This window comes from Corythoichthys intestinalis, chromosome 8 (genome assembly GCF_030265065.1).
Source record: "Corythoichthys intestinalis isolate RoL2023-P3 chromosome 8, ASM3026506v1, whole genome shotgun sequence".
NCBI lineage: Eukaryota > Metazoa > Chordata > Actinopteri > Syngnathiformes > Syngnathidae > Corythoichthys > Corythoichthys intestinalis.
The window spans coordinates 41,458,046-41,530,134 of NC_080402.1; positions in this window are offsets into that span (position 1 = coordinate 41,458,046).

Below are 72,089 nucleotides of genomic sequence, written 5' to 3' on the forward strand. Positions count from 1 at the left end.
TAAGTGTATTTAATAATTAAAACATAAAAAATGTTTACCATTGACAGCATGCTCGATTATCTGTCCTCGGCCCTCTTTTATTTTCGCTTTATTTATTGCCTCTTGGTTCTGTTTTTAGGAAACATGGTGTTTTATTTCATTTGTATGCTGATGACTGTCAGATCTATTTTCCAATGGCACAAAATGGCACGTTCTGTCAACTCACTGAATACCTCAACGACATAAAGGCGTGGCTTTCACTATTTTTTTAAGTTTGAATGACAGCAAGACTGAAGTCATGATGTTCAGACCAAGTAGCCAGGCCTCCCTGAATGTTGACCTCGGTTCATTGTCTCCATTTCTTAAGAACTGTGCCAAAAATCTAGGGGTCCAATTTGATTCTGATTTTAAAAATTTGAGAAGCAGATTTCTTGCGTTGTACGTGACTGTTTTTATCAGCTTCGCCAGATTGCTAAGGTGAAATCTATTGTTTCACGCTCTGATTTGTTGAAATTGACCCATGCTTTTGTCTTAACTCGGCTGGTTTTATGGTATGTAAAGCACTTTGGTTTCCTTGGCGGATTTTTAAATGTGCTATACAAATAAAGTTGATTGACTGATTGATTAATTGATTGATATTATTAGAATATTTCAATACGGTAGCTCATGATATAAAGTGGGCCGGTCTGTGGCATGAAACTCCTGGGCTGAAAATGAGTCCCACTCAGGCCCTGATTGTTCGTCATTTTTCATATATACAGTATATATGGGTAAAGTATGCTGTGAAGAATTAGAATAGGTTTGGGAAATCTATCACTTGTAATAAATTGAGCTGAACATCCAAAGTGTTGCTTCTTTTTTTCTGTCCATCAGCATAAAATGTACTAGCTGTTCTCTCATCATGCTGACATGGAAGCTTGCCTGAACATTATGGGTTGCACGTGGAAAGGGATATTTCTCTCATTCTGGCCATTTCCCTTTCACGAAGACCACATAAACATGAGGAGAGCTATCCTGTTTATTCTGCCCTGTGCCCCCTCAGGCCCCTGGCTCTGAGGCCAAAGAAGACCAGCCTAAAGGCTATAGGCTGCCCTATCCTGTTTCAGGCCTTTCATAGCCAGCCACATCTGTTTAATGCATACATGCAGCCATGAGGTCATGAGGTGGGAATGTGACAGAGAGAAATCTGGGCTCTGGACACTGGGGTCATTGTGGCATACACTACACATCGCAGTTAAGCAGTGAAGAAAACAAATATTGTGTGTGGGTTTTTGATGTTTTGTTTTCTTGGTAGCATCTACACTGCACATCCAGGTGGAAGGTTAATGGACTGAAACCCTTTTTGGTACCGCTAAAAAAAAGTACTACGGGGTTAGTTTGAAAATCATTTCAAACAGGGCATATGTCATATCATGCTTGAACCCAAAAGAGAAGGGGGAAACTCATTTTTCTCCCCCAAAATGGTGTCACTGAGACATAATGGGACCTTTCTGGCTAACGGCCCCTTTTGGCTTCCATCAAATGGAGAGGAGAATGGATCCCAGAGGAAAGTATCAGTGTCCATGAGATGATCTGGTCCATCTGCGGACTGCCAAGAACAACACACCGGCTTTAAAGCTCAAGACCCTGAGAGGAAATTATAGACTAAATACTCTAGATCTTTGGACATTTCCAGGTATTTGAGGTTGTTAATCTATTGAAATCCTTGATGGCAATATTAGGGTTGGTTGAGCTACTAGTTTCTTTCTGCACATATGGTTAACATCATTTTAAACATAAGATCTAAAGCATGTCAATTTCATACATATATACTGTATATGTGTATGCATACGTATACACATGGACGTATACATACAGTAAATGTACAGTATAGAAGTAGCGAGCGTGCAAATTCACTCCGGACTCAAGGGCACATTTAAAGGGATCCACGGATAGAAAGACTTGTATTTCTTAAAAGATTAACATTATTATGAGTTAAAATAATTTGATATTGAAGCCCATCTTGATGTTTTTGTTTTAATACAATTTGTGAAATTACTTTAATTAGTTGGTCGCCATTGTTGTTGACATCGCAGGGCGGTGACATGACATGGTTACGCTGCCGAACTTTCAGAGTAAGACTATAGCGACATAAACATGTCATCTGTTCAACCCTTTCAATTTCACCCTGAGAGGAACATTAATGAGCATGACAGCACTGTCGATATTTCACAAAACGAGCAGCAAAAGCAAAATGAACAGGAAAGACAGGATGAGCTGAGAGTAGGAAAAACAACGTTGTTCTGCCAAAATGTGCTACACCGGCAAAACGTCCTACAAAAGGCGAATTTTGTCACCCAAAGTACTATCGTGTGCTTTCAGCTTGTTTTGTTTGGATGCATACAAACAGAACATATTAAAGATGCCTTAAAGTGCCTGTGACACAAAAAAGCATGTTTATTTCATAATACACGCGGTATTTTATGCTCCTGAATGAAATGGACCTATTGGATGTGTGAAAAAGCGATCGATATATTTATTCACTTTTTTTAATCCCACGCTGCGAAAATGACAGACTTTCGGCTTCGGTCTTGCATTAAGGAAGAGGAAGAAGGAGTCCTCTTCACTATACAGTCGTACTGTTGTATGAGAAGGACTAAAAATTCAGCTGATTTTGCGGATTAATTCGTTTATTTTTCTTATCACGCCAGCCAAAAGGTTCCCATTCACCGGTGGATATTGGCCAAAACAAGCCCTACTACTGTGGGACCATGGGACTCACGAGGACGTGAGTAAACATCGTGTTTTATATTATGTCAAATACTGGGATCATTTAAATAAATAGGTGGCTTGCATTTTGTGGCTGACATGCTCCTTGTCCCCTCAGCCGACAACCCGCGGCTTGTCGCACATCTCGGGAGAGCACTATACTCGGCTTATTGCCCTCTTCATGTGCCCGGTGTTCTGTCAAATTTTCCAACCAATCAGAAATTGCAACTTTGTGTTAAAAATAGCCGTGAATACAGCGATTACAAAGTAAAAACTACAAACTTTCTTCAAATAAAGAACTACTTACGTTTGATCATGGATGGGCATGTTAAAAGCTCTCCTCATACACATATTGTCATGTTAGCTGCATAACAACTCTCCCTGTTTACGACTTCACCGTGTAGTAAAGCATTATTTTGTTATATTCGTGTTAACTATTTAGCAGCTACACACCCCTCCGAGGTCGGATGGTTTGTCCGGCAGTCGTTGTCCAGATGCTTCCCAGCAAACGAGCCCTCTGACCTTAGCAGGGGAACGACGAGCTCTAACTTGTTCGCCGCCGGGCGGGTTGCCAATCGGCGAAGACAATTGACGACCCAGTCATCATGTGAAATGATCCGGGCTAGTTATGTGTGATTTTCCACTTCGAAGACTCGGTTCGGTTAGCATATCGGCTAGCTGTCACGCCTCTTGGTTTGTTTACATTCTCTGAAACCGGGGAAGGGAAATGACATAAACCCGATTTAGGTGGCATAAAATATCGTTCGGGAGGTGCGACAGTAAAGGTGAAGTCGACAGTTTTGACCATTATGGAGTAATTTTGCCATGTCATCCTGGATAAATGCATTTTTATTATTTCATGTTCCATTTAGCACAAGACTGTTATTTGTCATGACCATGCCATTTATTTAGCTATTGGGGAAAAATACTTGGATAAAAATAATATCCTGTAAAAATATTGGAGTAGAGAGACTGAAACAATGACATTTTGCGGCTCTCTTCGTCGCGTTTTCCTCGTTCTGAATAATTCCCCCTCAATGGGCTGCATATCTAAATCAGATGAAATTGTTACTCTGCTGACGTCATCCACCTGTTGGGAACGCTAGAGCCCAAAAATGGTAGGCATGGCTAACCGGTGGATTAAAAGACTAATTTCTCGTCATCTGCGCTTTGCTAAATTTTGCTATATAGTCGAATCATCTCAAAATATGATTCTAATTCACATAATAATGCTATTTAAGACTTTTTTTTCTCCTGTTGTACGCACTTTAAGAAAATACATAAACATAGTATTATTAAATAAGGGTGGTTCAAATATGCTATGTGACTAGTGTGGTCAACAGATCAACAATCTGCTTTAAAGCTACCACAAGAAAAATCCGTGCTTATAAGTATGAGAGGGAAACACTTGCAAAAAGTATTTTGAGGCAATGAAAAGGTAATATATGACTCAATAAAAACACAAATCGTAAGTACTCACCGCTTTTAACCGATGAGCGCATGTGTTCGACGTCTCATTGCGTAAAAGGAATTGCAATAATCTGGTAGTATTCGTTGAGTTACTGTGACAATCTGGGTCATCTCCCCGAGCGTCCATTGCAGGTACAAAAACATGGCACCCTCCGTAGGTCAAAATATGTACTGAATGCTATAGATTTTTAAATCAATGGCAGTATTTTATGTGTTTCTAATATCATATTTTAGCAAAAGAGAACTATTGCGGCTTATTAGAGCCTACAAGTCTGTAAGTCTGAGGTTCCCTTTAAAAAAAAGAAAACTATACTCTTTACAGATGCAGACATTCTGTACAACAGGGGTCTGCAAGTCCGGTCCTCGAGAACAGCCGTCCAGCTTGTTTTCCAAGTGTCCCTCCTTTAACACATATGAATCCCATAATCAGGATCGTTATCAGGTTCCTGCAGAGCTTGCTGATGAGCTGATCATTTGATTCAGGTGTGTTAAAGGAGGGAGTCATGGAAAACAAGCTGGATAGCTGCTCTCGAGGACCGGACTTGCAGACCCCTGCTGTACAATATCATTCAAGCAATGTCAGTACACATGGATGTTTGTAGGTGGTCTACTGTAACTGTGACACACTGCCACTCGCTGGTCTATGAAGGGTGCTGCCTTTTTGTCTTACTGAAATTCATAAACTCATGAAATTGGATCTCTAGCACATTGCACACAAGTGGCAACCTCAAATACCAGTCTAAAATTTCAAAATATTTTTTTATAGTAACACTGAGCATTATAATCCTTAACTCACTAGGTGCACTTGAGATCAATCAATATTCAAACCATTTGAACTGTGAGTGCAGCTAATGAGTTAAAATACTTTTTTCCTCAATATCCTACTAGAGTGTGCAGGTGTACTTAATTAGTAGTGTTACAGATTGTTATTAAGTGTCAGAGATATCCTCCTTGATCTAAAGAGAGAAAAGAGTTGTTCCTTTGAGTAAGTTGCTTTCACTACCATCGTTTTTGCTCTTTTAATGGGGTACTAACCTCTTGCTACTGTCGGTGTATCCAGAAGAGGAGGAAGAATGAGAAAAGGGCAGGAAGCAAGTAGGCGAACAAGGGAGAAAGTGAGAGAGCAACTCACGGTGTGACATGTGGACAGATGGTTGCCACGCTGCATAGCTGCCGGGCCACATGCGATAGCCGTGAACCAAGCTAGAGCCTTCCACACCCACGCCTCTACTGTTGACACCTCTCAACATACTCAGGCAAAGGCAGAGGAGGACAAGGATGGGAATGGGTGGGGGTGGGTAGACCACAGGCAAAATGCTGGAACTTTGAACTGTGAGATGAGGTAGCGCCACACCAGGAAGGAAAACGAGAAGAGACTTGGTGGATCCCTATACCCCACATCTGACACTGTCTACAAAAATAGTCCAGGAATCCACAAACGCTCTAATGGCACATCTCAAAAAAGATCACAGGAGTGGATAAAAACTGGATTTACTCCTTAAAAGACGTAACTGGTATAGCTGAAATACAAGCAAATATTCTAATGGCTTAATGGTCGGTTTACTGTTTTTCCATTGCTGTTATACTAAGTTTTTGAAGTTCAATATGAGAAAAATGGATTTCATCAGCTCGGAGGGATGAAAGTTGGGAAATAATAAAGTGAATTCTTTTGATTAGAGTCCAAGAGTTACTTAAACTCATGATTAACACTTTTCCAACCTAAAAACTTTATTGTAAAATGACACAGATTTTGTTGTTGCCGTTTTCTGTGGCCATATACAATTCAGGAAAAACCTCTGGATATTCAGAAGTGATCCTATTTTTGCTGTGCACTGTATACTGTAATCATAGAATTTTCAATTAAGCACATGAGCTGAGCTACTGACAACAACAAAATCAGAAGATCTATACAAAGGAGGAAAATAAAGTGCAATTAGAATGTGCATGTCCCAAAGCATCCTTAATCATCTTCTATGCACGTGTTCTTTTGCTGAGCATGACTCCTCCCCCACCCCCACCCCATTTCAGAGTGCATGGGTTTAAAAAACGTTGAGATCCATTTTTAGGTTTTTGTTTTTAGCCACAAACTGAGTTTGCTGTGTTATTGAAACCTTGGCCTTCAATGGGCATTCGTCCCACTTAACCGACCTAGTAACATCAGTTATAGTTACACCAGTTACCTAGACCATTTATACCAGAGAAAAAAACAATAAACAGCATGTATTTGTGCTCCTAACATTACTTGGATCATTTGAAGTGTTATTTGATAAAATAATAAAGAAAATACATGGTCACAGTTTTGCTATCAAAAGTTGGCTGTGAAAGTTTGGCTCTGAGGAATTTTAAAAAATGCTGGTAGATTTAAAATAACTGTGGGCCGTCCTTTGAAAGCCATGAGCAGATTTGATTAATATAACAGCGCATACAAGACAAAATCTGATTTTGGGGGGACGATCCACAAACAGTCACATACCATTGAAAGCCATGAGCAGATTTGATTAATATAACAGCGCATACAAGACAAAATCTGATTTTGGGGGGACGATCCACAAACAGTCACATACCAGACATAGTGTTGCCCAGGTTACTGTAGCTAGAACTGGAAATAGACTGTTGTTGGGTATGTCTGTCCATCCCTTTTCAGCACCACACATCCTATTCAGGGTCTCAGGGTGCTGGACCGTATCTCAATTGACTTTGAGCAAAAGGTGGTCTACATCCTGAACTCTCCTGGCCTCCAGTCAGTCACAGGTCATATAAGACCCCCATTCACAGTAATTTTCACACTGTACCTGTGCGGAAAGTGAAACCCGCGCTGACTACTGTACATCATTCAGGCAAATACACTATTACATCATAACTGACTCGAGCAAATATTTGGATTTAGCTCTTCATGCTTTATACCTAAATGACAACAAATGACACCTGCAACTTTATATCCACCTGTGTTATAAACATCTGACTGGAAAGTTTTGTGGTTAAGGTTTGGCTATGGTGTTAAACATACGCGAAAATGCCATTGCACACACACATACTGTATATATATATGGCGGAAAACCCTCAGGTGACTTGAAGTTCCGCTCTGAGAACCCCAATTTAGCCAACTTTCAAAATTGTCCGATATGCATGTGTGATACATCATTGGAAAGCTCAAAATCTCATTTTTCTAGGGGAAGAAAATTTTTGAACAGGAGAGCATTTTAAAAAAGAAAAAATGTTTTTTAAACAGCACAACCCTATCTGGAGGTGAAAGAACGCGAGAGCAGAATTACACACGCCATGACTTTAATGAGATATTATCGCGCACTTACCTTGTTTCGATCCAAAAACTCCATGTAGCATGTATCACTGAGTGTCAAGACACAGCTGTGAATGACCACAGCTGGATTTTTGGGGGATTTTATGGGTAAAACATGGCAATATAACAAGGGTCGCGATGCAGAAATCGCAGACATCAAGGAGTGGTCAAGATTTTCTTTAGCCTTTTTTTATTTTTATTTTTTATTTACCCTTTTAAACTTTTTTTCCCCCAATTTTTCTTTGTTTGGATTGATTATTTATCATCTAACATATCGGAGAAAATGCGACAGGAACGAAAAAAATACAATTACCGTATTTTTCGGACTATAAGTCGCGTTTTTTTTTTCATATTTTGGCTGGGGGTGAGACTTATACTCAGGAACAACTTAGGTGCGAAATTTTTAACACATTATGATATTTCACATGTTATTTTGGTGTTTTGGAGTGACACTGATGGTTCGGTAAACTTGTTAGCATGTTCTTTATGCTATAGTTGTCTGAATAACTCTTAATAGCTATGGCCACGTTCGCGTTCTGCCTTTGGCAATGTGTGTTCAATTGTATTATTGACTTTTTTTTTTTTAATATTGAAATGCATGCTTTTAGTTTGTGGCGCTTCCACGCCCAAGTGGGGGCGCACTCGCACTCGCACTTGTTTACGTGAAGAGCGCTCACACGCCAGAAGAAGACGGAGAGCTACGTAGCTCTGGGTGAGTGGGTGAGTTAGCGAGAAAGAAATACGGCTGCGAACCTACGTTCCATGGTTATGCTTTTAAAATTGTTGTTGTTGTTGTGTGTTTTCCACCCGCGATCGGACACTTAGAGAACGATGTGCTAATGCTACCGAACGCATGCTAACCATTTATTTCATTGCTGTAAAACAACCTAATTATCATTCATTTACGTTGATGCAAACCTTTTTGGTATCGAGGACCAAATTGATTCAGCAAATTATACAGACGCCCAGCATCATCATTTGGGAGTTCGCTGTATAGCCAGGACCAAGCCGTAGCGTCCTGGTGAGGACAGTATATTCGCATTTCGTTGTTCATGCACTGTACACTGTACATTGATTCAACTTGTTGTTCTCTATTGTATTTTTATATTAAACTGCCTTTCAAGATGACATATCTGGTCTATGTGTTGGATTTTATCCCCTAAAATGCGACTTATACTCCGGTGCGACTTATATATGTTTATTTTCTCTTTGTTGGGCATTTTATGGCTGGTGCGACTTATACTCAGGTGCGACTTGTAGTCTGAAAAATATGGTAAGCGATAGTTATGAGGTAGATATCCGTGACTTTTTTACCGACGCCATTTTTTTCATTGTGACGTAATTTGTTTAAAAGTTTAAAATATGTGAAAAAAATATATAAAAATAAATATATATATATATATATATATATATATATATATATATATATATATATATATATATATATGAGACATCAATGAATGATTCTAAGCTAAAAACGACAGACATATAAATATAATTAATTACCTTCGTTTTATGGCTGGGTTGAAACAAAAGCGGTTGCGTGACATCTGTAAACGGGGGTTTTTAGGGTTAAACGGACAAATTTAAAATAGTTTGGGGACTTAATGCGCCATGAATCTGCTATGGCATATTGTTTTATCAAACACAACAGTTGTTTTGGCTTAAAATACAGCAGTTTCTTTTAAAGAGGAGTGCAAGAGTAGAAACTGCTTTTTCAGTCTTGCCTGTGTTTCCCATATGTATATATATATATATATATATATATGTATATATATATAAGGGCTGTCAAAATTATCGCGTTAACGGGCGTTAATTAATTTTTTAAATTAATCACGTTAAAATATTTGACGCAATTAACGCAGATGTCCCGCTCAGACAGATTTAAATGACGGTACAGTGAAACGCTCACTTGTTAATTGTGTTTTATGGAGTTTTGCTGCCCTCTGCTGGCGCTTGGGTGCGACTGATTTTATAGGCTTCAGCACCCATGAGCATTGTGTAAGTAATTATTGACATCAACAATGGCGGGCTACTAGTTTATTTTTTGATTGAAAATTTTACAAATTTTATTGAGCGCCTTGAAAGGTGGAAAAGCGCTATATAAGTATAACACCATTTACCATAAAACGAAAACATTAAGAGAGGTTTTAATATAAAATTTCTATAACTTGTACAAACATTTTTCTTTTGAGGAACTACAAGTCTTTCTATCCATGGATCGCTTTAACAGAATGTTTATAATGTTAATGCCATCTTGTTGATTTATTGTTATGATAAACAAATACAGTCCTTATGTACCGTATGTTGAATGTATATATCCATCTTGTGTCTTATCTTTCCATTCCAACAATAATTTACAGAAAAATATGGCATATTTTATGGATGGTTTGAATTGCGATTAATTGCGATTAATTACGATTAATTAATTTTTAAGCTGTAATTAACTCGATTAAAAATTTTAATCGTTTGACAGCCCAAATATATATATATATATATATATATATATATATATATATATATATATATATATATATATATATATATATATATATATTAATACTGTATGTATGAATTTAAAATTAAGACTTTGCTGGTAAACTTTTCTATAAAAGTTGTAAAGCAATAAAACAAACAACATAAATGAATAAATGAACTTTTTTTTTTTTTTTTCCCCGAACACATCATGTGACTTGCAATTTAGAGACAGCCATTTGCTTTGCTTAGCCAAAACCACCTGAGGACAGATTCTGGCTTGAATGTTCAGTCAAAAAGGATGCGACGTCTACTTCTCCACTAGGTAAAATAGAAAAACACACGTGCTCATACACACATGCACACACACGCACAGCTGGGATGCCAGTATGTACAAGTATGGGCTACACTACTATCCGAGCATATAGCTTTTAAGTTAATTTTATTGCTTACACTGCATTTCGGGGTCATCCACATGTTTTGCCCCCCTGCCAGAAAAGTCCAACTCCGCCTATGGTGTTAAAATTAGTTTTGATTATCAAAATCAATAAAATACTTGTTTTGAAACTGACATTGCAACTGATAAATTTCCACAAATTAAATTGATCCTTGAGGAACAGCTTGTGAGAATATGAACCTCCCCCACATTGAATGAGACCTATTACATTAGCAGGTGTCTTGAAAGGAAAACAAATGCTTTACAGTTATCTGTTTTTCTCCCTCTTTGTGCCTTTTCCCTACCATGCAACCTTTTCCCAGCTCCAGTCCCTCCCTCTTCTATTACACTAGCAACTCTATTGGTCAGTTTCATCTGCTTTTCCCATTGGCGTACCAATGCAGGTTGGTCTGCATGGTCTGTTGTGTTGTTTAATATGCACAGGCCATTCTTGCTACTTTATTATCGTCCCACTGGTGACGGAGGCCCTTTTCTTTGGCCAGACAATGGGTGGCGGCGTGACAGAGAGCACGGTGGTCATGTCCCATTTGCCACCCCATGCTATCTCTCTATCCTGCCCCCCTTCTCACCCGCCGTCTGCTTTCAATAGCACCCTAATACTGTTACAGGAGAGAAAGACCTGGGAGCCTTCAATATGCCCCAAGCCTCTGGGGCCACTGCTATATACATACTATTTGCATAATTATAGCCTGAAAGAGAAAATGCAGATAGACAGAAAAAGAGAGACAGAGGGGCAGCAAAGGTGTTTGCAATGTGACTGTCATCCCTCTCTGACTGCCCCTTCTCACGCACACCCCCACGCACCTACTCGGCAAAAAGAATTCTCCAAATGATCACTGGTTCAATTTGTCCTGACCTCATCTGGAGTCGTTCTATAGTTAACTCAGGCTTGGGACGTGTGGGTGGGCAACACTACTGATGGCACCATGGTTGCCTGACTTTGAACTTGAACCTGGCCCCTTGGGGTCACACAGATTGGACTTGAATTGAGGAGTGCTCCCCCTGGGATTGAAAGCTGTTAATGCAGCTGTGATCCAGCAGATTTTTTTTTAAAAGTGATGATTACTTCCAGCTATATTATATTTGCTCATATGGCTTTATTTTAGGGCTGTCAAACGATTATAATTTTTAATCGAGTTAATCACAGCTTAAAAATTAATTAATCGTAATTAATCGCAATTCAAACCATCTATAAAATATGCCATATTTTTCTGTAAATTATTGTTGGAATGGAAAGATAAGACACAAGACGGATATATAGATTCAACATACTGTACATAAGTACTGTATTTGTTTATTATAACAATAAATCAACAAGATGGCATTAACATGTTTAACATTCTGCCAAAGCGATCCATGAATAGAAAGACTTGTAGTCCTTAAAAGATAAATGTTAGTACAAGTTATAGAAATTTTATATTAAAATCCTTCTTAATGTTTTCGTTTTAATAAAATTTGTAAAATTTTCAAACAAAAAGTAAACTAGCAGCTCGCCATTGTTGATGTCTATAATTACACAATGCTCATGGTGCTGAAACCCATAAAATCAGTCGCACCCAAGCGCCAGCAGAGTGACAAAACACCAAAAAACACAAGTAACAAATGGACATGACACTGTGCTGTCATATTAATCTGATTGAGCGGGGCATGTGCGATAAATATGTCAAATATTTTAACGTGATTAATTAAAAAAATTAATTACTGGCCCGTTAACACGATAATTTTGACAGCCCTACTTTATTTATGTTCATTTTAAAATTGTGCTGAATTAAATTTTCACCAGATGAGTAAATATGTAAAGGTAATCTTAATTTTTTAACAAATTAATGTCTGGGGTTGCTTGATATGTTTACCGAAATGAAAGAAACCAATCAGTAAAAATATCAAATTGACCTTCTTGTCCTTTTCCAAAATCACAAACTACATGAGTGGTAACTCGGTAACATAGTTCCTGAAGGTATACACAGTTTGATGAGCATGTTTGATAAACTTTGTCTCATCTCAAATGCTATCCTAAACCGATTAAAATTCCTCTAACCCATTTTCACTTCTATTCTACATATGTGAGTAAATTGCTGCATCACAAATGTTTCTTTTAAAAAAATGAATATATAACACCCTCACAACATTAGGCACTTTACTACACCGCTGTAGAGTAATATGCTGATCCGTCCAGTCCTTTGCCCACTGCATCGAGTATTTCAGAGGGAAAAGTACCATAGCAATGGAAAAAGACAACTTTTCAATACCACAAGCCCAGTCATCCAGTTTTAGGGGCGGCTTTAAAGCATGTCACAAGACCTCATGCATAGTAAACAGTGCGGCCTCCATGGCTGACTGGTGAGCAATTTGCCTCGTAGATTGCCTGGCCCCGGGGCCTTGGTGCTATGTTTATGTATGAGCCCTCCTATTTCATATGTATCGTCCCCAGATCATTTTCAACTCGCAACCCCTCCCTGTTTTTTTTTTTTTTTCCCTCTCCAGCAGAAATGTTGGCATACACATAGACACACAAGCATGCGATGAAACATACACATTAATACACACTCCAAGACAGACACATAACATAAACATTAAGAGTGATGACCTGCACAAGGGGTGACACTGTCCCAGCAGATTACACTATTGTCAATACAAATAGAAATTTACTCTACATGTTTCGCTGCTGCGCCTGCCGCTTACCGTGACAGTTGTGCTTTGCAGGGTGACTGGAGATGTATTAGGAACATGTTGTCTGTGATGGTGTTTTCAAATCTGCCTCACCGCGGCTTGTTCAGCGCACCTCTCGTACTCCAGCAAACAACATCCCATTTTTACAGGCATACACTGCGACCGTGTTGCATAATTTGTGAACCCATCTTTGCTCTTTTGTACAGTAAATACAAGAATCATAACATGTGTATAGTTTCCTTCTAAAACTGTACTGGTCTTACATTGTCATGGACCTCATTATTATTCAAGTGAAAAATATAACACAACAAAGATAAACATTTATTAAACCCTCATCAGTCACTTTTATTCCCCTCATTATGCATCTCTTCAGTACAAGTATAGTAGTTCTCTTCTGTACGCTATTTAGAATATAAACGTGGATAGGTTTAACCATGCTCAAAGCCTTTCTTTGAACTGGCAACGTGCTGCTCCAGAGAGGAACATCTTTGGGAATGTTTACAGCATCAAAAGTCAGGCTGAGGATGTCCTCTATGTGTCAGCTAAGGGTGAAGCATCTCTAAAGGGCCCAAAATGTAATGGGTTTCACAGGACACAATTTGTTTGATATGAAATGATCCTCGGCAGACACAAAGTGGCCTCCATTAGGAGCCAAGCAGATTAGCGCGGTCCTCTGAGGGTCCGTGGCTCAGTGTCAGTTGTGGAGGACCCTTCTTATCTTTCATTAAGCGCACACAGCAGGGCAGATTCACCAGCTTTGGGGGAGGAATAAGGAGAGAGAGAGAGTGAGGGAAAGAAACGAGGGAGGGAATCAGCGATTTATAGCGGTTAAAAAATTATTTCCACATATCACAGCCCCATCTTATACAGTGGTGGAAGTGATGAGACCTTGGGGAATGAAAACCATCTTTTTCTCCAAATGCCAAAAGTGACCAGCAGGCAGACTCTGAGGAAATGAGGCTGAACATAAACACAAAGACAAAACATGTGCACACATATGCGGTGATTGAATAGGTGAAGGAACTTTTTACACCCTCTTTTTTCTTTTTTTTTACCACATTTTGAGGGCCGCACAAGCAGTTACACTTGCAACTGGTATGGCTTTGTCATAGTCCTGGCCTCCATGTGGATGCTCAGCTGCAAATGACTCTTTGCCCGTTTCATGTCGCACATACATTCAATAACTAGTAATAATTTTACTGTAATTTTACTACACAAAACTAACAACGACATCAATGTCAAGTGTGGCGCTGCTGTTACACTTGGCATGGAAGGCTTGTCTTGACACATCAACAACGCATGCATCATCGCCCACCGGGTCCGGATGCGCTGTGTACCATCGACGTTTCACGCGAGATCACCATGAGACTTTGGACTAGATTTGCACCCACATTGGATGCAAACAAGGGATGTCCCCGATCCGATCACATTTTTCAGAGGATCGGAATTGGGTGAAAAGGATCGGGTTTTTAATTAAAAAAAAAAAAAAAAAATTAAAAAAAAAAAGAACATTAGTTCAAAAAAAGAAAAAACATTTTTTTTCAGTATCGGCAGACTAGTATGCAAATACAGCGGTACCTCGACATACGATCGCTTCGAAACACGATTGTTTCGACATCTGACATTAAATTTGAATCGTCATTTGTTTCTACATCCGACAACATGCTCGAAATACGATGACATGACAGCGCCGCAGACAGACGCACGGCTGATTTTCTTGTAAGAGAACTCATCACAGGTTTCAAAAAAGGTTAGTACAGGTGGTGAAACAAGAAAAAAGGTGACGCTTACCATCTGCACGATCTTCCTCTGACCTCCGTCCCCAGTTTTTATAAGTTAAGGTGTCGATTATTGCATTATTGTGGTAACATCGCGAAAGAAATCGGCAGCATCGTCAAGTTTTGATAATCTATTTCAGAACTTGTCCAACACAACAAGCCTACTGTCTGCTGCAGTTGACGGTATTCTCAACAAAACATAAAAAGTGAAAGTAAACCGCACCACTCCCTCTCGCTGTCACGTCAGCGACGCGGTACGTTCAAGTATTGCCTGGCACCGCCAGACTATTCTCACTGTGTTTTTCAAACACTGTGAGAAGGGTCTGAGACCCATCTCCTTATTGGCCTCTCGAGCCAGAACAAAATCATCCGTGCAGTTAGATTCGTTTATCTGCGTGACGTGTTCTTAACAAGCAACGTCACACTTGTGCGTTGGAAGTTGTCTCCACAACAATACAGATGGTGAACGGAAGAGCCGAGAATATGTTCCAATCCGTGGTAAATTTAGTTTTAAATGACCAAAAACACATCGAGTCATTAAAACCAACAGTCTGTCTCGCGCAAGCAATGTTGGATGAACCTCTCCATTCTCCGCTCTCCTCATATGTTTAGTCCCTCGCGCTAGAATTTCTGGTCGCATTATCAATGGCACGTCTGCCCGTCGCTGATTGGTCCACTCCGCTGTCTGTTTGCTGCGGCTTGCTGTCGCACATGGAATTTGATCCGCCAGACTCTATAGCTAGAACAGCGGTGAGTCTGGTGTACCAGGCAATTAAGGTACAGCACGCAAAACACGTCGGCCACATTACCACCCGATTCATTACATTATTACAGGAAGTATTATTATTATTATTTTATTCCTGTTTTTATTATTAATTTTTCTGTTTTGCTATGTGTAATTGCCATCTGTAATAGTACCAGCAGTATTTATTACGGATTTACTGTAGGTTTTTTTAGCCGTGGAACGAACAAATTAATGGAATTATAATGTATTCTTATGGGAAAATCCTGCTCGACATACAACCATTTCGACATACAAACAAGGTCCTTGAACGAATTAATTTCGTATGTAGCGGTACCACTGTATACAGTATGTGATCAGGACATCCCTAATACAAACCATTGTTTTCTAATTGACTCCATTTTATTTCGATACAGATAGAACTTTTGCTGGAACTCGCGCTGCACTAGGTGAATTGCTGAATTCTGCTAGAGACGTCCAGCAAAAGAAGAAGAACTCTGTGAGCCTAGTGTCTACTGCGTGGCTCACGCAGTAAAGATGCAGAGCGCACACATCCTATGGAACTACATACATTCTTTATAATGGTTGTGAACTGGATCTGGATCGTTACCGCATGTTATAATGTTTGACAAGTAAGCAAAAAACATCCCGAGCATAATTTTCCCATAATGTCACGACCTGCCTTCCACTTGCTGATCATTTTGCATAACAAATGTGGCAATGGAATTGGCTAGTATCATTAAGTGTAGGTCTAGTTAAATCATGCATTTTTTTTATTTTTAACATTTACATTTAATCTGGCAGAGCAGAGGTTTCATGTCCAACAAAGAAGGGAAGGGATGCAGGCAGTTTATGTCTGCCCAGGGGTATGATGTGGCTCTTTGTAATAATACAGTAAAAAATAATGGCTATTAGCCACTGAATGGTTGGCAACCCCTGCTTCAGTGGCACTCTGCTAACAATGAAAACATCCAATGACCCCCCCCCCCCCCGCCCCAACTAAGAATACAATAACTTTTACAGCAGGTTCCTTAAAACCACAATATTAGTCAGATTTAGTTGTGTGTTTTCAGAGCCATTGATGAAAAGTGTGCATGTATAGTTCTGTTCTGACATGTGGGGAAAAAAAAGTTTTGTATCATTTGTTCCTTGAGCTGATAGCAAAATAAATAAATACATTTACATACATACATTAAAAAAAGCTCACAAATCAAAAAGACTTTCAATTTGGTTCATTAAAACAAAACGACAGTGATCGACTTTACTCTTCAACGTGTAGTGCGTTGTTTTGAGGGACAGATATAATAGCAAATGTTTACATTACTTGGTATATGTCAAGTAACACATTCAACATTGCATATTTTAATTGACTATTTTGCTACATACCTTCAGACGATAATTTGATTGAATGTGATTGTGTCTAAAAGCCAAATAATCAGAAATGTGACTGTGAGAAATAAAAGTAAATACGGTTTTATAATGATATTTTTTTTAAAAATGAAAAGAAAAGAAAAGAAAATTCACATCAAATTACAAAAATAAACAAATACCCTCTCTTCTCAAGATATGTATTCAAACGATTTCCCTGGACCCTTCCACAAGGTTTCCTTGATAATAGGTTGGCTTGTTTCTAAGTTAGGCTGGTTATACATACAGTATGCATTTAAATCTCTCACCTCTTTCACACTTGCTCAATGAAGGTAAAAATGTCCGGTAACACTTTATTTGAATGCTTAGCATACCACTGTCTATTGACACCTGTCATGAACATGAATGAGAGCTTATGACAGATGTCATGAAGTGGCCTCACCCTAACCAAAAGGAGAACAAAAAAACACAATTCATCTTAAAGCGCTTAAGTAAAACTCACTCAGATACTGAAGACAACACAAATGTATACACCGCAGTGATGTCACTACAGCATGACGGTTCAGTCCTAATCTGTGTTTGTTAATGATTGCCGCGTACTAATTACTGTCTCTGTTCACCAGAGGCCTTTTCTGGCCAGTCACCAATTTATCCCGTCTCTGATGGGCCAATCACTGGTGTCTGAACCAAGGGGATTCTGTGAGGGGGGGGGGGGGGGCAGTATGGTGATGGTGAAATTGGCCTTGGAATACTCGTCCAATGCTGGAACATGGTTTGTGTAAAGCTGAGGGCAAAAGACGGGTGGAAACACAGAAATGTGAGACGAGAGCGTTTCCATGTGTTTCACTGTGTGTGTCTTTATATGAGCGCACATGAGCGCGCCCGACCAGCAGTGTGCAAGCAGCGGAGGACAAGAGTGGAAAGGAAAACAAGGCCTGAATGTGGGCCAAGTCGACCACTCCACAAGCTCAAAGGCAGCCGTAATCCAGTGTTGACATGGTAATAGCCATGAGCTTAGTGTCAATTAGATAGAAACAATATGCTCACTCTACTGGAGTAAGTGGATAGTACCTTTTAAGTCGAGCAAAGCAAGCAATAGTTTAAGCCGCACACATATAAGACTGTGAATATGATACTTTTCCATCGAATGTGTTTGCATCGCTTTCTTTTTCGTAAAAAAAAAAAAAAAATGATATTTTATGTTATTTTCTAGCAATTTGACATTCAAAGTCTGACTTCAAAGCCATTTGTTTGTTATCACCATTTTATTCTACCCTTAGGGTGAGTGGCCTTATTATATTTCAGTCACTGAAATGCCTTTCCGGGCCATCACAAAGTCCAGCCACACAGAAGCACCAGCGAGCGTACAGTGTTGGCGAATGAGGCCAGCTACAAAAGCGGCAAAACCATCTTTAACATTCCTTGGATTGCCCTACAGCCATATGAAGGCAGTGTCCATGTACAGTCTGTGAGTGTGTGTAAATGACTACTTTGCTTCAATAACATTGCCATTGCACCAGCTGAGACCAGGGAGTATAAAGAGGGATTGGATCATGCGATTGGTTGATGTGCTACATCAGCAGTACCCAAACTATTTTTACCCTGCATCGTTGTTATACGTTAAGACATTTTTGGACCAGCATCGAAGCAAGCAAACAAAAGAACAAAAAATACCAAAATGCCACTTGGCATCAAGCTGACCATAGCTGAAATTTGACAAGCCACCCCGTCTCCTTAATTGTGCTCCAGAAAAAAGCGTGGTGTGAGATGTGACATCATAGCTAAAATAATAATAATAATAATAACGAAGCATTTTTATAGTTCACTGTTTTTATTTGGTTTTATATTTTTGGTCAAATATTTGCACATGCTAGTAGCCTATTCCTATGTATTTCATAACTTTTATGATCAATCATGAGGAGAAGTGATGGACATAATAGATGGATGAATAATGCAAAATGTTTGTCCACTTATTATCATACATAATATTTTGTCAACAAAAATGGAGTTTTACCTCACATGATTATGCTTTTTCCATTTAGGACCGATATATGTATATATATATATATATATATATATATATATATATATATATATATATAAAAATATATATATATATACTGTATGGATAGAGTACAATGTATGGAATAGGACTGTATACGTATATATACTGTATATTCTGTGTATACTGTAAATATATATATACACATATATACAGTATACACAGAATATACAGTATATATACGTATATATATATATATATATATATATCGGCACGGTGGCTGAGTGGTTAGCACGTCTGCCTCACAGTTCTGAGATCAAGGGTTCAATCCCAGGCTTCTGCCTTCCTGTGTGGAGTTTGCATGTTCTCCCCATGCCTGCGTGGGTTTCCTCCGGGAACTCCAGTTTCCTCCCACATCCCAAAAACATGCATGGTAGGCTGATTGAACACTCTAAATTGTCCGTAGGTGTGAGTGTGTGCGTGAATGGTTGTGTGTCTCCTTGTGCCCTGCAATTGGCTGGCAACCAATTCAGGGTGTCCCCTACCTACTGCCCGAAGTTAGCTGGGATAGACTCCAGCACCTCCGCGACCCTCGTGAGGAATAAGCGGCATGGAAAATGAATGAATGAATATATATATGTATATATATATATATATATATATATACAGTGGGGAGAACAAGTCCTGTATTTGATACACTGCCAATGGGTTTTCCCATTGACTGTGTATCAAATACTTGTTCTCCCCACTGTATGCTTGTTTGATACATCATTGGAAAGCTTAAAATCTCACTTTTCTGGGGGAAGAAACATTTTGAACAGGAGGGCATTTAAAAAAAAAATGAAACATTTAAACCCCTAAACCAGGGGTCCTCAAATACAAATGTTGAAGGTCCGTTCCGTTTATTCAGGTTGCGCCTGACGTCCTTTGGGTGAATTGTGGGGGGGACCTGTGTAGTGACCACTACCTTTTAACAGAATTCACCAAGGGAACTTGTCATACATGTTGTGTTTCGGGGGGGAAAACTTTGTTGTCGCGCGCGCTTTCGACACAGATACTCGAGAGTTAACAGACACTTCAGAGTGACAAGAGAGTCAAGAGAGTCACGAGTGGCCGAACACGTCTACTCAACGAGCCGTCGAGACTCAACAACATTCATCCACCACAATATATAAAAAAATCTTTTTTTTTTTTTTTTTTTTGAAAAGTGCCGTTTGCTCTGGGTCCGCAGAGAGGTGTGCCGTGGTCCGGTCTTTGACCGCAGGCCGCTAATTGAGGACCTCAACCCTAAACCCTAACTCGAGGTGAGAGCACGAGAGAGCATAATTAAAGACACCATGATTTTAATGAGATATTATCGCCTACTTACCTTGTTTCGCTCCAAAAACTCAGTGTAACATGTCAAACCGACTGTCAAGCCACAGCCGGGCTTTTGGGGGATTTTATGGGTGAAACATGGGAATATAACAAGGGTCACAATGCAGAAATCGCAAACATCAAGGAGTGGTCGAGATTTTTTTTTCCAATATTTGCCCTTCTAAACTTTTTTTTTTTTTCAGATTTTCTTTGTTTGGATCAATTATTTATCATCTAAAATATCGGGAAAAATGCAACAGTAAAAAAATTATATTAATATTACAAAACTCATTTGCTCCCAAAAACTTATAAATACCTTCTATTTTTAATTGTTTCAGTGTCCCAAAAACGCATTTATACGTCTTTTACGTTTTTTTTTTTTTTTCACAAAAGACATCTCTAGGTTTTGATGCAAGTTCGCTCCAAAGCACAACGCTCAAAATCCATTTTAAAACAATAAAACTGGCCACTGGAAGGCAGTAGCGCATTTGGTAAGAACTCATATCGGACCATGAAAGGAAATGAATGAAGAGAAATAGTCAGGAAACGGAAGTTAGAAGAAGTAAGAAGCGTGAGAAAAATGTAAAACACAAGGCACACGCCCCACACAAGTTTCCTAGGTGAATTCTGTTATGAGGCAGTAGTCACTCCAAAAGAAAGATTAAAAAAAAATCTATCTTGATGAGGCAGACAGGCGGTGATGAGGGAAAAATTTACCCCATCTGCCGAAACAGCCGCGGCCACAAGAGCGTCATCTCTCAGTTCAATAGTTTAGTTATATGTAAACAAATTGTTACTTTGCTATCAAAAGCTCTATTTGTCTTGTTGTTTATGTTATTTTATAGAAGGAAAACATTATTCAGATGTTTGGGATGTCACAAAAGCAAAAAATAGCTGTGTTAAAGTCAAAGTTATGTTTGAAATGTATGCTTTTACAAAAAGCTCAATTTCTGTTTTTTCATCAGAAATTGAAAAATTGCCCAAACTAAGCTATTTTCTAATGCTGATATCTAAAGAATGGAAAAAGATATGAACTTACTTTTTTTTCCTGCTGAAAGAAGAGAGTCTAATCTTTCTTTCGGTGGGTTCCATGTTTATATACCAGTAGAACAGAATTTTCTGTGGGCCTTGCAAAATCAGTCAAAATCCAGTAAAACGGCAGGGAGCGAAGGGGGTTGCTCTGGTGAAAATGGCTGGGAGTGAATGAGTGAAGTGATAGTTATGAGGTAGATATCCTTGACCTATTTACAGACGCTATTTTTTTCATTGTGACGTAATTTGTTTAAAAGTTTAAAACACGCGAGTGAATAATTTTATAAAGTCATTTTTTAAAACTAAATATTAGACATCAATTAATGATTCTGAGCTAAAAATGATAGACATTTCGAACAATAAATATAATTACTTACCATCTTTTTATGGCTGGGTTGAAACAAAAGTGGTTGTGCGGTGTCTGTAAACGAGGGTCTCCAGGGTAAAACAGACTAATTAAAAATAGTTTGGGGGCTTAATGTGCCATAAAACTGCTATGGCAGCATATAGACATATTGTTCTTTCAAACTCAACCAATCTTTTGGCTTAAAATACAGCAGTTTATTTTAAAGAGCGATGCAAGAGCAGAAACTGCTTTTTCAGCCTTGTCTGTTTTCTGCCATATACAGTATATATACATATACGTATATATATATACATACATAGTATATACTAGTACATACTGTAATATATACTTTCAAAAGGTCAATGTCTTCATCATAAAGTAGACTTATGAGCAGTGACAATATGCTGGTGGCACTCTCTCTGTTAAATTACTAATTGAATACATTGACCTGAATACATGTTAATCATTGCATGTTAACGTCCATATTTTAAAACGGTGACCCCAAAAACATTATTCCTAATGAATTATGATTGTGTGAGCCTATTTCACAAACAAAATCATAGGACAGACCAAATCATAATAGTAAAAAGACAAGCAAAATAAAAGAAACGCTTCTTTAGAAATCTGGCCTTAATTTCTGTTCTTACCGTACAGCTCCCGTTATGCCAAAATGATCTATTAGCGTTCATAAAAAGTGTATTTTTTTAAAATCTCCACTTAATTTATCATTTGCTTGAAAACATAGTTCACTAAGGTAGCAAATAACTTATGAATCACTCTTCATCGTTTAAGTCCTCAATTTTCTTTCTCCTTCCAGGCAAAAAAGGTCCTTTCAAATGAAAAAGGGACAGAGTGCAAATGATCATAATAAAATACTGATCAGGAGATAGGAATAGCAAAGGGATGATTATATGTGAGCTGGTCTTAATGACTTCTCTGCCTCACACTCTTCTTTGCTTATTATCAGACCAAATAGCAGGCTGGCATGCACGACTGAGAGTCTTCCTTACAGAGAAATAGTTGCACTTTGCACAAGAGCAGATTTGTCCATTCTGAGTGATCTTATATAAGTGATTTGAAGCTTGGATGCAAAGATGATATGCCCAACTCATTTATCTGCTATCCAAAATGTGCTGCCAATTTTCTTCGAAATACGCATGGGGCCACTGGTGCACATGCACGCAGGGTCCAGATCATCAAAGCCATTTCAATATGATACTGCATTCATGATTTGCCCAGGCTTGTGACTCAGCCCCTATCTTGGAACATTATGTTACTAGCTCCAATTTTATTTCCAAGGCTTCGGTTTTAAAGCGAGGTCACATGTTTCCTGTATTCTCCTGAAAACCATAGAAGCCAAAGTTCACTGCCAGTGCCTGTTCTCCTTTCTATTCTGAAATTATAGGGGCTTTCAGTGAGGTCACTGCACTGCCATATGAATAATAGATTTTAATTGATTTAACCTGGCCCTTAAGTGGGCTAAAACGCAAGCCCTGTCACTTTCAGAGGGCAGCAAGAGGGGAGCATGGTCCAGCACACATCTTTAAAAGCCCCTTGACGTGAGTCCGGGATGAAATATTTATATTGTAGTGTAGACTGACCTCCAGTTGCAAAGCCACGTCTTGATCGGATTGATTTCTGGCAAGGCAATTGGGGCGAGACAAAATGCGGGTTTGTACTGTCCAGCTCGGCCTTAACTGCAACATACTTGCCTAAGTTTAATTGACAACTGAGTTTCTAAGGCTTGGCGCAGCCATTTTCAACATTTAACTTAATTTCGCTGACGTTTTGAATACATTTGGTGCTGCTCCAGTTAACCGTGCTCATTTTAATTCTAATTGTCTGGTACTGTAAATGAGGAATAGTGTAGTTCAAGTCAAAGGTGAAAAGAAAAAGTTGACTCATTCCAATGTTTAAGGCATCTTAGTAGTTTGTACGCTTCCCAAAAACACTTGGTAACAACGTCTCCTGGCATTTACTAAATACAGACTCGTCCATCGAATTGCCAAAGAGAAAATCAATACCTCCATTCCTTTAGAGTCAGTGGCAACATACTTTGTATGGTTCGATGAGAGTGGTGCTTGTTTATTTGAGACTCGTTCGTCATCATGCTCTTTCATGAATACCTTCCGAATGAAATGTCTGGCCTTGAAATATTCTTTAACTGATGTTTGTAAAGGTATTCTCAGCACTTGTTGAGTACATTGAATATGCAGTACACCTGTGGCATTTGATTGTTCTAAATGCCACCATTTCTGCAGTGATTACTGGAGGTAAAGTAATCTTGACATCAGATTCCTTAAAGGGAAACTCAGCCTTGAAAGACTTATAGGCTCTAAGAAGCCACAATTGTTTTCCTTTACTAAAATATGTGATTAGAAACATAAAATACTGCCATTGATTTAAAAATCTATAATATTTAGTACGTTTTGACCTATGGGGGAAGTCATGTGTTATGCGCGCAATGGAGGCTCGGGGTGATGACGTAGATTGTCACTGTCGCTTGACGAACACTACCGGGTTACTCCAATTCCTTCTACGCGGCGAGACGTCCAACACGTGCGCTCATCGGTTAAAAGCGGCGAGTACTTACTATTTGTGTTTTTATTGAGTCTTTTCATTGCCTCAAAATACTTTTTGCATGTGTTTCCCTCTCATACTTTTAAGCATTGTTTTCTTATGGTAGCTTTAAAGCATATTGTTAATCTGTTGACATTAGTCACATTAGTGACGTAGCATATTTAAACCACCCTTATTTGACATTATTACATGTAAGTATTTTCTTAAGGCATCTTTACTATGTTCTGTCGTATGCATCTAAAACAAAACAAGCTGAAAGTGCGCGGTTGTACTTTGGGTGTCATATTCGCGTCTTGTAGACATTTCGCCGGTGTAGCACATTTTGGCAGTACACCATTTTAGCTTACATTTTACATTTTACATTTTTTTTCCTACTCTTGTCTCATCCCGTCTTTCCTGTTCATTTTGCTTTTGCTGCTTGTTTTGTGAAATATCGACAGTGCTGTCATGCTCTTTAGACACGCCTTCCTTTGAGGGAGCAGAGTCTGGGGACTCTGAGGTGGGCTCTTCGATCTCTGGGGTTGAAGTCACTGAGGCGGTTGGTAAGCTCCTCGGTGGCAAGGCCCCAGGGGTAGATGAGATCCGCCCGGAGTTCCTAAAGGCTCTGGATGTTGTGGGGTTGTCATGGCTGACACGCCTCTACAACATTGCGTGGACATCGGGGACAGTGCCTCTGGATTGGCAGACCGGGGTGGTGGTCCCCCTTTTTAAAAAGGGGGACCGGAGGGTGTGTTCCAATTATAGAGGGATCACACTCCTCAGCCTCCCCGGTAAAGTCTATTCAGGGGTGCTGGAGAGGAGGGTCCGTCGGGAAGTCGAATCTCGGATTCAGGAGGAGCAGTGTGGTTTTCGTCCCGGCCGTGGAACAGTGGACCAGCTCTACACCCTCGGCAGGGTCCTCGAGGGTGCATGGGAGTTCGCCCAACCAGTCCACATGTGTTTTGTGGATTTGGAGAAGGCGTTCGACCGTGTGCCTAGGGGAGTCCTGTGGAGGGTGCTCCGGGAGTATGGGGTACCGAGCCCCCTGGTAAGGGCTGTTCGGTCCCTGTACGACCGGTGTCAGAGTCTGGTCCGCATTGCCGGCAGTAAGTCGAATTCGTTCCCAGTGAGGATTGGACTCCGCCAAGGCTGCCCTTTGTCACCGATTCTGTTCATAATTTTTATGGACAGAATTTCTAGGCGCAGCCGAAGCATTGAGGGTGTCCGGTTTGGTGGCCTCAGCATTGCATCTCTGCTTTTTGCAGATGATGTGGTGCTGTTGGCTTCATCAAGCCGTGACCTCCAACTCTCACTGGGGCGGTTCGCGGCCGAGTGTGAAGCGGTCGGGATGAAGATCAGCACCTCCAAATCCGAGACCATGGTCCTCAGCCGGAAAAGGGTGGAGTGCCCTCTCCGGGTCGGGGATGAGATCCTGCCCCAAGTGGAGGAGTTCAAGTATCTTGGGGTCTTGTTCACGAGTGAGGGTAGGAGGGAGCGGGAGATTGACAGGCGGATCGGTGCAGCGTCTGCAGTGATGCGGACTCTGCACCGGTCCGTTGTGGTGAAGAAGGAGCTGAGCCAAAAGGCGAAGCTCTCGATTTACCGGTCGATCTACGTTCCTACCCTCACCTATGGTCACGAGCTGTGGGTCGTGACCGAAAGAACAAGATCCCGGATACAAGCGGCCGAAATGAGTTTCCTCCGCAGGGTGTCCGGGCTCTCCTTTAGAGATAGGGTGAGAAGCTCGGTCATCCGGGAGGGGCTTGGTGTCGAGCCGCTACTCCTCCGCGTTGAGAGGAGCCAATTGACGTGGCTCGGGCATTTGGTTCGGATGCCTCCCGGACGCCTCCCTGGAGAGGAGTTCCGGGCATGTCCCACCGGCAGGAGGCCCCGGGGTCGACCCAGGACACGCTGGAGAGACTATGTCGCTCGGCTGGCCTGGGAACGCCTTGGAATCCCGCCGGAGGAGCTGGCTGAAGTGGCTGGGGAGAGGGAAGTCTGGGCTTCCCTGCTAAAGCTGCTGCCCCCGCGACCCGACCCCGGACTAAGCGGAAGATAATGGATGGATGGATGGATGGATGGAATTTAATTGTATTACACATTCTTTTAATGTGGCTCTTAAAAGACAGTGTGAAATCAACTGTCACTCCAAGGCAGGGCCGTTCCTGATTATTTGGTACCCTAGGCAGCATATTTGCTGGCGACCCCCCCCTCCCACACACACACACACACACACACACACACACACACACACACACACACGCACACACACACACACACACACACAAACCCAATAGCTATTTTCACCACAAATATTTAAACTAGTGATGCGCGATAATTTTTCAACCGATATCGATAACCGATAATTTCCTCCTCATTCCAACCGATAACCGATAATGTCAAGCCGATAATTCTATTGAAAGATTTATGTAAAATTTTAAAGTATACACAAAAGAAAATATTACTGTGCAAAAATATAATTTATTGCTCTTTTTTTCAACATAAAATATAAACAAGTCGTCAATTGCAACATCTAAATAATGACAGATTGTCTAACATTGTGTAATGGTAAACTTTTGGCGACAATTACTTACAGAGTAAATACCTAAGTTGCACAAAAATGCCTTTAAAAGTAAACCATTCCTAACATATATAACGTTAATACACTGCAAAACACACTTCCTTAAAACTAGTCAGTTTTAAGTGTAAATCTATTGGAAATAAGTGAAATTATCTGCCAGCGCTTCAAGTGTATTTCTCTCAGATTTCTTGGAAGAAAAATAGCTAGCTGAAAATAATCTTAACAGCTTTATTTTAAGCAATACATTATTATACTTAATCCTAAAAAAAAAAAAACTTGGAAGAAGAAAAAATGTTGAATAATATTTGTGGCTACAGAATATTATTGTTATTTCATTAAAACCGGAATGTGCATATTTAAATTGATAGGTGTTAATAAGTGCCAACAAGTTTTCATTATCTACTGTGACTGTAATTGAGCAGACAAATAAATTAAATTAATTTGAAAAGTGATTGTTAATGTTATATGCTTTGTTGCACACTGTGAAAATGATTAACTCAAAAGAGCGAGATGTCATGTACCCATTCTGCAGCGCTTTGTTTACATTTGCGGCACTCACGACATTTGCTTTACAGCAGCTAAACTGATACACGGCAGTACTATTTGGATGGAGTTGGAGCTCGCATCTCCGTGCGTGTTGTTTTGTGCCTGAGTTTTGTTAAGCCGAAAATAAAGGCAGCGTTACGAAGTCTTCTGACCGCTCGTCATTTTAAATACTGAATGCATTATTGACTGGCTGACTTCGTTTTCTCCATGTTTAAATTATCATCTAACCACTGTGCCGTCATGATAAGCTTGCTTACTGGACATCACTTTTCCAAATGTACGTGGTGAAAATGTGATTGGCATGTTTTTCATGATGAATGGTGGTCGTATAAACTGCATTATTTTTTTATCCAGGGCTTTGGCTCTCGGGTCATCTCGGTAAAAAAAAATCGTGTCTCGTCTCGGCGGCGGCTGCGTTCGTACCGGATAATCCGCCCGCACCGGCCGGTTCGCCGCGGCGTATTCGGGGCCTGGCTCTGCTCACACGCCGTGAGGGAACACTCGATAAACCAGGGTGTTCGCCGGAGGTCCTGAAGCCGGGGAACCGGGCTCTGCCCGGCCCGCCAACGGCGGCCTGCCGGACCGGCCAGAGCGGCGGGCTCCGTCGGAAGACGGCTACTTGCCGACTATCGGTCTACAGTCGTGCCAGTGCTTAGCCTTAGATGAAAGGTTAACACCCGCCTTGGGCTGCATTCCCAAACAACCCGACTCTGTATCGTCACAAGCCCCGTAGTCTAACTTAGTGTTTACAATAGCTTTAGCATTCCTGCTAGCAGCAGCCTCGTATTCGTTCCAAAAATCTTCGTGATGCAGTTTTAAATGGATGCTGGGTTAGTGGTTTTGAATGAGGACGCTTTCTTTCGGCCTCGTGGAACTTCTGCGGTACATGTTTCGCAGATGGCGAGAGCGTCGTTTTTTTAGTAACAGCCGCCATAATATTCAACTATTTCTTATCGTGTAACTCCGCCTCCTCAACCCCTCCTCCCTCAGGGGCTTCAGAGAGGGGAGGGGTTGAGGAGGCGGCATGCTGAATTCTTCGGTTGTGCACATTTGGAGGCTAAATCAAGTATATAATTATCAGTTTAATTTTTTTATTATCTGAATTATCTGTGTGATGTCATATTTGCCATTTTCGGCTGATAATTATCGGCGACCGATATTATCGTGTATCTTTAATTTAAACACACTGAAAAAGCACATTATCTCGTTGTAATTTATTATATAAAAAACCAACAACGAACAAGTGCAGAAATTAAAAGAAAAATGCTCTGATAATTCAAAAACACTTCAAATACAAACATAAATTACTATTATTATTAAAATATTATTAACACCCATCCGCACAAATCTATATAAACACACACAGAACACTTTAAAATGCAACTTTTTTTTTTTCACCTTGACCTATAACCTCATTCGCCTTGTTTTCACTGATGCAAAAGCATCTATTGCACATATGACAGCTGTTTTGGAAGGTGCACTTCTTTCTCCACTGGCAGTTTCTGTGTGTGAAGATACTGGATTTGGTGGGCTTGGACTTGGTGCAGATGTGGATAAGTTGACTGTAAAAGATGGCCCAGGATGTACAGAGGTGGAAGGAAAATATTTCAGAAAAGAATCTACAAAGAAATTACCACATCACAGAAACAGTTAAACGGGCAGAGGGCACACCAGAAAAATTATTTCATTATTATTTCAAGTGCATGTGACACGAAAAAGAATGTTTATTTCATAATACACGTGGTATTTTATGCTCCTGAATGATATGGACCGCTCGGATGTATGTGGAAGCGATCGCTATATTTATTTAGTTTTTTGAATCCCGCACCATGAAAATGAGTGACTTCCGGCTTCGGTCTTGCATTGAGGAGGAGGGCGTTGTGACGTATATGGGAGAAGGACTCCTCTTCACTATACAGCCTACTGTTGTGTATGAGGATTAAGGATTCAGGTGATATTTCGGATTAATACGTTTATTTTTCGCATCACGCCAGCCAAATGGCTGCAGTTTAATCTTGCTGTATGAGGGAGAGGCGTGTGCGCCTTTTTGGAGTTTCAAAAGGTTCCCATTCACCATGGATATTGGCCAAAACAAGCCCTACTACTGTGGGACCATTGGACTTACGAGGAAGTGAGTAAACATCTTGTTTTGTATTATGTCAAATACGAATACAGCGATTACAAAGTAAACACTGCAAACTTTCTTTAAATAAAGGACTACTTACATTTGATCATTGATAGGCATGTAAAAAGCTCTCCTCATGCATATTACCTGCACGTTAGCTGCACAACAACTGCAGCCGCCCTCCTCCGGGGAACAAGCTGTAAATTGCTCTCCGCCGGGCGGTTTGCCGATCCCCGAACATAATCGACAACCCAGTCGTCATGTCAAATAATCCGGGCTAGTTATGAGTGATTTTCCGCTTCAAGGTCTTTGAAAGATCACTCGGTTCGGGTTAGCATGTCGGCTAGCTGTCACGCCTCTTGGTTTGTTTACATTCTCCCAAGCCGGGGAAGGGAAATGACATATATCCGATTTAGGTGTCATAAAATATCGTTCGGGAGGTGCGACAGTAAAGGTGAAGTCAACAGTTTTGACCATTATGGAGTAATTTTGCCATGTCGTCCTGAATAAGTGCATTTTTATTATTTCATATTCCATTTAGCACAGGACTGTTATTTGTCATGGCCATGCCATTTATTTAGCAGTTGGGGAAAATACTTGGATAAAAAGAATATCCTGTAAAAATATAAAAGTAAAGAGACAGAAACAATGACATTTTGCAGCTCTCTTCATCGGGTTTTCCTCGTTGTGAATAGTTCCCCCTCGACGGGCTGACTGGTCCTTCTCAAGCCATTTATTTAGCTATTGGGGAAAAATACTTGGATAAAAAGAATATCCTGAAAAAATATTGGAGTAGAGAGACTGAAACAATGACATTTTGCGGCTTTCTTCATCGCGTTTTCCTCATTCTGAATAATTCCCCCTCAATGGGCTGTATAGTAAAACCGATGAGCCCAGTGTCCCGCTGACGTCATCCACCTGTTGGGGACGCTTGAGCCCTATAATGGTAGGCGTGGCTAACCGGCAGATTAAAAGACTAATTTCTCGTCATCTGCGCTTTGCTAAATTGTTGTATATAGTCGAATCGTCTCAAAATATGATTCTAATTCACATAATAATGCTATTTAAGACCTTTTTTCTCCTGTCGTATGCTCGTTAATGACTTATTACAGTATGTTTTGTTGTTATTTACTTTTATTGTCTTGTATAATTTTTTGAATACTGCTATAATCAAATATTATTTGAACATTTTTCTTGACGCCCTTTTGGACGCTGCGACGCCCCGCGTTTGCCCAGCTCTCCTTAAGGACCGCACGGGTCTGCTCCAAGGTACTTGAATTCAGAGACTATTTGTAGTTCCTGTCCTCCCAAAAATACACCTGAATGTTTGGTGTCCAAAGGTCACTTTGTGAACATCATACAAACAGTTTCAGTTGTGTTTAGCAGAAGACAATATTTGTCAAGCCATTGATGAATGATAAATGTGTTTCTTCAACAATTTACTGGAGCAGTATAATGCAGTAAGGATAAAAAAAAAAATTGAAGTCATTAAGCACAACCAGAAATCATACACTTTGTAAGGTGCACTGTCAATTTTTGGGGGAAAAAAATTGTGTGCACTATAGTCTGAAAAATACAGTTAATTATTAAAACCAAGTTCTCATATCCAACCATATAACCTAAAGCATTTCACCTTAAATGGGTAATGGTGTTATTCTTTTATAGCGCCTTTCCACCTATCAAGGCCCTCAAAGCGCTTTACACTATCTCACCATCCACCTACTGGTGACGCAGCACCAGGGGCAACGTAGGTTTCAGTATCTTGCTGAAGGACACTTAGACAAGTTCCTCAGGGCGGAGAATCGAATCCATAACCTCTGTGTTGGGGGACAACTACTCCATCACTGACCCATCCCACAAAGATGATCTTTCCCCCCAGTACAACTGCTTGTCAGTTTTTAGGTGTAATCCCATAAAAGGTGATGAACCTCCTGCATGTATGTTTCCATTTTCAAGATTTCAGGATGTGGTCAATTATTACCTTTACTTAGAGTAGTAAAAAAAAAAAAAAAAAAAAAAAAGGTCACTGCTTTCTTTCAGTGATGTCTTGTGCACATGTGCTTTAGTGTTTAATGCTGCAAAACCTTTACCTTCAAGTTCAATAACCTATTGTTTGTTATAGGACTTTAGAATTTTACAGTTTCAATATTTTTCCCATCGTTCTTATTAAAAAAAAAAAAAGTCCGCTTAAAGTGATAAGGTAGTGAAAATGAGCATAATATGTCATCTATTAACTTTTTGTGAACTCTAAGTGTTTAGTGAGAGTGAAGCTATTTCCTGCAAACTACTCATTAATGTGATATCATCAGTCCAGAGGACGTTTAACATTGGTTCAAGTGCCCAGGCTGCTCTAAAAGCTGATGAGTTTCTTCTGAATAATGAAACAAAATGATCACAAAAAATGCAAACTTTTTATCGATTCAAGATGAATGGTGAATAAATAACTGGTGAGTTATTACAATTTGCATTTAGTTTGTGAACTTTGACCGTTTGCTTTTTTTTTTTGTAATCACACTGGCCACCCGACAGATGCAATGTATTAGTTTAATATTTTGCATCAGCAAAGCTGTGTTAAACACGCCTGTTACAAACGGATCCAGTAATCAGTGTTAAAATTATGCAGATATATTCAAAACATTAGCATGATAAATTGGGAACAAAATGAAGCAGCTACACTTGAATTATTAAGATTATGAAAAATTATAATGAAAGCTTTGCTCTTGATTTGACTTGTTTTCCTGATAAACAAATGCCTCTAATTACCACAGAAACATCTGGGACTTTGGTAACCTTCATTAATCTAGCTCAATTCCACCATTCATCTCCCAGCAGAGTTTCACATTAGAAAGGATAAGTGTACCAGTGACACTGCATATAAATGCTGAGCGGTTATCAGATAGATTCTCTCTGGTTCCTTTCTGGCAACTTTCCTCACCTTCGGGATATTACCCATGAGAAGCCTTCTGCTGGTGTCACATCCTCTGATCTCTTCTTGGAGTATTAATTGCAAGATAGTAAACACTGATTGCAAGTCAATTAACTATTGCTTTACGTAGACAGTTGCAAGTTGTAGTTTCAATCCAAACAATGCAAAGATAGGGGGAAAAAACTGAAATCAAAGACTTCTTTGCTCTCTGCTGCACATCTTCCCAGATGTGAGAGCATCACGAGGTCTTCCAAAACATGATAGTAAATGTCATATTGAATCTGGCCTCTCATTTCATAGTATGTCCATAACCCCCACCCCCACAAGTATGCATTCACTGGCGCTTCGAAAATGATTCCATATCAATACATCATAATTAACAATAATGTTTAGGTCATTTAGGTCACTGAGCGTGTCTGCCTCTTTGTGTGTGTTGACTCTGCAGTCAATTCCTGGAAAGAGCATAAGTTGTGGCTTGAGGTGCGTAAACAACCGGCACTTCCAGGGGCCCCAGTCTGACAGACAACCTGGCTTAGAAAGAGAAAAGCAAATGAGGATGTAAGAATGGATGAGACATGGAGTGATGAAAAGCCAGGGCCAGGTGCAAGACTGTGGAAAGCAGGTGATGGAAGATTTAGGATATGTGGTGTCGAAGGAAGCGCGGACAACACTGTCAGAGTTATTTTCAAGTTCCAGCCATCATTTGTATTGTGAAGCAACGTGTGCGTGTGTATGTATGTGTATGTGCTGCTCCTTCTCTGACCTGCACCATAGGTTGGGGTAGGGGGGTGGAGGGTTCCTGCTGATTAATGGGTCTGTCGGACTCTCCCATGGTGGCAGGTTTCCAAACTAAATTTGGCCACCACTGGCTACTGGGGTCAGGTGCAGGCAATGGAGACATTAGTGAGGGCCAACCTCGCAGCAGTGTGCATTGAAGTCAGCTGGACCTCAGTGTCAGCAGCGACTGCAATAAATTGATTGAAAAGTACTTTTATTTTCATCCATCTATTTTTTTTGTCCTCATTAAAGTCATAAGTGAGTTTCAGAGTTGCTACTACTACTAGCCAGGATCAGGAAACATATAAACAAACCACCTGTGGTCAAATTAAAGTCTTCAATTGTACTAGTATGCTTGAGTATAGTGTAAGTATACTTGTATACTTGATTAGTATGGAGAATGTAAACCCAAATGAAATTAAGACCAAACATGCCACACAGGAAAGCAAGAGCTGAGATTCAAACGTGTGACATACGCTTGATGCTAAGAGGGGAATATTTATGTCAAAGACGCAAAGCAAACAATATTCAGGCTGTAAAATACAATTATATGATAATATATCGATGTTGAAATATTAAACTACCCACGAAAAGAAGAGCATCCCACCCTAACATCATGTTCTTCCGCCACAGTGACATTTCCAATGTAAACCACATAACAAGTGCAACTTGACCAATTACAGCCACAATGGTAGACCAGACTGCTGTTTTTTTTTCACCGCTGTCATGGCTACCTCTACAACAGATGGACGTCAAGACTGGTTGGTAGGTCACTCAAGGTGGGCAATGTGAGTACATAATTACAGCTTGGGAACATTTGCCCTTTGCAAATTGTATGAAATGCATAGTTGCTAATTGGGCCACTTTGGCATTTGAGCAGTTCACCAGGTCATCTTTTATGTGAAGGCCATTATCAGAGAAGTGATAAGAGTGATAGGCCCACTCATGTTACTCTGGTTCTTTGGCCGTGTCCACGGAAATAACTGTCCCTGGGTCAAGCTGTCAGAAACCCCACATGTTCAAAAATTACTGCTACAGTTTGAGTCAAGTAAACAGTTTATACGTTCATCATGTGCAACGGAGATTAAAAATGGTAGACATCTATACCTCAGCCACATGTATACAACAAAGGAGAATTGAATTCTTAATATTAAAATGTGATTTGAACATATTTAAAATATTTATAACACTTGTCATCATTGGGTTGTGAGTGAGCTGCTGGCTAGCACTTATATCCCCCTGGACAAGAATTGGGGTACACCTGGTCACCCGACAAATGCAGTATGGCATATTAAAACAAACAACAATTACAATCTATGAACACTTATCAAAACAAACAACCTTCACATCTGTGAACTTATTTAACCTAAGCAACATGTTTAAGGGGCAGGAGGGTTCACTTGGAGAAAACTCATACAAGCACAGGGACAACATCATGCTACATGTGTAACTAGGGATGGGAATTGATAGGATTTTTACGATTCCGATTCCATTATCGATATTGCTTAACGATTTGATTCTTTATCGATTCTCTTATCGATTCTAATTTGGGGAAAAAGAAGAACAAACGTTTTGATTGGCATCGAGTTTGTTTAATCAGAAGTCACAACCTTACAAACTCACAACGAGATCAAAAGAGGCCAAAAGCCTCAATGTTAACTGTGGCAATAAGTGGCAAATACACAAGAATGTGTAACATTTTACTGAAACATTTATCTAATAGAAATAAGAAATATTGGTATTTATTGGCAGATAGGTTGTTGTTCTGCCTTTGGCAATATGTGTTAAAGCAGGGGTCCCCAAACTTGTTCCTGTGAGAGCCACATAACTTTTCCCTTCTCTGATGAGGGGCCGGGGTCAGTTTGTAACAGAAAAAGTGTGACGATTGCAGAAGTGCATAAATGTAAAAAAAATTTGTTTTTCAGAAAGCCACAATCAAATAACCCTTTCTGGATTCTTCACGGAATGAAAGTAAATAAAATAAAAATAACAATATAATATAATAATAATAATCAATAATAAAAACACTTTTAATTAAATAGATAATAACCAAATAACCCTCTTGAATACTTCAAGGAAAAGGCCAGGAAATAAATAACACGATTGAGAAAAAAAAAAAAAAATCAAAATGGCCGGACCAAATGTGGAGGTGGGCCGTATTTGGGCCGCGGGCCGCAGTTTGGGGACCACTGGTTTAACGTGTATTATTTACCATTACATTGAAATGCATGCCTTTTAGTTTTTGTGGTGCTTACACGCTCAAGTGGGGGCGCCCTTGCGCTTCCTCACAAGAAGAAGAGCGCGCTTACACCCGAAGAAGAAATGCCGCATCCAAGCGAGTGAGCGAGTTAGTGAGAGAGGGAAACACTTCTACGAGCCTACGTTCTTTGTTAATGTTAATATCTACAGAGGCAACGCCTGTATGTATCATCTTTAGTGTTGTTGTTGTTGTTGTGTTTCCACTCGCGATCGGACACTTAAATCCAGTTGTGTAGTGGTTTGAACGATGTGCTAATGCTAGCGAACGAATGCTAACCATTTGTTATTACTGTTATTAGCAGCTAATCATCGCTGATTTACGTTGATGCAAACCTGTTTGTTATTGGGGACGAAATTGATTTGTTTCATTTCTATTCTTAGTTTCACTCTTCAAGTGATGGTTGAATAAAGTCAGCAAATTATACCAACGTCTTCTGCATCGTCATTTGGGAGTTTAGCTAGCTGTATAGCCAGGACTGAGCCTTAGCCCCTCTGTGAGGACAGCGCAGTCGTATTCCCTCCCGATGCAGTTATCTCCACCTTGCAATGACTGCAAGTCGCTTTGTTGTAATTTTTCCTCGTGAAGTGAAGACACACTTTCGAGCGTTTGAACCTACGTGCTGTCATTGTTATGTTTATGGCTGCAATGCTCGTGCTTACCCGTCGTAACCTTTCATTTTCACACTCTTTCCTGGTGAAGTATAGTCAAACTTTGGAGCGAGTGGTTCTTGGCGCCATGCTAGTTTGATGCGTCTGGACAACAAGACACGTCACGACGCAATACGCGTCTTTAGGAATCGTTAAAGGGATTGTTAAGGCTTTTTTATTGTGATGTCGAGGCCTCGAAACACTCGGAACCGGTTCCGAATTGGAATCGGATTTCGATTCCCATCCCTATGTGTAACCCGTAGACAGGAAGGCCAGAGGTGAGATCCCTAAACCCTCTAAACCATGTGGTGACATGCTAATCACTGGGCCACTGTGCACAGACCTTGTGATAAACAACTTGGGGTTCCGAAAAAGATGTCGCTTAATTGATATTCTTAAACTGATTAATTAAAATGTGAATTGAAAAGTAGCTTTTTAAACCCAAAATTACTCTTATCAAAATATATATATGTTCATCTTAAACATAAGAAAGTATAGCTTTGAATTCTGTTGGTATTCAAATCATTCATAACCCTTGTTTCATTACTATTTTACGACACAAGTCCACCTCTCGTGAACCTCTTAAAGACATGCTAACCCCTCAGACATCTCACAGGTCTGCAATGAGACAGGAATGTGCTAAATCCTCCTCAGGTGGAGGAGTCGTCCCAGCAGCCATTGTCAGACTCCATTCCCGTATAGACTGATAAATATCTCTCCTTGTATCTCCAACCTTACATTAAGGAAAGGTAGCTCCATCTGCTCCCTATTAATTCCCCAGCAGGCGACTTATCACCTCAACCCCCATGCCCCCTTGTGCCTCCACCAACCTCTCCTTCTCCTACTCCTTTGCCCTCCTCCCCCACTCACTTATTTCATATTTCCATTCACCTCAGCCATAGCAAGTTGCACACTCTATAGTTGAAGAGGTTTGTTGACATTTCATTTGACTGTGCCTTGGAAAATTGATTTAAACATGTCTTCTTGGACACACATCCTTTAACCTTTTATTCAATGTTGCAAAGTGAACCAACTACTTTCCCCATATGTCTCGTTGGTGTGTTCCATGGACAAGTCTGGTCCTCTAGGTCAATGGCAAATGAGAATCAGAGCTTTAGGATTAGGGAGGAGATAGCTGAGGGTTCAGGAGTCTTTCTCTGGCTTTGATTAGCTCCCTTACTTGATTAAATGCCCATCGTTGTGGGGGGAAAAGTTGAAATTTGGATGAGTGGAGAAGAGGAGAGGATGGGGAGAGACAGATTTGAGGCAGTTTGTTTTCTCAGCTGGGGCTAGTTCAAGTGGCCGTCTTTTGGAGCCCTCTGGCCAAGGTTCATACACACACATGTACACGCATGCAGGCACACACAAGGAATGAAATGTACCGGGAAGGATTGAAAATTTCAGAAGATTCTCACTCTCTCATCCCATTTCTTATACTCTTGTTTACCTCTGATTTCTCTCTGCCTTCATCCAAACCCAGCTCTGCTCCAGCTTGGTCTGTCAGAGTAACCTGACTCTAGCGGCTTCTGACACAATCCAGACCGCTCGTAGCCCCTGCCCAACACTTTCACCACCAGAGCCAGACAGTAAAACAACCAGATTGCTTCCACATGTTCTCCCCTTTTTCTTTCTCCCTTATGACACGCACACACACACGCACACCGGCACACACATGCATGCACATAAACAACGCACACACCTACACATCCACACGCAGTTGGTGGAAAGCACCCCTTGCCACCATTACTGAAGCTGGACCCAGGAACACAAGCTTTACCAAAAAGTCCAAAAGCTAGGCCAAAGTAAAACAACCAATGCAAGTGTTACAGGAGTTTACGGGGATGATGGTGAATGTCATCAAAACCCATAATAGTGCTATGTTCTATAATCATGTTTATTAATTTTTCAGTTAAAGAAAAAATATTTATCACTTTGACAGTATATTGCCAAATGAAAAGCAACATTTTACTGTAAGTATACTTTGATTATCTTATGAATTTTACATTTGTTTAACTGTCTTACATGTTAAAGTAGGGAAACTGCAAAAAAATGAGAATTTAAGATAGACTATTTTTGAGGTACTGTCTGTTACAGTCATTGGACAATAATCTCTCATATAATAAATTACGGGAAAATATACAAGAATACTATTTTTAAAATATGCTTAACAGGGATAACAATGCTTAGTTCTGATCGACTGGATAAGCATTATCTTACAGTGCTGATTTCTTAATAGATTGCTACAGTATTTTGTCATCAAAAGCACACTTTTGTTCTTTTATTGTAGGTATTAAGATGTAACTAAGGAAAAAAATATTGATGTTAAAGTGCCTGTGACAGTATAAAAGAAAATCTTGAATGTATTATTATGTGAATTAGAATCATATTTTGAGACGATTCAACTATATACAACAATTTGGCAAAGCGCAGATGACGAAAAATCAGTCATTTAATCTGCTGTTTAGCGACGCCTGTCATTGCAGCGCTCTAGCATCCCCAGGTATAGGATGATGTTGGCATGGTCACGATTTCATCTGATTTACAATTCAGCCCATTGAGGGGGAATTACTCAGAACGAGGAAAATGCAACGAAGAGAGCAGCATAATGTCATTGTCTCTCTACTCCAATATTTTTACAGGATATTCTTTTCATGAAAGTATTTTTCCCCATTTGCTAAATAAATTGTGTGGTCACGAAAAATAGCAGTCTTGTGCTAAATGGAATATGAAATATTAAAAATGCATTTATTCAGTACGACATGGCAAAATTACTCCATAATGGTCAAAACTGTCGACTTCTTGCACCTCCCGAACGATATTTTATGCCAACGGAGTTAGTCCGGCTTTCGTCATTTCCCTGCCCTGGCTTCGGAGAGCGTAAACAAACCAGGAGGCATGACAGCTAGCCGACATGCTAACCCGAACCGAACGGCATTTCAAAGTCTTATTCTCGCCTTTTGAAGCAAAAAATCACACAAAACTACCCCAGATAATGTCACACAGCGGCGGGGTTGTCAATTGTCTTCACTGATTGGCAACCCCCCCCCAGCGGCGAGCAAGTTGCAGCTCGTCTTTCCCATGCTGCGGGCAGGAGAGCTCGTTTGCCGGGGAAGCAGCTGGAGAATGACCGCCTGATAAACCGGCCGACGTCGGAGGAGCGTGTAGCTGCCCGAGCCCAACCGAGGATAGTCGTCTATTGCCGGGCACACGAAGAGGGCAGAGGGGGCTGGAAGTTTGGATGATGTGGGGAATCGCACGAGCATAAGCCGAGTATAGCGCTCTCCCGGAGGGCACCCATAAAGGACCGAGGGGGGTGTGCGACAAGCTGCCGGTCGTCAGCCGAGGGGCATTCTCGGTGGACAAGAAACATTGTCAGCCACAAAATGCAAGCTCACGCCACATTTTACATAATACAAAACACGATTTTTGCTCACTTCCTCGTAAGTCCAATGGCCCCACAGTTGCCTGACTTGTTTTGGCCAATCTCGGGGAGAACGGGAACTTTTTGAAACCCAAAAAGGCTCACACGCCTCTCCCTGGTGCAGCAACAAAACCCTGCAGCACATTTGGTTGGTGTAATGCGAAAATAAAAAAATCAGCTGAATCCGCTTTCCATCTGCATTCTATAAAGCAATGCTGTATTGTGAGATGTTGACCTGGGTGACGTCACATTCTCATTCCTCCTCAACACAGGAAGTTATTCATTTTCATGGTGCAGGACTGAAAAAATTGAATATATAAATCTTTTGCTTTCACACACATCCAAGCAGTTCATTTCATTCAGGAGCATAAAATACCACGTGAAATATGAAATAAACATGCATTTTGATGTCATAGGCACTTTAATGTCAATGTCACGTATCATCATGTCCACTACTATGCACACCTTAATTGATGATCATAGTAGTGGACTGGGACATGGTATAGGTTGACCGGCTATCTGGAACCTGTTCAAGCTAACTTGCCACAAATCACAAAGGCATATCTAGACAGACAACTACTGTATTTTCAATCACATTCACACCTGTAGGGAATTTAGAGTCTTCGTTTTATCTTACATACATGTTTTGGGTCTATGGAGTCCCAAAGAAGCAATGCCAGGAGACCCCATGACTCTGTGGAACACATGCAAACCAGTATCCAACGGTGTTGCCTGATTTGAATTCAAAATCCATCATCAGTTTGTATTCCGCTGTTATGCACCATTCACACGATATATAAGCTCCATATGTTAAGGGATTATTGTAGAGAGAAACAATACTCATTTGACATTACACCAGAGAGAGAGAGAAAGAGAGAACGAGAGAGAGAGATTCTTTCCTCTGTGCCTGGTTGCCAAGAGCCAACTTCGTCATTGTGCATGCCCAGGCACATTATCAACTTGCAATTGCAATTAGCCTCTCCGTACTTGCCTAAATGAACCAGCTGGAGACACTGCAGTACTGTATTACCGTGATTGCTTGCATATTCTTAAACCAGAGGTCTTCCTACAAGTAACCCTAATATGAATTTAATGTGAAATAATGAATTTGTTTGAGTTGTATTTCAGAATAGGTTGTTGCAAGTTAATAAAACAATATTGTGATGGGTTGCGAGGTGTACTCTGTGGATCGAGTTTTAGATTAGGCCCCTAATGGCTCTGGAGCCGGAGGCTAAATTGAAATGTAAAACCCTGAGTGAGACCCTAATTCACCCTTATCTGTGTGAGTGACGAGCCTGCCTCCCCAGAATAAGATTGGGGCCATCGAGTTGAATGAACTTCAATTTGCTTTGTTAGAGGTAGGTGTATATGCATGCATGGCCCCTGGTCGGAGTATAGACATATAGAATGCGTGTTTGGAATGCGTCTGCATAAATAAATGAAGTTCAAAGGCCGTTTTCACTCGCTTACTCCAGTTTTATTCCTGGGTCTAACGCTTTGTGGTTATTTGATGGCAACACATACACAACTAAAGCTAATACAGTCTGGTACACCAATGACCTAAAATATTTAAAACTGATTTGTGATCATTTCAATTCAATATGAGTGAGGACCTATGTGCCACCGGCTATTTGAAGATTTTAATTAAGATTTGTTATAAACCTTTATTTTGTTAAAGTAACCTTTGTTGTTTATGATTATCAATGTTTATTAATGTGATTACAGTATGCAGTAGTGCAGCACTTTATTGGATCACACTAAAACTGAAGTAATATTTGCATCAATCTGTAAAGGCACTTCTAAAGATTTAGCTAATGTTGTGGCCGAATAGTGTACATGTAACTTGTACTTTATGTCACATTACATGAATGATTTCCCATTATGACAAGCGCCACATTGTAACAAACAAACAGTATCCATCCCCCTCCCGTTCCTCTTCTTTTTACCTCTGTCAACAGGCCACTCGTCCACCTGTTCCCATTGTTACCTCGGTGATTTCTCTCTGTCTTCTCCTCCTCTTTCTCCTTCTCATCCTCCTCACTTCCTCCCCTCTCACCCTAATATCCTCTTTTCCCTTTATCTCACTTCTTTTTACCACCACCGGTGACTCCATTGCTGACCGTTCATTACCTTAATCAAATCCAGCAGCTGAACAACCGTGCATTGCCACTGCATGAGCTCTTACCCCCCCTACCCCCCCAATCAAATCCCCGGACTCATTTGCATATGCGTTCAGTTAATTAGTGTGGGGGCGCAGGTGCGTGGTGATAATCATTATTAAACATGACAGTCACCTGTGACCGTGCTGCCCTCCCCAACCCTGTGCTGTGCTGCTACTACTGCTATTACAACACACACACATGCACGCAAATAAAAACACACTCACACACGTAAAGTACTCCTCTGCAGTGTCCATCCTCTTCAATTACAGTTTTTCACAATTTCTAAAGCACTGAGGTTTAGTCCACACTCAAGGTTTTTGTAAAACTGAATATGTTTCCCTTTCTCTACAGAAAAAAAAAAACAAACACCACCTCCTTTGTAGAGAAAAAAATGTGACAAAGTTCAAAAGTGGCTTTTCACAACAACAACAACAACACAACAACAAGAAGTGGCACATTCACAATAATAACTTTTAGGCTGTCTAACTAGTATTACATATTTTCCAGGACACAGACTCCTCGTTGCTTAGCTAGGCAAGTAGCTGCACCAGAGTGGCAGAGATGGATCCTTGCATTATGGGTTCAAATCCACTGGTAACACTTTCACTTTTTATTTTATTGCTATTATTTTCCCACAATTCCTTGCAGCCATTTGGAAGTATCAAACAAACTATAGTTTGTAAAAACAAGCAAGAGAAAATCGGCCTACCTATTGTTTCTGATTGTAAACATGGGTCACACACTTGATGCAAGAGCAAATTTAGTCCAAGCAGTGATCTTCCAAAAACACAAAACCCAGATTTTGGATGTACTCATGCAGAGATGCATTAAACTGACAATATGCATGACTTCACTTTGGTCGGAGGTTTCTAAAAGAATCGTTTTCAGTGTGTGGATGATAGAACAAATTGTAGGAATATATCTTTGTGTAGCCGTCTACGTTTCTACGTGTACACAAGGCCTGAGGCCCATTCGCAAAACCTATTTCTCAATGGTTTAAACTCATTTTAAACTCAGATTCAATTCACAAATCGCATCAGCTGTAAACAAGACATGTAATCTATAGATATTATATCAAAGAAATAGCCTATTATTACTATTATTATTATTATTATTATTATTAATTCCTTACTTTATTTTCTTAAATATTTTTTTACATTCTTTTTTTACGAATTTACAGGTATCAGTATAAAGATGAAGACTACATTTTGCCAATTTGATGCCCATTTAATAATTCTGCCTTGTTATTAATTTAAATGCTGAGATATTTTTAATAACTCTAGTATAAACTTATTTTTATCCAAAGATACCTGAAACTGATTTTTTTCTTCTTTTTTATCTTCCAAATATACAGGCCTCTGGTTTGTCCATTCTTCGCACACAATGCATTTTGGGAAATTGAGTATTTATTAGGGGGAAAAAATGCTGCTTTCCCAAAACAAAGACGTTTGCGGTGCAGAAGAACCAGGTTCACAAATAGTTTTGTCCCATGGCTGTTAAACTGCAAATCTCTCACATAACATGACTACCTGGCCTGTACATTTCACATCTATTTTTCTCTGCCCTCCTGTACATCATTCAGACAACTTACATTATTTACCTATCACTGCATATTGAAATATTGTGTCTTGATGTGAACTTTCTCCTGGCTGCTCATTTTGGACATTTGTATTCCTTGCACTGTTGTACAGAACTCCAATTCCCAGGTTTCTATTCACATGTTATTACTTTATTCGTATTTTACTTGATTTGATTTGATTTGAAATGATTCTCAACACTGTGAAGGTGAAATGCAATATTATTTCTATCTATATGTCTGTCTGTCGGTCCGTCCGTCTGTCTAAACTCAATGTTATGTACAGTAAGGGAAATAAGTATTTGATTTGATTTTTTTTTTTTAAATTTGTATTATACTGCTGAAAATGAGCATTTGAACACTTGTCTATTAGCTAGAATAATAAGCTTCAAAGACCTGTTAGGCGCCTTTAAAAAGTCCAACAAATAAGTGGAGTTGAAGTTTTTGAGTCTGACTTTTTGACATGTTTGAGAAGATTAGCTGCATATAAACACCTGTCCACCCCATACAATCAGGAAGACTCAAATTCCTAACATGGTCAAGACCCAAGAGCTGTCCAAAGACACCAGAGACAGAATTGTAGATCTCTACAAGTCTGTACAGGGTTACGGGGCAATTGTCAAGCGGCTTGGTGATATAAGATCCACCGTTGGAGCAATTATTTGAAAATGGAAGAAGCTAAACATGACTTTCAAACTTCCTCGGACTGGGGCTCCATGCAAAATCTACCTCGTGGGGTCTCAATAATCCTAAGAATGGTTAGGAATCAGCCAAGAACTACACAGAAAAGGCTGGTCAATGACCTGAAAGGAGCTAGGACCACCATTTCCAAAGTTACTGTTAGAAATACACTAAGACGTCATGGTTTAAAATCATGCATGGCACGGAAGGTTCCCCTGCTTCAACCACCATATGTCGCGGCCCGTTTTATTGTATTTATTATTTTTCTTTTTAACCTGTCCTATTCAGCTGCTTGACACTTTTCTTTTTTTTTAACGTGTCCTATTCAGCTGCTTGACATGGAGAATGGAGATCTGAGTGTCCAATTGGTCTGAACAGTTTTAATGTATCATATGGGAGTATGACATGCTTCCATTGTGATCGTTCAACGTACCTCATTTATTAGGAGAAAGCAGCGAACAAAAAGGGTTTATGGGGGAACAGAAGAAATGAAGGAGAGAGAGACAGAAGCACAAACAACAACAAGAAATACATTGAACGCCTACTATAACTATGAATATGTTGGTGCTATCATTACCTAGTTGTATTTCGGGTTGACACCATGTCGGGGGGCTGATAGCCAAGGAAAGAGGGAGGGGGGGGGGCATCTGAGAGATAAGTGATTGGGAGGAGTGGAGTGTACATAAATTAGCCGTGTGGTCTGGAACCCAGTATTTGTGTGAATCCCTAGTGAGTGTGAGTATGTTGGCATTCTATTCTATGCTGTCTCATTGCTAATCCTGGCACCGAGGTTTTCTTCTTGAGTGTGTCTAATTTCACCTTGTCATGCATGAATCCCATCTAACATGTGATAGTCCCGCAGATGAGTGGAGGTGCCATGTGGGTGGCGCCAGTGCCATGGCCCTAACCCAGCCAAGACCCAATGTCCGCGCCCGTTTTAAGTTTGCCAATGATCATTTGGATGATCCAGAGGAGTTATGTGGTCATATGAGAATAAGAACTTTTTGGTCTTAATTCCACTCACCGTGTTTGGAAGAAGAAAGATGAATATGATCCCAAGAACACCATCCCTACTGTGTAACCTGGGGGTGGTTGCATCATGCTTTGGGAGTGTTTTTCTGCATATGGGACTAGACGACTGCAATGTATTAAGGAGAAGATGACCAGGGCCATGTATTGTGAGATTTTGGGGAATAACCTCCTTCCCTCAGTTAGAGCATTGAAAATAGGCCATGACTGGGTCTTCCAACATGACAGTGGCCCAAAGTAGACAGCCAGAATAACCAAGGAGTGGCTTCATAAAAAGCATATCAAGGTTCTGGAGGGCACTAGCCTGTCTCCAGACCCGAACCCAATAGAAAATCTTTGGAGGAAGCTCAAACTCAGTGTTTCTCTGTGACAGCCCAGAAACCTAATTGATATAGAGAAGATCTGTGTGGAGCAGTGGTGCAAAATCCCTGTTGCAGTCTGTGCAAACCTGGTGAAAAGTTACAGGAAACGTTTGACATTTGTAATTACGTATAATAAAAGGCTACTGTACCAAATATTAACATCGTATTTTTTCAGGTGCTTAAATACTTACTTGTAGCAGTATAATACACATAAATTGTTAAAAAATCATACACTGTGATTTACTGTATTTTCCTCACTCAAATATGTATATAGTATCTAAAAAACTCAATGGCCCGTTTTCAGCTTCCGCTCATCTTCAAGAAATTGTGAACATTATTCAAAAGAAATAATAATAATAGATCATCATAATGATAATAATCAAGTAGACAACATGACTTCCACATAGGTGGGATTGTGGCCCAGAAAGTAGTTTTAACAGTAGCGGTAGAAAATTGTAATGAAGTGATGGTGTGTAAATTCAAAGTTTGTACTGGTTTATTTTGATGGAGAAATCAGGCCTTTTAAGAATGCAAGGGAACGGGAGCGTGCTCTATTTGAAGCCAGCCTCCAGTGCCAATATCTGGTTACTCCATGGTTTTAAAACATGTCTGGGGAGTCATTGTCCATAATGCCAGGTTGGTCCTTGATCATGCAGCAAATACATGGCTGTGGCCTGAAGTTGTATTGTTGTGTGATGATGATGTCGTGAAGGGAATGACTGGGAGGAATCAGAATGTCTTTCGTACTCCACACTTAAACTACACACTAAGACATTTTTGATTAAAAAAATAAATAAATAAAACATAGTCTATTCCTCCTATTAAAATTTATTTTTCACCCTAATGTATTTTATCTTATGGGACTATTTTCTTATTTTTTAAATTCCCATTAGTATTTTTATTCTTATCATTACTATTATTATTGTTCTACTTTAGTTTTGACCTTTAAATGACCTACTGCTCATTTTATTTTCATGCTGAACTAAAATCACCTGGATTAACATTAAAAGCTGGCTAGTTTATCTACTGTTCATATTACAATTTAACTATATTTAATGCATTATATTTTTTGTGAATATTTTTTCTGAACAGCTGTGCACAATTATTCTGAAGAAAATTATTACATCAATATCGTCCGTGTTGCCATCTACAGGCCTACCTACAATTTGTACATTTTCACCCACCATTGCCAGTGGCAACCATGAGATTTTTCTCACCAAAAAGTTTCCTACCTTTTATGTAATTCTAATTAGGTGACGATAAATATGGACCAGGAATTATGAAGTTTGTAGGTCATGTAGAGGCCTTTCCCTGGCTAGAAATTTGTACAACACAATGATGCCTGCTGGTGGTCATTTTGGTTAGGGTAATACAAGTCTGTTAGACAGCCTATCCATCTTGGCCCCCCACCTTGGCCATGTGGCCCCCAGAGGCAAAAAGTCTGGATTCACCTGATCTAGACCACACACGTTTTTGAAAAGTGGTAAAACATACTGCAAACGAAAATTAATTAATAAACTGCAAAATATTGTTGAATTGTTTCTTTTTGTTTTCTCCTCCCAGGTATTGCAATGCATTCAAAAACACTTCTCAGATTAAATTATTGAATTAATTGACCGCGTACTAAATTCCTTACATGCAATATCACTTCCTCCGTGTCTTCCAGTAAGTAACTGTAATTTTCAAATACGTATTAGTATAACTCATTGAGCAAGGGACAAAAATTGAATAGTGTATCTCCTGTTAAAGCAAAGATAAACAGTTCCACCTAGCGCCCATATTGAGGACCTACCTCATGATTTAAATTTAGGTCTAGCCAAATCAAACCCATTTATTAAATGAGTTCGACGACTATGCTTCATGTCATATACAGTTATTTATTTGAATTCAACTTTACGTAAATGTAATGTGCCTTGAGATACCATGTGATGTGAATTGGCTCTATACATACCTGTCAACCCGAGGCCGTTGGCAAGCTTACAAAGAGTGACGTATACCCATACAAATTGATGACTAATCTTACAACATTTTATATAGCGTGCAGTATGAAACAAATATAAAACTCAGTTTTTAGAATAATATGAATTTATTGGTAATACTGTCACATATAACCTGGTGCAATCAAAGAACAATCAATATCTTCAGCTACATCATGATTATTAAATTTAACATTGACTTTTGTTATAATTGTATGTAGCACTTTTGGCAATTTCTATCATGTCTTTTGATGGTCGCACTTCATGGCACTCACTCACAATTCAGTTTGAATTGAAGGTAGTTCGTTGTTAAAATATCTCCCATTTTTGCATTAGTTCCCTTCTGTCTACTTTCGACATGTGAAAGTTTTAAATCTGTTTCATCATTTAAAGATAGATTCAAGTAAAGATTTTGCCCATTTAGGAGTATTTTAGATGAAAAAGTTACTAAGGTTCGCTAGAAGGTTCACTACAACAGAGCCTTTCTGAGAAGTCTACTGCTTTAAGATGGCAGTTGTTTACCAACGCCGCAGAGTCCGTCATTTCGCATATAGTTCTCTATGCATATGATATCTAGCGTAGCATCAAGTGGGCGTAGATTGTAGGCTGTTGGATACATTCAGGAAATATTGGAGCCACCTAGCCTAGCGTTTGGAACAGCGTCACAACACTCTTCCCTCCTTCCCACTCTCGCTCTTCTTTCTCTGTGTCTCTGACTTTTCTCGCGCCATTCAACCAACGTAGTAACGCATAGTAACGCACATTGTCTCGTTGCCGAAACGGTGACAGAATCCGAATGGAGAAACAAAAACGTAATGCACGAAAAACGTACAGATTTTGAACGTATGGTGTACACATTTAAAAATCAGTGCTCACTTGTACAAATTAAGCCGAAACCGTACAACTTGACAGATATGTCTATATAATAAAAGTGACTTAACCTAATCATTATGAGCCTTAACGTAAAATAACAATATCGAAATTGAAAGCAATATTGTTGAATTGGAAAAACAAAACAAAACATTAGCATTAACCAATGGCTAAATCTAATCATTGAATATATAACATTAGAGAAAATATCTGCCAAACAGACAAATAAAATGGACAAATACGAACAACAGTGGGAAACGGTCGCAAGAATGATGAACATAGAATAAGGATTCTCTCTCACCTGCGAAGGAATGCCACAAAAATAATAAAAATGTACACATAAATTGATGTATGCGGGGTGTCCAGGGAAGTTGTATGCATCCTTCTGCAGCTGGAAACAGGACGTTTAAATCCGAACTGTTTTATACACTCCCAACAGCATGTAATAAATACATTTTCTTCCTTCACAGTTTAGTCGGTTATTTTACAAGGATACTCATAGACAATTTGGTTTCCAGCTGCTGGGGAACATATGCAACTTTTTTTTTGGAACACCCTATATATTATCAGACTTGGAACAATTAAGGAACTATGCGTAAATAATACACTTCACCGGTCCTTGGCATACATCTAATGGTGTTTGATAAAACTCTTCTTCTGTCAGCTTTACAGGTGGAGTTTGTTGGCGTCCTGCCCTGGGCCGTCCCGTCGCCGGTCTTGGCCCCCGGGATTTTCGGCCGGGGCTTGTCTGGTTGCGTCTGGCTGTGCGGGGGTCCCGTCGGGCGCGCGCTGGTGTCGTGGGCGGGTGGGGGGGCCGCGCGGGTGCCGGCCCGGGGCCGCGGCCCTTCCCCGGCCGGCCGGGGTGGGGTGGGGTGGAGTTGGGGTGGGGGCCGGGGGGTGCATGCGGCAGCCATGGATCCCTCCCAGGTCCGCCCGGCCGGAGCCGCGTCTCCCTGTACCGGGTGCCGGGGAGGTGCCCTCTGGTGTCATGCCGCGCGCCCCTCATGGCCCGGGGGTGGGTTGTGGGGGGCGCGCTTCCGTCCCCTTGGTCTGCTTCCGGCCCTGTCCGCCTCCCTGGGCCGCGGCGGCCGCTGCTGCCCCCCGGCCGGCGGTGTCGTTGGCGGGGCCTCTTGGGGCCCGCGGGGCCTTGGGTGAGGCTTGCTGTCCCTTGCCGGTGGGGTGGACCTCCTCTGGTCGCCGGCGCTTGGTGTGGCGCCTGCTCGGAGTGCGGGGTGGGTGCTCGGTGGGTGGGTGGGGGGGGGGGGGGGCGGTCGCGGAGGCGCCGTGGGTGGTCTGGGGCGGAGATTGATCGGGGCCCTGACGCCTCTTCCGCCCTGCGGCCGGTGGTTCTGGTGGACGGGGCCACGCCCGCGGGAGCCTGCCTCTTAACTCACGCACTTCTCACTTCGGCACTGTAAATATTTTTCACCCTTGCACTTACATGCTCATACATTTCTCCGGGGAGAGTTGGGATGGGGCTTTACAGTCCCGGCCCGGCTCCCCCCTGTTTTTAATGCACCACACACCAAGGTTGTGGGATGGTTGGGACCTGTTGGGGGTGGGGGCACCTCACGGCTGCCTCCTCACCACAGGCCCCGCCATCTCTGCACCTTTTTTAAATGCACCACACATCATACTCTACAGGAGGGCTCTGGCAAAGGGCGGTGGGACGGGCGGCTGGGCAGAAGCTCCATGCTGCTGTCCCACTGCCCCAAGCCAAGCTCTCCTATTTTAATGCATACATTGCACTACCCTCCCCTCACACCCCCATCATAGTGCTGGGTGATGGCTGCCAGTCGGGAACCTGGCAGCCACAGTAATAGGGTGGTAGGTGGGTCCCACACTTTTTCTATATGGCGTGGCTCCTGGGGTGTGGCCTCCCCTCTGCCTCGGCTGCCGGCCGCGGGAGTAGGTTGGGGGGGTCGGGTCTCCGATCTTGCATCGCCCCGTGGCAGTTCCTGGGCGTTCTCCTGCCTCCGCCTTCCCCTCTCTTCTCTGGCTGGGCATCCGCCCTGCGCTCCGTCACGGGTCGCTGGCTGGGCGCCGGTGTATCGGCGGGGTGTCGCCTGCACCGGCGGGGGACCCTGCCTTGCCTGGGGCTTGGTGGGCCGCTGGGGGTCCCGTGGCGTGTCGTGCCGGTTGGGGGGCTGCGACTGTGGCTCGTGGCCCGGGTGGGCGGGTGGGGGTGGGTGTAGGCGTGGGGTTGGTGATGCGTCCCCTCCTGCCATCCCTGAAGGCCGGTTGATGGGTGCGCGGGTGGCCCGGGGGACCACCCTGGGTCCCGGGGGGGGGGACGATGGCTCCTTTGCTGGGCTGCGGGAGGAGGGATGGGCTGCGCATGGCCCCCCAATCCCCCGCCCGCCCTCCCTCCCCGGGCTGGCTGGGTGGGGGCCGTGGCCCTGGGTTGGCGCCCGCGCGGTTTTCCGCCCGTCTGCGTGGCTGTCGCGCGCCCGGTGGGGCCTGCGTGCTGCTGGATGTGGTAGGGCATGCTCTGGTTGGGGGTCCCGGTGCCGGGATTGGCGATGCGGCGGCGTAGGGTTGGTCGCCAACGGGCTTACACTCATAAGAGATTCACACGATTACTGGGTTCTAGATCACAGAACTGACCCCTTTCAATCACTTAGCTTATAGACACCCCCACCCCCATTCTCCTCTTTCACTGGCCAATAGGCCCCCAAATGGTGTAAACCGGAAATACATCTCGCTGACGATAGCACCAGCATATTAGTAACTAGTTTAGATGTTCAATGTATTTCTAGTTGTTGTTTGTGTATGTGTTTCTTTTCCTTCTTCTCTTGTATTTCTTTTCTTCTGTCCCCCCATAATCCCTTCCTGTTCGCTGCTTTGTCATAATAAAAAGGTATTTTGAATGATCACAATGGGAGTATGTCAGACTCTCAATGTGAAACATTAAAACTGTTCAGAATCCGGGCACTTAGACTTCCATTCTCTGTGTCAAACAGCTGAACAGGACAGGTTTTAAAAAAAAAAAAAAAAAAAAAAAAAGTTGAACAGTAGCATTGTACCAATACCATTCTTTGCCTCCCGATTTCGAAACCCACCTGTGTGGCACCAACCGATGCCAATACTCTGCGGGTGTAGATCTGGTCTCAGCATTGGTACACTGAAAAAAATAACTGGTGGATTTACTTGATAATATCACTGAAACAATTTGCACTTACTTTTGTTAAGTAATTTGTACTGCTTTAAAAAAAAAAAAAAAAAAAAAAAAAAAAAGCATGTGGATTTTTCCAACAGTAACGTCGTTCACTGACGCATGCACTTATTTACATTTGCCTGGCTTCCTTTGTTTTAATGATAATAATAATAATAATAATAATAATAATATAATGGTTATGCTGTTCGTAAAAAAAGAGCTACCTGTGGTAAATGTATCATGATGTGTCGAGCAGTGTTCAAATCTAGCACAGTAGATCGTCATCATCAGAAGCATTACATCATCTTCACCCAGATGGCTTTCTCCTTACAAATCAGTAGCTGTACTTACAAAATAAAATCCACTAGATGGCAGTGAAAGTATTTAACACCACCGAGTTGTTGATGGCCCTGTGGGAGAAAACTGACCCTATCCTCAGAAACCTGACATAGCACATTTTGCATAGCTGATGCCTCTTCTCGTATGCAAATCACTACAAGCATGACTTCAAAGGCCAACAGCAAAGTAGCAATCTCTTGGCCAGAAAGGCAAAATGATTTTGGCAGGTCTGTAATACATTGTTCATTATGGTGAAGATATTTCTCTCTGAAATTATTAATGCAATAAGTGTGGCCAATTATGTTAACATTATATGATAAATATGTGACAAGGCACGTCAATCAATATGTCGCTTTTATTTCCAGAGATTTTACATTTACAGCATTATTTGAGTTAAACACCCAATTTTTAAGGGATTACAAAGTGCTTGAAGAGTTTGACTTCATGAAGAAAAACTATCAATTGTCATAAATGATTGCAAATTCTGATGCTGAATTAACTGCATTTTAACTGCAACTCATTGGCATTACCAAACAGTTCTTCTTTTGTAAGGCTTTTCCACAATTTGCATGTAAGCCCTTTTAATGTACACAAGCTTACAAATTCTTAGCAACGTCCATTATACCATCCAGATTTCTGACAGGCAAAGGGGTTTATTTTTGCAGTATCCTGCCAGAACAGGATCCGGTACTTCTTGGTTTCGAGTCATTGTGTTCTGGAACTTATTTGGGGCAATCCGCATCTTATTGATTGGCTCTACCATAATCGACTTGTAGGCTTGGTGACAATTGAGGAGTATTAATTCAATAGGCAAGTTTCCGAGGTACCTCCACTTTAATTTCGCATTTCTGCTCGCGACTTCCGTTGTACACTTTCTCCAACCAAAACAACAGTGGAGCTGGAGTGGCAATACTAATCAAAATCTCTCAACAAAGACAATTTGGAAATGCCGCATCAATCTGCCATCATCATGACATGGGAGGACAACATGAAGAAATGTCTAAGAGTCGCCACAGCCAAAATAGTTTTGTATTTTATTGATTTAATGGCAGTGGATGAAAATGCAGTCAGACACCTGAAAAGCTCCAAATCATCCAGATGAACCAAGACAATGCCACCACAAAGCAATAACAGGTACATTACATGTTTAATTTGACTACAATTCTATGTGTTGCATCACACCTGAGACATCATTAACGTTGCATTAGCTTCAATGACAAAGAATGGAAAACAAACACTCATCTACTACACATACATGGGCTTTTACCCTAAATGCATAAATTCAAGTGTTACACGTTTTTGTTCATTTGTTTACAGGTGGAAAACACTCTTAGGCAAGGGAAGACAACTTGATGTGCCTCATAAGTTCACAACAACATTTACGTTGATGGACATACATTGAGACTACGTGCGTTCTACCTTGATGAAGGAAGGCTTTATGCTCCACCTTCATTAATATTTTCCGAATAATTTTATAAATTGTGATTTGTTGACCTGTTTTGGACATGCACCAATTGTTTAAAAAAAGAAGAAGAAGAAGAAATGGAATCATGTTGTCCAAAAGTTTTATTGCAATCAGTCTCTGCAATAAAAAAGAATGCCATACTATTTCTTTTTATATGTACAAGTGCGATGACCTTATAATACCATAAATATGACCTAACTAGATGAAAATTACCTTATAGTATTTACTTGTAACGACAAACTCAGTGTCAGTCCTTCTACATTCGGCAACTGTAATATTTGTAATTTCGCCTCATTTTGATCACTCAAGTGGCCGGCGTATCAATCTACACCCCGTGTTAACACAGGCTGCACAGATTTTTAGAATTTTGTCCGCGAACAATCAACCATCGCGTGAGCTCAACGTGCCTTCATGTGCTAGCATATTGCATCAGGCTTCCATCACAAAGTCTGTTTTGTCTTGTGCCACCATATAGCATCACGTTCATGCACCACAAAGTTTTTCATCATAAGGACTGTGCGCTCCTTAATATGTCACAAAGAACAACTGAGAACAGTATATAAGGCACAAACAAACAGCATTCAGTGTTAGGTCGTCAGCGTTCCAGCATACGCTAGCATGTCAACTGTCCATTACCGCTTGACCTGATTGTTTCCTTTGCCTGTCAATATTAATAAAGTCCTGTGTCTGCGATACGTAACTGGTTCCCCTTCCTGACAGTACGACCTCACCAACTTGAAACCAGCGTATCAACCCTCTGTTCTGGACAGTCTTCACCAAACGGAAAAAGAGGTCTCCCGGATGTCTGGTGACCTCGCATCGTTAATCCAGATCGGCCACGAACACCAGCAACAACTTCAGCATCAGCCTGTGCCAACTTAAATGCCTTTGCCGATGTAATGATCAATGTGTTCGACCTGGGCTTTTTGTATCTCCGAGACATCCCGCGCCCTCATGACCATCCGTCAAGGCAGTGTCTCAGTGTCTGAATATTTGATTGATTTCCGAACTCCGGAACACTGAAGCCGTGAACAACACATTCTATTACAGCCTGGTGGACTACACCAAAGATGAACTCGTCGCATATGAATTACCTAGCACCCTTGACGACGCCATTGCCCTGCCCCACTGATCGCCCTCTGTTTCTGATAATCTGACGGCTTGCTGTCACCCCATGCCTGTATCTGACTCTGAACCCGATCCTGTGCCATCGGTAGTTGATTCTTCCACTGGAAAGGAGGAGATTGAGCCGCTGCCCGCTCTAAGCCCATGCCTGTATCTGACTCTGACTCTGAACCCGACCCTGGATTAGTCCGACCCTGGTTTAGTAGCCCTTGGTGGGCTCAATTCTTGGGACTTCTGGAGCTGTCCCTTAAGAAGGGGGTTCTGTCACGTGCGCTCACCGTGCGCTCATGTGCTAGCATATTGCATCAGGCTTCCATTACAAAGTCTGTTCTGTCATGTGCCACCATATTGCATCACACTCATGCAACACAAAAAAGGTTTTCATCATAGGGACTGCGCGCTCCTTAATATGTCACAACTGAGAACAGTATATAAGGCACAAACAAATAGCATTCAGTGTCAGGTCGTCAGCGTTCCAGCATACGTTAGCATGTCAACTGTCCATTACTTCTTGACCTGATTGTTTCCTTCATCATCATCCTACATCAATAAAGTCCTGTGTCTGCGATTCGCAACTGGTTCCTCCGTCCCCCTCGTGACAGTAACAAAGTGATAAGAACAAACATACAATCTTTTAGGTGGATCTTTTAGGGTTAAAACTGCAGAAAAAATCCTTAATATGCAGCTGGTTTTGATTTAGGGCATATGGTGAGGTAGATTCACATTGGCGCTTTGAAGCTGGATGCTGTTCAAAACATTCCACTTCCAAACATATATATATAGGCTCTTCCAGGAGTTCACACTACCAGGCACAGCACAGAGAGTTCCAGAGTGTCATCTACGTCGTGCTGAATCAATTATTTGAGAAGCCGTGGGTTCCTCTGGTTTGATTTGGCAGTTTAAAACTTTTTCTACTTCAACCGCAATTCATGGTGTTCTGTCTGAACCGGAAGTCCGTAGCAGTAAATGTCAAAGATGGCGCCGCCCATGTTCCGCTCAGAAAACTTGTCTATAGCATTTGTTATTGGCTGTGACCTGTGGGTGGTGCTGTTGCATTATATAGTGTTTTTGACTATCATGTTTTAAATATGTGTGTCACTTTTAAAAGAATACACATGATCGAGGTATTACGCATGTGGAAGAGAGGAGGAGTCCATCTGGCAGGAGGGGTGAACAGGCCATGTTTGCTGTATTTCATGCTTTTGTTGCCGTATGTTAATTAACGGAGTGAATTGAACATCATGACTTTTCCTTCTGTGCGCCAAAGTCCATAGAACTTTCACGGACACACAGAAAATGATTTTAAATATTAAGCTTGGGCACACCCGCTGTGCATATAAACTGGGATTGAGTGCGCAAACATCAAAGAGTCATAATACCGTATTTTTCGGACTATAAGTCACAGTTTTTTTTATAGTTTTGCTGGGGGCATGACTTATACTCTAGAGCGACTTATGTGTGAAATTGTTAACACATTATTATATCATTTCAAATGTTATTTTGGTGTTTTGGAGTGACACTGATGGTTTGGTAAAGTTATTAGCATGTTCTTTATGCTATAGTTATCTGAATAACTCTTTATAGCTATGTTACGTTAACATACCGGCCACGTTCACATTTCGTTGGTTATGCATCATGTAACATTATCATACTGTAGACTTATTCAGCATGTTGCTCTCTAATGTATTTTTATTGTAAATTGCCTTTCAAGATGACATATCTGTTCTATGTGTTGGATTTTATCAAGTCAATTTCCCCAAAAAATCGACTTATACTCCAGTGCAACTTATATATGTTTTTTTCCTCTTTGTTGGGCATTTTATGGCTGGTGCGATTTATAATCCGAAAAATACGGTACATTGAATTCTGGCATTTTGCTAAAAAGTGTAGCTGTCATTGAAATCCATAAAAAGATAAAGCCCATTTTAGAATTGAAAACACCTGATGTTGCAAATGAATGTTGCGGGCAAGTAGGGATGTGTGGATGGCTCTGGCTACATCTTCGAAGGACAGTGTGAGCATTGTGATGAAAGGAAAATACTTGGCTGGTGAAAATAAATTAATCCAATATATTGTAGATTTTATCTAAGACGGTGTTTACCACTGATGTGTATACAGTATACACACCCAATTAACAGTACCACGTAACCACATCAAAAGAAATACACCGATGATTGGGCAACTGGACAGTGTAACTGAAATATTCCAGGATTGGGATGCATAACTAATGTGGAGTAAATCCTGCTGCTCAGCACTTTTTAATTGCTCTATAAAAAGGTTGTGTAATTGATAACATTAAAAAAAAGTGACATTAGAGTTAATATGAGTTAACATAACACAATAAGAAAACCCTAATACGCTATTTACATGGTTTGACATTACAGTTAACATTATTAGAGCAAAACTATATAACAAAAGGTTCTAAGGGCTCTCTCTCTCTCTCTCTCTCTCTCTCTCTCTCTCTCTCTCTCTCTCTCTCTCTCTCTCTCTCTCTCTCTCTCTCTCTCTCTTTTTGTGTTGTTTCCGTCTGGCACCCCTGATTGAGAGCAAAATCAAGCCTGCATTGGTTGGACATACCCAACCCATATGGCGTGGACTAAAATTGTTCCCTATTGTTCTATGGGGTCCAAAAAGCAATGATAGTGGGCATGCTAGTGCAGTATGTTCTCTGATCTTTTCTTAGCCCTACTCGCTTGGCCTTAGGCTGCTTTTTATTCAGATGCACCATGGAGGTTAGACTCAACTGGACTGGATCACACAAGTGGGGGATGGGAAAACATTGCCTGTTTAATGCTGGTCACTCTCGTTATAAGGCACAAGTGCTGTAGGTGAAAGGTAGGTCATCTTCATTTCGACACGCAAGACACACTCACTTACCACAAAATTAGGTACAATTAAACAATCAGTTGAGAGCCAGTAGAACAACTGGGTCACAGTGTTAACCTCCACAAAGAAAACAACATTTGAGTTTTAACAAAGACAACATTTAATTCATCTATAGACAAGTTTCTGAGGTACTCCCGTTTAATTTCCTTATGTCTGCTCGCAACTTCCGTTTTACAATGTATACTGTACATCCAAAACAAAAGTGGAGCTGGAGTAACATTACTCATTAAAATCCCTTTAAAAAGACAATTTGGAAATACCGCATTCATCTGCCATCATCACGACAGGGGAGGACAACATGTTCATGAAGGCAGTTGTGGAACCAAGCTCGTGCCACCACAAAGACCGGTCTGGAGGCCGTAATGTCGGGTGAAAGTTTGGTGAGGTTCTGCTGTCTGATATCACATTCTCGTATGCTATTTATCCAACAATTCTTATGAATTCTTATTTATTGAAATGTTTTGCACATGCGCCAATCGTTTTAGATAAAACAAGGAGTGGAATAATGCTGTCTAAATATTTTATTGCGATCAATATCTACAATAAAAAAGAATGACATACTATTTTTGATTACATGTACATACCTTGTAGTATTTCCTTGTAATAACAAAATCTGTGTAAGCCCGTCTGCATTCGGAAAATGTAATATAATGTAATTTCATCTCATTTTGGTCACTCAAGTGGCCGATTTTTCAATCTATACCTCACGTCGACACAGGCTGACGCGTGGTTATAATTTTGTCCACGAATGATCATCGAAGCGATAAGAACAATCATACAATCTCATCTACGTCTCATCTACGTCGTGCTGAATCCATTTTTGGAGTTTCCTTGGGTTCCTCTGCCTTGATGTTGCAGTCTTAACTTTGTCAACACACTGCTTACTTCAACCTGAATTCATGTTGTTTTTTTAAACAGGAAGGTCAGAGCAGACATTTTCCAAGATGGTGCTGCCCATATTTCGCTCAGGAAACTAGTCTATAAGTTAAACTATCATGTCCTGGTTCTAAATCACTGAGTGACCGATATAGTGCCAGGAGGTCATACATAGCCTTCAAGGAGTCACCTGTTCTAAAAACTATTATTCATCAATGGGACATTTTGATTATGTAGAATTGCCGCATAACTGATTTGTAACATGTAATGTAACATTTGGAGAGATTTATAGAAATTAAAGTGGTGCGTAATGATAGATGTTTCTACTTCTCACTCCTCCTGTGTCTTTTTTTCCCATCTAAGGCATATAAAGTGCCAAGACTCCATCAACTCTAAAACTTCCTTCTTACAGTACCTCCCGTCATTAGGTGATTGTGAAAATATGTTGGCATGAACCCAGCATAAGACAAAGCCAGGGAAGACAAACAGTGACGGAAACCAAAACATTACTAAAACAGAAATGGACAATTGTATGCAGAATAGTAACATCTAATAAGTTACAAATTTATACCTCTATTCCAGTGTTTCCTCCTCTGTAACTACGGGTCATACATGCCCTTAATCCATTAATTTCCATATACTGTTTGACAATAAGCATTTAGCAAATGCTTTTAGATGGTAATACAACATAGCTGTCCATGGGTCAAGGGCCCTATGAGAGTAATCACAAAACAGACTAGAATCCAAGCAGCAACCAGCTTTCCAATTTAAAATTATGAGATTTCTGTTCCAAAGATCATCAAATTCACAAATTCAGATCCCTTGTCACCCCAATTTACTTTACTTGAATGCATCAAGTGTGCAACCACACAAATAACCCAGCTATTGAAATAGAAATCAATTCAGCAAGTGGATCTGTTGCGCCGATGTAGTGCTCCAAGGTTACCAGCTTTGGCTGGTTGACGATGACATTCAGATTTCCGGCCAGTCACGCAGATGGAGACAAACGACACACTTATTTTCATTCTCATATCTTGCATCTCACTGCAGTAAGTGAAGCAGGTAGGATGCTCATGTAGTGAATTTATTTTCTGTTCTGTGAGACACAAATAATTCAATAAATGCAATATCCCTTGCAAATATCTCTCTCCATATATCCAAATATCAACTATCCACAGTAGATGTATTAAACGCAAAACAAAAACAAAATACAGTATGCAAATCTGTTTCCCGTATGGTCGTTTTTTCTTGCTTTAAAATAAAGTATACAGTCATGACTTTGCTGTACACACTGCAGTGAGCTATAACCAAATAATATTCAGATGCAGTCATGAGATTGCTTTGCTTTGCAAAGAAATGTGATGCTCTGAGTTCTACAAAAATTGTTTAACAGTATTATTTAAATGTAATATTTCAGTCCTGATTTTGGTACAGCTTTTGTATTGGATATCACTAGTTTGTGAAATGTATCATGCTGCCATCTATAGTATATTTTATTGTTTGTGGTTCATGTGTCTGTTTGCTTTTATACACAGTATTGCACACACTGGGAATGCTGTATCAAAAAGCTACTATCTCACTAAGATGCACTGCGGCATCTTGCAGCACATTTTAGTGAGCTCAGTCTGTTAATGACTGTACAAAGGTCAAGAAAAGCAGCCCTGAATATGCTTACCTACCAAGATTGTTAGCGGATACATACAGTAGATGAGCATGGCGGTTGGACAATCAATCACAGGTCACATCGGAAGCCTTCGATCTATGTGATCTTTGTTGATCTATGTGAACAACAAAAGGGCAGGCGACATTTAACTGAAAAATGGAATCATGTGGCAATTTAAACAGTGATTTGTTATAGAATTTAGTTATGGCCCTGCAAAGACAAATGTCTTTTTAATACATCTGCCCTCATATGTCATTTAGGTTATTACACGTAATTAACTGAGGATGGATGTACTGTACCTGCAATCAGAAATTTAAAGATGTTGTTTTGGTTTAGAATTCTTTAATTATTCCAGAATGTTCTAATGTGGTAGTTGATGAGAATTACTTGCGTAGGACAATTTGGAAAAAGTCAATAGCATACACTAGGTGGCCTCAATTTAGGTCCATTCAACCTGATGAGCCCTGGCACAAATACAAAAAATATGACTTACAATGTTAGCGACATATTAATTTAAAATTATTTTCATAAATGTGATTGGATATTGCTGTGATGAAAAGTGTACTAAATGGTACTGTATACTTTCTAATACAGTGTGGGTAGATTATATGTTTTTAGGCAGAGATTTCAATTAAGATTCTATAATTCATGTATTGAAGTGTGACAGTGTATTTATATGCAGGTTATCGCTTTTCCTCATTTATTCATTCATCCATCCATTTATTTCGTGTCACTGATGGTTTTAGTAGTATATTCACCGGATTTCGACACAGGGTGTGTGGAAACAGTTCTCACTTAGAGGTGGTGTGGCTTTGTGTTTAAGTGGTTGTCTGTCTCTGTATGTGCCCCACAACAGACTGGCGACCAATTTAGGGTGTGGTCGGTCTTTTGCCTGATGTAACCGGCATCCCCAAGGGGCCGTTGTCCTATTTCAATATGAGCGGCACCAATTTACCAATTTAGCGAAGAAGAAGTGGGTGAGCTAAAGGGAGAGAGAGAGAGAGGTGTTGAGGTGAGCTGTGCGGTGTTGAGTAGCTGGGTGTCCCCCACTGGTTTCATTTTTGTTAATAAAGTCTCCACTAAAAAGCTATCTTATGTGTCAATGTATTTTTATACACGTCGCCAGCTCCCCGACGGCAAACCGGAAGTAGGAGCGACGAACAAGCCACGGAAATCGCCGGTCCGCTCTCTACTACGGTTCGGAGTTGAGAGCACCGCAATTACCAAAAGTGCCAATTGGTAACACTGAAGTCAACTGGGATAAGCTCCAGCACCCCAGAATGCTGACAAGGATAAGAGGTGTTGAAAATGGATTTTTTTATTTTTTTATTTTTTTATTGCTTTATAAACAAGGAACCCACCAAAAGAAAGATTAGACTCTCTTCCAGCAGGAAAAAAAAGTTCATATCTTTTTTCATTCTTTAGAAATCAGCATTAGTAAGTAGCTTAGTTTGAGCAATTTTCCAATTTCTGATGAAAAAACTGAGAAATTTAGCTTTTTGTAAACACATACATTTCAAACATAACTTTGACTTTAACACAGCTATTTTTTGCTTTAGTTACATCCCAAACATCTGAATAATGTTTTCCTTTTACAAAATAACATAAACAACAAGACAAATAGAGCTTTTGATTGCAAAGTAACTATTTATTTACACTAACTAACTGAGAGATGACGCTGCTGTGGCCGCAACGGCCGGGGTAAACTTTTCCCTCATCGCCGCCTGTCTCATAAAGATGGATTTTTTTTTCATCTTTCCAGCACGGACACAACGGCATCGTCAGCTGCACTGGTGGTCCTGGCCGTTCTGCTCGGTCGTCCAGCGCCTGGCATCCTCCCAGTTCTGCTCGGTCGTCCGCAGCCCGCCATTCGGTCGTCTTCCGCCTGCGCCCCGGCTGTGTGGCCTGCCGTTCGTTCCGTTGAATCGGGTTGGAGGTCTTACCAAATGCGCTACTGCCCTCCAGTGGAAGTTTTATTGCTTTAAAATGGATTTTCAGCTTTGTGCTTTGGAGCTAAATTGAATCAGAACCTAGAAATGTGTCTTGTGAAAAAATAACGTAAAAGACGTATAAACATGTCTTTGGGACACTGAAACAATTAAAAATAGAACTATTAATACGTTTTTAGGAGCAAGTGAGTCAACAAGATATGAATATCATTGACAGCCAATTATGGGGAGTTGCAATTCAATTCCAACAAATTATATTCTATGTGGTAAAAGGCAATACAAATATCAATTAATTTGTCAGCAACTAAGGTCAGATCTCAAGAGAGCTGTCCCCTGACTACACAGAACTTACAGTACAACACACTACCTCTTCCAGGGAACTTGATTGTGACTATGGCACAGTGTATGGGTGTAAGCCCTGCTGCATGTAAATGTGAGCAGCTCAGTCAGAACGACTGACAATTTAATTTTGCAGGGCCTCTACACTGCATGTGCAATAATGCAGTACAATTGTCACATAAATTGCAGAACAGTGTTTCTTTTAAAACAATTCAAAGTATGCACATGTAGAGTACTCTGCAGCTATGGTGAAAAGTGATGGGACATCTGACCATAACACCTAACACCAGCTGAGAAAACCAAAACTCAATACCTTTTCTCAGCTACTTTTTTCTCTTTACACTAGGGGTCTAATACTCTATTATGGTTGCCACTAGAGATTCAGTAAAGCGGCTTTCAGACATAATAGAGTATAGACCACAAGATTACTGAGTAATGTGACCAGAAATCTAACCAGATCGTGGCTCTCAGACATATGGATTTGAACCGGCACTAAACCAGCTCGGCCACTTTCAGACTAGAGGGAAATGTTGCACTTACTTACCCAGCTCAGTGACTTTCACATGCTGTGGGTGGCTTGGGCAGGATGTCATGCCTTACTTTACTTGTATATTTTTTTTTAGATTCCGCTGAAGGAAAGCTCATTTACCGTACCAAACTGACTTATTCACTTTTAAGAAACCAGACTTAACAACCTAACGTACTCCATCAAAATGTTTATTAAAAAACAGGTAATAATAATACAAAGAAAATACGCTATGAACACCCTTATTGCTCCACGCCGTCACATTAAAAGGTTAACAGTCTCTTCTTAAAGTGATCCTCGATCTTGAAGACAAGTCATTCTTAAAAGATAAATGTTAGTATGAGTTATAATAATTTGATATTAAAAACCCTCTAAATGTTTTCGTTTTAATAAAGTTTGTATAATTATTTTAGGTGATAGGTCGCCATTCTTGTTACGTCGCAGTGCGTGACGTCACCGGGCTCGTTGACGAACTTCCAGCGTGTCACTCGTTAGCTTTCTCAACATGTCGTCGGTTCTGCCCTTCCCATTTGAACCACATCTGAAAAGTGAAGAGCAGGACAGCACTGTCGTTTGTTCACAAGACGAGCAGCAGGGCACAATGCGGTGCAGCAGATACCTGATCAGACAAAAGTTGGGCAAACTGGTCATGCACTCGCGGCAAGTGCTTCTCAATGACAACGGAGCGAGAGAGTGTATGCTGTTGGGAGCTCCGGTTTTAGATAGCAGCAGATTCAAGGTAAGCCAACTTATTTCAATATAATTATGTAGATTGTTAGCATCCAGAGCTGTCGTGAGCGTGTCGTGGCTGACTGTCCTCATTAAATTCGTCATCTGACGGGAACAAATCCTGAAATCGAGTGTAATCCATGTCTTGTACATTGTGACGCGTGGTAGGAAGGATACGTGTATAAAAGTACCAAAAACGGGAGAAGCTTCCACTTATGCACATTTATTCACAAAAAATAATATTTCCACCTTGACCACTCTTCACTCGGGAGCTCAGCAGTACGCAAACATGCGTTCCCTGACAAACTCCAACATGGTTGTAAGGTCCATGTCAGAGTCACTGTCGTCACTGTAGCGTGCTACAGTGCTTTAATTATTTGTTATGATTTGGGGAAAACTCCCACGAAGAATAGTCAACAAAAAAGATAGCAATACTAATCCAAATCCGCGGTTTTTCACTCACTCGAAGATCCATGAATTAGACCGATCCCATGGCAATGTTGCAGCCACGATCAGGCCGTCGAATCCACAAAATAGACTGATCCGAAAAGCCGCTGTGTGACGGACAAATAAAAAAAATAGACAGATCCGAAACCAATATTGCAGACGCGGTGGGACCGTCCAATCCAGAAAATAGACGGATCCCTTACTTGACTGAGAATCCAGGAAAAATGTTCGGATGCCAGTTGTAACGCGTGGTGGGTAGGATACATGCATACAGGGACCAAAAAGGGGGAGAAGTTTCCACTTATGCACATTTATTCACTAAAAATAATAATTCCACCTTCACCACTCACGTCACTCCCCTTGTTTCCATTTGATTGGAAATTGCATCTAAAAGCAGCACATCGTGGCATTTTACTTCACGAATTTAGGCAGCAATAAGCAATTGTTGTACACGCTAAACATTTGGAAAGATCCCATTTACGTCATCACTGCGAGCCCGCAAATCATGGCGCCAACTATCGGTCAAAATATGTACTAAATATTATAAAATATTGCCATTGATTTAACATATTATGTGTTTCTAACAACATATTTTAGCATGAGAGAACAATTGTGGTTTATTAAAGCCCACATGTATTTAAGGTAGAGGATCACTTTAAGTCCTGAGAAAGGCGAACAGTTTTCAGATCTAGTTTGTTAATAACTTACGTATTAAGTTGTTTGCTGTTTGCCAAATTTTCTTATTTCGTCTCACGGGCCAGAAAAATGAGGAAATGTAGGGTTATCCCGAGATAGCTACATCATCGACCTCTGTGCTCTGAAACGATACATCACCTTCAGAGTGTGAGCCAATAATGTACTTGTGACAAAGTTACGAGCCGGTAAAGTTCCAGCTAATGTCCGTGTCAGCTGAACCAGAGAATTGTGTTTACACGTATAGCGCTTACTGAGAAAATACCCGTACTTAACTTCATTTTACTATATCTGAGAAGGACTTAAGTGTCTGACTGAGTCTGGGTCACATCAAGTATTCCACAAAAAAGGATTCAACTACTACTGCTACTACAAAATTGGTGTTGGTAACATTTTAGAACATTGTGTGTTCCTCAGAACATGAAGATTGATGACATTGTCCTCATCAGTTCATTCCTTTGGTATTTTGCATTCTCTCTTCCAAATATCTTGTTGTATTGCAATTCAAGTGCATTGTACCCCTGTTCTAAAAACATATATTTTTGTCCTTAAATTAGCTATGCTGATTGCCAACCTTTCACTTCAGTGCATATTGTGAGAAAGACATGATTGGGATTAAGTGGCAGAATATGCTGTAAATAGTTCTCTACCTTGGGAATGAGACACCTAGGAATAATGTTCCTAACAAATGAATAGTGTTACTAATTCACTTAGGTCAGCTTGTAAACAAACATTGCCAAAAACTGTCGTTACCCTGAGCTATGGTATGGCATAAGAGACAAAGACAATGATGAATCAATGTGTTACAATTATTTTCCAATCACTAATTTAAAGTGCATTCCACAATACAAGCGGCTGAAATGAGTTTTTTCCACACGGGCAAAAAACCAGTACTGCAATTGCAAAGCTCCGTCATGCCGGACAGGCTAGGGTTAGAGATGCTGCTCGTCTCGGGCATCTGATCAGGGGGTCTTCTGGACGCCTCCCCAGTGAGTTATTCCTGGCACATCCCACTTGGAGGAGGCCCTGGGATGACCCAGGACACCTAATGAAGACTATGTCTCCCGGCTGGCATGGGAACGCCTGGAGGAGGCGGATGAAGTCGTTAGAGAGGTTTAATCTGAGCTTTTTCGCTGAAGCTGTTACTCCCGCAACCCTGTAGATGGATAGATAATTTATGTACATAGCCAGTCATCTGCCCCGGCCCCCCTCCCCGAAAAAAAGCTATATATAGAGTAAAAGTGTCTGTCTAACTTAATGGATTGCTTGCAGACACAGGGTTAATTGACCTGACTGCGAGACCATGATTCACACTCTGCTCAGTTAAGGTCCTGCTCACAACTGAACAGAGTATTCCCCCAGACCAACAGGCGCCTTTGATAGCAAAATCTTCAGAATGTCTGTTTTATGTTGGGCTGCAGTGATTGAATATTTTAGTAATCGAGTATTCTACTGAAAATTCCATCGATTATTCGAGTAATCGTTTAAAAACATTTTTTTTTAGGTAAAAAGCAAATATAAATATACATGAGAAAACAAGACATTTCATCTAATATCGAACCATTTTTTGGCAATCAATGTATTTATTTTAGATGTACATAGTTGAAAACAGAAAATAATTGCATCTCAGATGTGGCTAGAAAAAAAAAAGACAAATTCACTGCTTTCTCTCAAAAAACTTAAGATCTTAAAAAACAAAAAAATCAATGAATAAATCTTATCTCTTACCTAAAAATGTCATTACGCTTGATAACACACATCACTTAAAAGTTAGGTGTTTTTCCCACATGTTTCAATTGAGTTTCCATTTGTGTCAAGCTATTTTTAAGTTCTAAGTTCAAGTCTAAATTGTAAGTCCTGATAGGATTTTGAGTTTTTGCAGTGTTCAAAATAAATGTATGATACCTGCTGTATTAGAGCACATTAGGCACCAATGCTACTTAATGTTTTATCCATCAATGACTACCGAGCTAAAATCAATAGTTAGCTTTATCATTTTTTATTTTACACACTCATCACTCCATAGCGCTGTTTTTGAAAGACACATTAGCCACGCATCGACAGTAGTCATAATTAATAGAAACCTAGCCATCTGCAGGGCTAACGTTACGTTAGCAAGGTACAGTAATGTTAATCTCATTTATTAGCGCTAACTTAATTTTACTTTTTCCCCAGTATCGCTCCTCCTCTCTCAGAGTAAACGGGGTGCCTTCGGTGGAGCGGTGGCTAGGCGGGCAGGTTGCGCAGTGGCGCCCGGGCCAAGTTTCGGAGGTGGTCATCGGTTGTGGGCTCCAGCTGGCTGTGCGAGAGCGTCGGTGGGGCGGGGATAGTGTTATGCAAGCGCTGTTTTACAGTGAATACATGAAACAGTGCTCGCCTTGGTCTGCAGCTTGACATGCTCATACACTTTTGACATTTTCTTCTTTTCCTCGTTGCCTTTCTCTTTGCTTTCATCGTCTTCTTCTTCGTTACATTAATATTCATGCGTGGTTAAAATCAAATGTATCCGCCGCTTCTCTATCCTTCCTGTACGTACGTGATGTCAGCGCGTTTTGCCGCATTAAAAGTAGACCAAGCAAAACGTCATGCTTAGAGCTAGCAAAAATAAACCATTCCTCGAGGCGGAGAAAATTCCTGGATCAATTTTTAAAATTGAGTTACTGTAATTTCTGGACTATTGGGCGCCCCTGATTACAAGCCTCACCCAGTACATTTTTAAAGGAAAAACCATTTTGTACATATATAAGCCTCTCCTGCCTATAAGCCGCGTGTGCCCACTTAGTAACAAGAGACATTGACAAAGAAATATACCGTTTTCAAAATTTTAACAACACACCCTAACTTTTCGTTCCAAACAGCGCCGGCAAACACGGCAGTTATATTGCAGCGGCACGGAAGTTACATAGCATCAGCATGGCGGTGCAGCACTAATTGCACTGGTTAATAAAAACATAAAAGTCTTTGTTAGCAATCTTAATCTTCTTCCTGTGCATTCAAACCATGGAAGTCTTCACCCTCAGTGTCGGATATGAAGACGCTCAGATGCACTTCGGCACGGACCTACTCAGTCTCCTTCGCTGTCGCCTTCAATGTCTCCCATAATGAGGCAGAATGGCCCCTTTGAAACCCGTTGGTGATGGCGGACTCTTTCACAGCACTTCACGCTACCAGGCTCCCCCAGCAAACCAGTGCAAAAGCTGCTCTTTGCATGCGGCGAGTCTTGGCAAACAATCTCTCGCCGCTCGTCATCAAAGCTTCCCATACAACTCGGATGGCAAATTTAATTTCTTCGAGCATTTTCCATGATGCAGGTATGCCAATTCTACTCATGCACAAAGGCGGATGCACAACGCACAAAGTTAAACTACCGGTAATAGTGCAAACTAGCGTCTTCCTCCACACATATATTCCACGTGTCTCACTCCCACAGTTCCATGCTCGAGCGCCCCTGGCGGCCGTCAGAAAAATACACAAATTGGCCGCATCATTGCACACGCCACAGGACCCAAAATGAGGGAAAAAAGTAGCGGCTTGTAATCCGGAAATTACGGTACTCTAATTATTCGAGTAATCGTTTCAGCTCTAGTTTCATTATTTCTCCATTTGACTTATTCACACACAAATCCACACATTGAAAGAGGGGCATAAATAAAAACGCTTCTGATAATCATCTACTACTACTACTATAGAGTACATACAAACTCAGTTTTATGACAGCAGCAGCCTCTGTTCACTCACTATTACAAGAGATTGCTGACTATGCAACGGAAACCCTATTGGACATTCTATTGGAACACTGGCATTTTGTTTTTATTGATGGATGAAAGCAAATGGCAGATACAAATGACACCCTACACAAACAGGAAAATGCTCAGTAAAAGTAATGAAAAATATATCAGGACACACATGGAGATAAGAGATGAAAGCAACATGTTCAAAGGGGAGAGAGAATGCATGAGTGGAAAAAAGGATGAGTAATGGTAATTTATGGCTGCCATGTGGCCCTGATATCCATTAGGAGTGTCATAACAAATGGTTGGTCCCTGGAAGTGACACCTCCTAAAGCCTGGTTAGATTAAGCTGTGATCAAACCAGTCGACTGTTGCTGCCTGCAATGCAACAAATAGCTCTGTGGATAACATTTAAACATAATAGGAAATTTATGAAGTCGCCCTGGCATTTTACGTTTCTTGCTGTCCATCTGTCTTCGCTCTTTGTGTGTGATTTTCGCTATCTTTGTTTCATGATGGGCCATTTGGGTGCACCTGCTCCACTATTGTGTCTGCATTAGGGTTTCTGTTTCCAGTTAAGTGCTTCTAGTCTGAAGCATGCACTAAACCCAAAAGAGGATGTCACAGTCTATACTAAATAGATGCATCTGCATATACTTAGTTAACCGTGCTGTTTATTCATGTGGCAAATATTGTTTTTGTAAGTTGTTTTATCGCCAATAGTTCTTGATTTCTTTCTTGATTTCCGTGGCCCGCTACCTCCAATATCCATGCAAACGATCAGAAGCATGCAATTGCACAGCTGCCCCAAAATTTTGGTTTTGACCATTTTGGTGTCATGTGTGGAGCTATGGCTCCATTGCCTGGGGTTGAGGATTATAAAGAATATAATCGGGTTTCAAGCATTGATTGATTGATTGATTGATTGATTGATTGATTTATGTATTTTATATATAAAACTTTTTTTTTTTTTTAAACATAACATTTTTGAGATGTAACAACAGTCAATGGGTACGACTTTCTTGAGTGCTGTTGTGCATAACGGGGTTCAAACGTGATTGTCACTGACAAGTGAGGGGTTTTTTTTCTTGAATTTTAAAGTAAATGATTATGGAATCGTTTGTTGAAGTAAATCTTGTCAATTGAGGAATTTCAAACATTTGGAGATTGTGGTGTCTACTGAATTGATAGAACAATCTCTCTTGCTGGTCAGAGGTAGTTGGTGACAGAGCTCCTGTACATAAGAGATAGGTGTGAGCACAAGCACTTTATTCAGTTCTGTCAGCCTCTTGTTTTATTCGTGTAATATGTGTTTTGGCCTTGATCCAGAGAAGGAAAGAGCAACTATATTACAATTATAAGTGAAGTCAAACCTCATCACCTGTATGCTTCAGTGTCAGTGAAGATGAGTGTTGATGTGATGTACAACTTTAAACAATTCGTGTGAACAAATGATAGGGGAATAGATTATTAGGGAGAATATGGGCAAATACGTGCACTGCAATTGTCTTTTTTCCTATCATCACACACAGTTTCTAATGTGGAACTTTTAAGTCTCAGCACAATCCATTCGGATACCAGGGGCCTCATGTACAAAGGGTGTGTACGTACAAAATCATGACGTACGCTCCTTTACACGGCGATGTTCAGATTTATCAAGAGTTAATGAGGAAATGTGTGGTGCCTCTCGCAAAATTCATGGTTGGCATACATAGCTGTTAATGTCGATGTGACAACACATAATAGACACGTCTTAGAGCTGTGAGCAGGTACTGTGTGAATGAATTTATTATGAGTTACACAAATATATTCTGGGGTAATAGAAGTCACCCACATGTCAAGTATCCCGACGCTAGATGGCTGCCAGTTACTTACGCTGTCGATTCCACCTTTATTCATCTAGTCTAATATGAAATCGATGTGTGGGACCCAACTTCACAGTCATTGGACAGGAATTTCTCTGAAATGTATTCAAAGCTGTATTTGCAACTATACAGATTTTTAGTACAATTACAGAAACTGTCCCTCAAAACATTGCGGCTGCATTTGTTGTCTGTTTAAAATTTTCTCCAACAAAAGCGTTAGAAGCGGTGTCTCCACGTTTGTTTTAGGGATCTTCCACAAATGACCAATTCCTTAGATTTCTCCTACGTGCCCCAAATGACAGATAAGGCGAAAAATTTTCCTGTGTTCATTTAGAAGGAGAAAGAGTGTTTCCATTGATTTTTAATTAATATTTGTTTTGTCTGGGTTGTAATTTGTGGACCGTTCATAACATAGACTGAAGGAGAAACATGGCATTTTTGTATATAAATGTGTCGAGACAACAAATGCAGCCGCAATCTTTTGATGGACAGTTTCCATAATTGTCCTCCACATATTACAATTGTGATGAGGTTGCAGATTTGAGGCAGCATATATGCGTGAAAGTACAGTGCCCTCTTGTTACTTCACGGCTCAACGTTCGCGCCCTGAGCGCATCGCGGATTTTTTAATCTTGTTATATCTTCTTTTCTTATCAAAGAGTTTATGTACATTTTTTATTTTTATTTTGTTTACATCTAAATATGTATCTACACTTACACACATATCATATGAGAAAGAATGAATGTAGAGTACATATCTATACATTATTTTATGTGTTACTTACCCGTAATTTCCCGAATATAACGCGCACTTTTTTTTCCCCAAAATCAAATTTTTAAAATCATGGTGCGCATTATAAACAGCTCATCACCCTGAACACACCATCCCCACTGTCAAACATGGTGGTGGCAGCATCATGGTTTGGGCCTGCTTTTCTTCAGCAGGGACAGGGAAGATGGTTAAAATTGACGGGAAGATGGATGCAGCCAAATACAGGAACATTCTGGAAGAAAACCTGTTGGTATCTGCACAAGACCTGAGACTGGGACGGAGATTTATCTTCTAACAGGACAATGATCCAAAACATAAAGCCAAATCTACAATGGAATGGTTAAAAAATAAATGTATCCAGGTGTTAGAATGGCCAAGTCAAAGTCCAGACCTGAATCCAATCGAGAATCTGTGGAAAGAGCTGAAGACTGCTGTTCACAAACACTCTCCATCCAACCTCACTGAGCTCGAGCTGTTTTGCAAGGAAGAATGGGCAAGAATGTCAGTCTCTCGATGTGCAAAACTGATAGAAACATACCCCAAGCGACTTGCAGCTGTAATTGGAGCAAAAGGTGGTGCTACAAAGTATTAACGCAAGGGGGCCGAATAATATTGCACGCCCCACTTTTCAGTTTTTTATTTGTTAAAAAAGTTTAAATTATCCAATAAATTTTGTTCCACTTCACGATTGTGTCCCACTTGTTGTTGATTCTTGACAAAAAATTAAAAATTTATATCTTTATGTTTGAATCCTGAAATGTGGTTCAAGGGGGCCGAATACTTTTGCAAGGCACTGTATAAATATATATATATATATATATATATACATATATATATATATATATATATATATATATATATATGTGGCCGGGTGAATTGATTGGACCAACACAAGTAATTTTATTTTTTATGTGGGCTTTATTCCCGACTGCACATCAAGTTAAAATAAATTTGTACAGCATTAATAGGACAAATTGTGAGATTGATTCAACACAAAATAAATAGACAACAACAGTGGCTGGCACACTTCTAATGTGCCGCGCTCGCCCGTACGCACACGACAAGCAACAAACTCTCCCCTGCTGCACCGCCGTTTCAATTATTGCGTAGCGCGGTCATCCATGGGCGCATGTCGAACACCATCACTGTATTACACTGTATTTTGTTTCAACGCGAGGCTTCTCAGTGTACTGATTGACAACTGTCTTCCAGCACCGCTCCTCTCAACTGCGTGTATTCACGCTTCCTTTCCTTGTTCCACTTCCGCATTAACTCCAAACCCCGCGCTGCCAACTCCTACGTGACCGC